This window comes from Oenanthe melanoleuca, chromosome 1 (genome assembly GCF_029582105.1).
Source record: "Oenanthe melanoleuca isolate GR-GAL-2019-014 chromosome 1, OMel1.0, whole genome shotgun sequence".
Taxonomy (NCBI): domain Eukaryota; kingdom Metazoa; phylum Chordata; class Aves; order Passeriformes; family Muscicapidae; genus Oenanthe; species Oenanthe melanoleuca.
Genome location: NC_079333.1, coordinates 33,433,403 through 33,503,889, shown reverse-complemented (window position 1 = coordinate 33,503,889; position 70,487 = coordinate 33,433,403). Strand labels below are relative to the sequence as shown.

The following is a 70,487-nucleotide window of genomic DNA, read 5'->3' as shown; positions in this document are numbered from 1 at the left end:
CAGATAGCAGCAGCTCAAAGCAACCCTGCTGTCTGTAAGTAGGGCTAGAGATTGTTCAACCTGCTCTAGACAAATCCTTGTGCAAACAGAGCTGGAATAAGAACTCTGGAACAGTTTTTTGGTAAGTTTCGTAAGTTATTTTCTTACTGAGACTACCAATGTATTTTCCTTTGATGGAACTAATCCTTACGTATAGGGAGTTGCATATTACCCCTGCACATATAGCCAAATAAAATTTTATATTTAATGGCAAAGTAGATCAGCAAAAGAGAGAATTAGGTACTAAAATGTTTCATATATGATAGGTGAAAAGCTAATCCTTGCTGTAATTTTTGCAATGCTCCTGCTTCCAGTGAAGGCTGCACTGCTGTGACTCTTGTGATGCAGTTATGATTTCCTTTCTCCATTCTGGTGGTGAAATGTTGCCCTCTGATGAGGACAATTAGGTGGCAGCTGTTTTAGAGACCTGCAGTGGCTTCACTGTACATGTTCTGCCTTAGTGAATGTCAGCTGAGAGTAATTGCATCCCCCAAGAGTTAGGATTGTTGCTGCTAACCTTTCTGAAGAAACAAACGAGTCAGATGCAATCCTCACATGAGTTGGCAGCCAGGTAGGTGCTGTGTGTCACCAGGGATGACAAGCAGTCACACTTTACTCTCCGTAGTGAGATTCATTTGCCCTCCTGAAAATTCCTGCCCACTGAAAACTGTCATCTCCAGGACAGAATGTGACTGGAGGAAATGCTGTCCCAGTGCTACCTCTTGGAAACAAGGGGGTGGTGAAATGGAGTTTTATTTTAGTAGGTCCAATGAGAATAAATGAATATTATTCATTATAAATATTAATACAATAATTCTCAAATACTTTTATAGTGTAAATTGTTTATAATGTAATGTTCACCTTCATGGATGTAAGGGAATAGCTATCGTAGTCTTTCCTGAAGTTACTGCTCAGCAGTAGTGACATAGCAGGAAAAACAAGGCATTATTTTGCTCATGTCCACCATCCACAAATGGCATTTGGTTTTCATCACCATTTTGTTTCTAGCTAATGTGTCTGCCAACACACAGGTTTTTCAAACTCCTTTTTTTTTTTTTTTTTTTTCCTTTTTATACTATTTCCTTGTCACCCATACAAAGTACATTGCACTCTGTCTTTAGTGGTGAGAAACCCTAGGATAATTCCACGTAGTAATTTGTTAGCTGTGGGAAGATGGAGATTCTGGTCGCTGCAGCATTCCACCTATAGCATCCCATCATTATAAAGAAAAAAAAGTAAGCTTGGAGGAAAGAGCTCTCCTTGAATCTGGGTGGGGAAAGAGATGCAATAAGACTTAAAAAGTAGACAAAAAATGCTCTTCATGTGCCAAGTTTCATATATTTAACCTTAGCATTTTAAAGTTTTAAAGTTGTACCTTCTATTTCCTAAACTGATGACACCTGAGGAAAAACAGATCTCTGTAGCCAGTTGCTTCAAATACCCCCAATACAGAAGTGGTGTTTTGTGGATGCCCAGGGAAGATGCAAACCCATGGTATTGTGGTACCAACCTGTCACATCTAAAATACAATAGTACAAAAACCTGTCAGGAGGCTGAGGAAACCCAGCCCTTTGTACATGTTATGTCTACAGTGTTCTGTGTGAAAGCTATTATTCCTTGGAAAAGTTGCTGACATGTTTTAACTAGGAGAATCAAAAACTTAGTACTCTGTGGGATTCAAAATCATAGTCAATTACTGCTCTCTTTTCGGTAATGATTATATTGGAAGTCATCTGTAGATAAATAGCTTGATACCGTTTTAACTATTCACCCATTTTCATATGGCCTGGTTTTGACACCAGCAGCTATGTTCACATTTCTGAGTCCTAAATGCAAGGTGGCTTTGTTTTCTTTAGAAAACAGTAAAAGTCATAAGCCCTAATTTTCAAAACAGAAACATTAGATCTGTATTTTATTTTAATTAAAATGAATGCATGCAAGTGGTTGTGTAAGTCAGTAGGGTTTGTTCAGGCATGGTTTGTGGTTTCCTAGCCCACCTGTTTTGCCTGCAGAGCAGCAAAGAGAGCACGGCTTGTGTTAGCAGTTGTAAATCCTGTTCGTATCTTCTCTCCTGGCAGCCTCCTAGGGCACGACTGTAAGGTGAAACCCGGGCTGGATGCAGCTGTATGGGCAGGGAGGGAATGGCAGAGCTTCCCGTTGCAGAACCGTAGGTGCCCCGTAACACGAAGGGGCACAGAGAGGGCCCCCTCGGTCCCTCCCCTCCCAGCTCCCTCGGGTCACACTGCCCCAGTCTTTAGGGCAGCCAAATACTGCGAGGTGCTGCAAAATGCAGGTCAGGGCGTTGATCTCTGCTGGCTCTGAAACTGGAGAGGTGCTGGAGCTGCCTTCGCTGCTGGCCCACTGTACCGGTGGGTGTCCACCAGCAGAGGGTGGCTCTAAGGCCGTTTATCTATTGCTGTAATGTTAACCACTGCAGCGTGAATATTGGGCCTCAGTGCTTCCTTTAGTGCCTAATACTTCATCTTTAGTTAGTAATAAGAAAGAAGTATTTAGCAGATTTTTGTTTCAGCTTTCCCTCGCTGATTTGTTTTTGGATTTTTCTTCTCTGGCATTATTCTTCCAGGTAAGAATAACCAAATATAGTTAAATGTAGGAAGAAAGGGTTGAAATTATGTTGGTGTTGATTGGGAACTACTTCTGCCTAGGACCAAGGTATTTGAAATAAATAATTGTGTAAGTTGTCAGTGCTCTAGCATTTATTAGGGATTGAAACATAAAGGCACTAGCAGTGAATGGAAGTAATTTCCCTGAGCTTCAGACCTGACAGATGCCCAGTGTGTGCTTGGGCTTTCCTTGCACTCTGTGGAGAGCAGAGCACGCATCCCAAGATTACTTTCAGCGCCTCTTACCCTAATTCAAGATCTCAGTTTAGAGGACACAAGCTAGCAGGAGCCTCAGCCCAAACAGCCCTTGAGCGTGTATAATTATTATCACGTCGAGTCCCACTATTTGTGACAGTTAATGACTAGATAGTTAATTACATGAGTAGTTTATGTAGGAATGGGCTCAATCCTTGTGTCTGTGTTGCAGGGAGACTAATTTGTCTCGAGATGTTTGTTCCTTTCTGTTAACCACAGAGGAAAAACAGGCTAGACTAATTCAAAGTTAGATATCTGACCTCCACATCTAGCTGAGATACAGCTGAGCCACTGTGCCTGCAGGCTGCTGCTGCTAACATTGGGTAGTACTCTGCTTCTAATCTTTGAAAGTCTGCACACACTTGGTAGATTTTATGGATCTGATTTCACGTCTAAGGGAATAAAGTGTAACAGTTAAAATAATGTAATTAGTAGACAGTCATTAACTTCAATGGAATCAGTGGAATTCCACATGGGACCATGTGTGCATGAGTAAGTAGTTCAGGATTTTGTTGACTGGAGATCTGTTGAGAAGCTTTACAAAATTAAAGGTAAATGATGATGGAAAATGTTCCATGTTCTAATATATAGTGATTTATATTCTGAATTAGATGTGTTCAGAATTTTCCTACATATCTTTAAGTAGTTTTAAAAGGTTTGAAGTAAAATTCAAACATTTCTATTCTTGATTTCATTTATTTACCACTCAGAAACTATTTTCAAAATGGAATTTCTATCTAAAGATCTGTAATTAAAATACCTAAACACTTGAGTATCAGCAGTTTTGAACTATTGCAGAAATATAGCACGGATGCAGCCTTAGTATTTACTAGAGTAGGTAAAATTACTCTGTTTGCAGAAATAGAGCAACTTTTCTCCAACTCAAGCAAAAAAATTGAAGAGGCATCTTCACAAAGGCTACAAACAGCAGATGACCTTTGGCTTTCTCTTCTCAAAAGAGAAACTGTACTAACATGAATAAGATTCACTTCCTCTTCATCGGCAGGTATCAAGCCTTTTGAACCTGTTTCCAAAAGTGTGTCCATGGTGCAAGAAGTGTGTTTGATGTATGTAAATACAGAGACATACCACAAGAATGATTAAGGGATAGAGGAAAATGGTCAGGAGAATAGGAGAAGATTGTTGCAGATGCAAGAGTGTATTTATGACACCAGCACACACAGCGGTTCTTCTGGAAGTTTCCCATCTACACCACACTATACAGAGCTTTCTGCAGGATTTAAGAGTGCCCAGCACTTGTGCTCTGCTTGAAGTTAATAAGATGGAAAATCATGTGTGTGATTCCTTGCTGTAATGATCTGTTTGTATACAGATGGGCTTTCAAGTTATGGAAATGACCCATGACTTATGAAATAGCCTCTTCCTGTTTGCAATGATGCAGTGAAGTACTGAGTCATCTCTAACCCTTGAGCCTTCCCTGTACAAGCTCTTTGTTGTTTGCGACCTGTCCCCTGGGATTTGGATTTATGATACTTCACAACTGTTTTCACTTGAACTGGTCCCAGTTTCACCAGTTTTGAATGAATTTCTGCTTTTTCCTAGGGAGAAGGTTTGATCCACATCACTGCTGGTTTGAATTATAATAACTTAATGAAAAATTACTTGTGTATAGTTAGGTCTAAATTAATGAATTCTTGATATGGGGGATTAATTGCTTGTATTTACTGTAGGTACCTAACTGTCCTCCCAGAGAGTAATGAGTCCAGGGGTTCACAAAGTTCTGGATTTAGATGAAAAGTACATACTGTAGTGCTCCACCAGATTATGTTTCACTGCCTTTTGGAGAGAGGCCCTAATGTCAGTGAAGTCTCAGCAGTATGACATCTGACCCTTCAAGGGATGAAATAGAGTAGGTGCCTGAAAACATAAAACAAAATCTTTCACAAGGTATTACATTGGGTATTTTATCCTTTCTCTACAGAATATAGCAAAGGCTTAGGTAGAGCTGGTTGAATGGCCCTTACTTACAGTGGTTTAGTTTAACTTTGACTTGGCTGAAGAGCTGCATTTCTAGTGGCTGTGCAGACTGCTGGGTGTGCTGCCAAATAGCTGGAGATTGCAGAGCGATGTTGTTAATTTGTTTCTGCCAGAGAAACATTCCTGTTCATCTCTGGGACGGCGTCGTGAGTCACTCATTGGTCCTGCCCATTGCTGGACCCGGTGTGAACCCAAGCATAATGTATATGCCAGTTTACAGCCACTGTGCCTTCCTAGAAGCAGCTCATTTTAGCTGTTATCCTACAAAGAAGGAGGAAAGAAGGTGGAACAAATTACATCGGTGGGGTAAAAGAGCCAACAGTTTTCCAGGTTTGAAATGCAATGCCTTTAGATATTGACAGCTGACAGTTGCTTCGTCAAGGCACAGAATTTTGGAAAGTCTTTGACAAGTTAAGTACAGATGCAACATGAGGCATTTTCTTGTGGAACGTTTTAATGGCTATTCTTGGTTTTCACAGTGGGATCTTACTTTCTTAGAGCAGAGATTTGTCACAGTTAATTGATTTGTCTGAACTTTCCGCCAAAATCAACAAGGAAGGCATTGACAGGACGGACTTTAGAAACAGGGAAGTTGTGACATGTTTAAAGAGAACACCTGCTCAGAGGAGGGTCTACTTCTCTTTCAAAAAGCAGTTTCCTATCAGCAAAACAAGCTCTACTCTTTCCTGCATGTATCATGTCTCTCCCTTGCAGCAATGCTACAGAGATGCTTCATCTTGTGAGAAGCCAAGGGAAAGAGATTTGCCAAAGAACAACCTTGAACATGCTATTGCAACTCCAGTCATTCTATTGAGTTGAGCTAAGGCAAGCATTAAAGGAAGCTGAAACTGTAAGGATTAGAAGTGTTCACAGTTATTGCAGGGTCTATTTTTCTACTGTGCTGCAGCTTCTATGACAAAGGAAAGAAATACATATTGGTGCAACAGTACAGAAAAATACTACCCTGCTTCCTGGTCATGGGTGATGTGGGGCAGATGTGTCATTCTCCTGAACGAAATCAACAGTGCAAAACTTGGATGGTTGAAAACTGCCATTTTTTAATACTGAAAGATCAAACTTCAAGCAGTGGAAAATGTGAGGCAGTGCCCAGAGCAGTTTTATCTTTCAGAAATGTAAATAAACACAAGTAGCCAGGAGTTCAAGAACTAACTTAAAACAGAGATGAGAGGTTCTCCATTCTTCTCATCTTCCCTGAAACGCTACAACCAAAATCAAAATCCTCCCAAGCCTCAGTATTCACTCACATATGAAGAACATGTGAAGCTTTTTAAAATCCCCTTGACAACTGGTACAAGAAGACTGTTCAGCTATGAGTGGAATGTCCTCTTACAAAATGCCAAACAGCCTTGTGTTTTGTAGGCCAAAACCTAACAAGTTGAACTGTGAGCTCTTATTAGTTCTTCTGTTCCTCCACAATAAGAATCTGGAGTACTTTAAAATGCTGAGAGCATGACAGTGATTGACAAGAAAAGAAGGAATGTAAGGACATACTGTGCTTTTTAAAATTTTAATTATTTTTGTAAAACAAAATTGATAGTGATGGAGGTCCTACATTTGCAATTTGAGCCAGGAGCCAGGGCTGTTTTCTCAACCATTACCCTTACACACCACCTTGCACCCTTACATAGGAATACCTAATTTGGTAAAATCCCAGAATAACTTTAAGGAGACAGATCCTAAGAAATTAAACAGCTGCTTGAACCATTCATGTTTTAACTTTTTCTCAGTGAAAGCGTGTCTTAATTTTAGTGTGTACAGTGCATGTGTGAGGCTCTTTCCATCATTTTTATTACTGGATGTATGCAGTGATGGATCTCCAAACATATGGGTTTGGTTTCAGTTCAGTGTAGACACATGACTACCTTGCCATTGAATTAAGTATGTCTGGTATGGAGTTCATATGAGTTTTTTAACAGTTGATAGCTAATACCTTATTTGACATGAAGTGACAATGGCACAGAGAAAGCAGTAGTTGTAATCACATTAAGTGTGTCAGTAAGAAATCAGCAGAATTTTAGAGAAATTTTAACCAACAGCATGAGTGAAAGTTGGATCTGCACCTTGCTTAGCAGGTTACGGTATATCTGGTCCGATGCCAAGGGCCCTAATGTTGGATTTATTGTGCCATTAAGCCATGGCCAGTGAGGAGGAGACTGAACTGTGTCTCTTACAGCTGCTAAAAAAGGAAAACACTGCTACTGGTATGTTTTTCTCAGTGAAAAAGCCAGTGCTATGTGAAAACTGCTGTTGGAGATGATTCAACCATCATCTGTCTGCATGTTAAATCTTCAAAATACTCTCTAACTGCATAGAGATAGCAAAAACAATGTGAAACTGCTAGCAAGTAAAAGCAGGGAGACTTAAGGATGTGTCACAACCATTTCTATAACTGCACTTGTTGAACTGAGCTTAGGTACAGTTCTTGCCTGCTTGGATCATTTAACTGGCCAAAGACCAAAATATACCCTTAATGTTCCACAGACACCTATGACCAGTAATGACAGGGTCCTCCAGTGACATGTTAACTGTGATAAAATATTAGCTAAATAGTAGCTGGGGTTTTCTGGTCAAAATAAAACTAGACCTTTATTATATTCCAAAATAAGCTTTAAAAAAATTTACTTCTTTCAATATGTGACCTGGTTATCCACTGTGGTAACTTGGTGACTAGATAATTTTGATCTGCTAATTTATTGACTTAACTGAAAACACAGCCTAAATCTAAAATATAGATCATTGCTTTGTTTTTATCACATTGTTGAAATTTTAAGTAAATTAGGTAAGTGTGCTTTGTGAGATTCATGCATGCATGGGACATGAGATGTGTTCACTTCATCAGCACACAAGCTGGGTTACAGTCTGTGAGGGCATACAGCTCTGGGATGAAATCACCAGCCTCTTGCATCTGTCTCCACAGTGACTACCTACATCCCTTCCATTACACAGGCTCTACATCCTCAGTAAAGTGAGCACGAGAGATTGCTATCTTGCAATACTGACAATGTAGCTGTTTATATAGAGGATAAACATGCTTGTGCACTCTGGATGCACTAAAGTGCCTCCATTTACCCACATATCTCAACACAAGACACAAAATTGCCAAATGTCTGCACCTCTAATGAACACCCACCTGGCACACAGCTGGTTTGGAGCAGGACAAAGCAGGCACTTACAGAGCATCTAAACTGACAGCTGCAGGGCAAGGCAGCCACTCCCTTGGGCTTCCTTTTGCAGCTTGCAGGGGGAGTGCCTGCTCTCTTCGTGTTCATTATCTATTTTGCTCCCTGGAACATGGAGCATAACAAAACATACAGGCTGTTGTTTTGGCACCAGGGAAGATGCTGCCTCTGTCTTGGATGCTGCAGCTGTGGTTGGAGCCCTGGAAAGGGGACAAGATGCTTTTCTTTGGTGCAGTTAAGCAAGATCAGTTGAGTGAATCACTCTGAGGATAGGATAGACAGAGAGAAGTGTTTGGAAGAAAAAGAACTAAATTAAGAAGGAGTTAATTTAGAAACTTTCTGTTTCTAACTTGAAGAGTTCTCTGTTGTTGCTGTTGGGTTTTTTTAAAAAGTATTCCTTTATGTTTAACAAAATCTGATTTCTGAAGTTAAGAGCTTTGTGTTTTGGGATGTCTGTTTCAAAGGAAAACTGGAGGTTGGTCTGCTGACTCCACCAGAGTGCTAATATAATTATACATGTTCATTACTCCAAAATGAGGAAGTGCCTGCTTTAAGGTGTCTTGCAGGATAATATATAATGTGAATTCTTTACTTAATTGCCCAGATGTTGTTCCTCTGCCACGTGCTTAGTAGATTTGCACGCTAACATGACAAGAGCAAACTGCTGAACATAAAGATTTGAATGTAAACCCATTACTAAACTTTGGCCTGGAAGCATCAAGTTGTTCTTCCAATCACTTGCAAGTACAGAATGTGAGTACAGAGGTAAAGAGCAGTAAGAGCAATAAAAGGGCAAGGCAAAAGAGAAGTACTCATAAAGCACCTCAGCAGAGCTACTCTGTTGGCCTGTATCAATGAGCCTGAGTTTTGCCCTTTTAAATGCTTGTGCCTTTCCACACTTTGCACCATGGGGCCCTTTATAACAGATGCAGAGCTTGAACAAAGCATATTTGCAGCTCCTCTACCTATTTATGAGCTGGTGTGTACACTTTGCAGTGTTTCACATAGTGTGAGTGAAACAAATAGGTACCTTTATACTTCCTTATTCCTGATGGAAGCAGCAAGGGGGAAAGGGCACAAGGAGAAGCCAGAATTTCTGCTTTCAGGAAGAAAATGGAGATAGAGAAAGTCTAAGGAGGTTTTATTTGAGCAATCTACTAATGTGTCTGCTTGCTAATGAGTTCTGCTGGAAATAACCAGCTCATCAGTATGAACATATTCTGCTTATTTGCTGTATTTATTTGGTGACTGGCTAATTCAAATCTGCAAATTTATGGACTTAACTGAAATTGCAGCCTAAATCATATAAAATGTGGGTTAAATACATATATGGATTATTGTGGGTTGGCTTTATTATGGGGCTAGACTGTGTCTCCTTTCACAGCTCTGAAGTGGTTAATTAGACACAGAAACACATAACTTATACCTATGTCTACATATGCTTAAAAATATGCTAAGATACCCAAACATGGTACTGTCACATATAAACCTACCTCAAAGTAACAACTGGTTGTAGTGAGGCTAGTAACCTGTCCCAATTCTATCTCACTTGGCACATCTCCAAATGCTGATTTTCATGGTATATCCCAATATATAAGCTGCTCCCAGGACAAAAACAACAGTTTGGTGCAGTTCATTATGGATTGTCTATGATTGACAATATTTACTGCATGTACATTTTGAACAAACACAGGGCTATAAATAAATAGGGATATTAGGCAGCTGTATGTTCCTACACCATGCAAACAAACTGTAGCTGGAGATTTTTCCCTGCTAGAACACAGGCAAATCGATTGTGAAAACAGTTGGGAATTACCCCTTTTACTTTTATGATGGTTGTGAAGTAGTACATTGTAAGTACTTCTGTAATCATCATAATTTCTCTCCTCTCCGTGTCCCCCGCACCAATGTGCCGCCATTGCACCGATGTGATTGATAAGCAAGGTCTACTCACACCTTTGATGAAAGAAGTGCTGATTCATGTGGACCTTGTGTGGGACCCCTAAGGCAGGGTCTGCAGGGATGCTGTGACTTTAGCCCCATCCCATGCACTGCCAGCCACTTTCCACCTCCTCAAAACCTTTAAGGGAACTTTTGTTTTCAGTATACTGAAATGATTACTCTGCTCACTCAGGATGGTTTTTCCAGGGACTGTGGCTGATGGCGTCTGTATGCAACTACAAAGTTCTGGAGATCCTCTCAGATGGATACAGGCAGAGTATTCCACCTTAGAAGTCCTCAAGAGCAGCATAAAATGCATATAGTCATTATGTCCTTCTGTTTATTCTGACCCTGTACAAGATGAAGCTATGTGTCATATGTTTAATAGTAAATGGACTGAACAGGTTTCTCTTTAATTCTTTAATCTTCTTACAAGATACAAAATAGGCTTAAGTCAAAAACTGTTCCTTAATGTAAAAGGTTGAAGGGGGTGGTCACTTGCTTGGCTGTATTGTGATGATGACAGCTGTCCCCTAGAAGGACTGGGTTTGTTGAGCACTGAGACTACTTTCTTGCACAGGTTTATGCCTCCTTGCAAAAAGGTTTCCATAAAGATTTCTGGGAGACAATTGCACACTAGCAAAGGAAGAGTAAGAATTAAAGTAATTAAACCTCCCAGCCCACACCGTAACAGGAAAATCCTGTTTGAAGAATCAGGGAAGAGCCTTTTCTGTATAACAAGAGATAATGTGCTGATAATTCTGCAGTGCTCCCACCCTCTACGTGGTTAATCCCGGTAGTAAGTCCAGCCCACTGTGGTTTGATATTTTTTAGGGTCTGTGCACGGTGGGAGAAGGAGAGAAGAGGTTCTAGGAAGTGTTTCTGCAGTTGAGCTAACAATAATCGTATTTTAATGAACACACGAGCTTGGGGGCACTGCAAGAATAATTTGTTTTCTGATCCATGCATGTGTTTTCTTGTCCAGGCTGAAAATTAGAGAAGGAAGAGATGTTTTAGTAGAGAGATGCATAACATTGCAAGCCATCCAGCATGGGAGTGGGAAAAAAGAGGGAGGGTGCCTGTTTTGTCTCCTACTCAAGGTTCCGTGGGTGTTAATGTGGCTGGAACCACAGCTGTGTTGAGTTAAAGCACCAGCCCAAGACCAGATTTGCTCTTCTCAAGAGAAATGCTAGAAACCTTCTGCAATACAATACACAGAAAAAGACTTTCCACCACTATCCAAAGCTATTGTTGGGCCAGTAATCTGAACGCCAAAAATGGACACCTTCAGATGTTCGAGATTTTTAGCCTCGAATCACAACAGTTCTTCCCAGAAAAATGCCCCAGGCAGCAGTATAAAATTCAATTCAATTAGAAGGTGTTTTCTTCTTATCTAAACAAAGAGCTAAAAAAGAAAGACACGCCCTACTTTATCTATCGATTTTGGGAAAACTACTTTGCACCTCACTGCCAAATAGCATTTTCTGATGCACAGGGTTCTTTTGTTAAAAGAGAAATTGGAGCTTTGGTTTCAATTACAAAAAACCAACCAACCAAAACACCACAAATATGCATTTAAAAAAATGTCTTGCAAATCTTTGCCAACATTTCAATTTCTTTTTTCTCCCCACAATAGATAACAAAGACATTAGTAATTAGCAACATTGATTTATCTGAAAAAAATCTTATCAAACCAATAGCAAACCTTGCATGGCTAAGCAGATTCTTAGAGAGGAAAAAAAGCATTGAAAATATCCACTTGAGCAGGGTTTTTGCCTCACATAACAGTCCCATAAGCAAAGCAGCTACAGTTGCTAATGGGGTGCAAAACTGGTTGTGTAACTGTTCTCAGAAAATATTTATCAGTGATTCACTGTCTGAGCAGAGTGATGTGCACCTGCAGGCATCCATCTCAGGTCTGCTTCCATAAAGACATAAGGCAATAGCTCTTCCTCTTCAGAGTCTGATGTTTACACTGTCTTTTTTATTCCCAATTGATTTTCACAGTGTCAGTGCAAAGATCAGATGCTCCTCTGTTAGTCAAGTCCTCATTCACTGTGAGCAAGCAGTGGGGCAGGCTGTAAATTCATTATATAAATCAATTCCAGCATTTCTAGTGGATTACTCTAAGGTGTGTAACTTCAATACCATCAATAAGAAGTAGGATCTGATGACTTTGGTCTTTGGAACTCGCAAATTAAAGACCAGCCACCTTCAGTTCCTTTAGTTTGGAGCAGATAAATAGTTACTTGTAAGCATTTGAAAAATAACAAGGAGAGGAGTAGCATGGATTCATAAGGTATAAATGATATCTAGTAGAAATTGCAATAAAATTTCTTCCTATGATAGACTAACAACTCATAAATAAGCAAAAAAGTTTTAGATATCATCAGAGATGTGGTCTTCAGCGAGATTTTTGTCATCGTGCATGTAAATAAACAAACTAACTAAAACTTGTACAGGCCAGTACAAATCTGGTTTCATATAGTTTCAGCACAGAAAGGTGGCTACAGGAGTCTATCCAAGTTTTTTCAATGTTTCACTAACAGTGCAGATGGAATAAAAAATACAATAGCACAAAACTGGGAAGGCCACAGTTAAAATGAAGGATGGGATTCAATTTCAAAACAAACTTGTCAACCAGAGTAATGTTTTCAGGACTGCAACTCAATGGGGACAAGCACATAGTCAGACACTAAGGCATGAACAATCTGACACACATGCTGAGTAGGAGCTGGTGAGTACCTGCTTTTCCCAACAACAGGATCTGTGAAGTAAAAACACCTTCCATCACCTGCCATACTTTGCACCTGTTGTCTCTGGCAAAAGTATCAGTTGTATGAATACGACTGGATTAGGTCTTTCCTCTCATGTGGATCTGTGTGCTGTTGCTTTGGAGTTGAAATCACAACCAGCAGTCTATAGCTTTCCAGTCTCCTTGTTCCACAGAGCTGGCAGACTAGGAATATTTCTAAAAAGGAACCTAGGAAAATCAGATGCATTCTCCCATACTGGCTTCAAATATTTATGAAGCTGGTGCAATGCACAGAAGCCTCACACCCCCTCCCCACAGCCAGAAACAGCTGTGATAAGAAGAACAGGGGAGGCAGGAGGGGCTGTAATTCATGTGGCAGCTCCCAGCACAATGATCTGGCACCTTCCATCTCCAGCAGATGCAGGTGACCAGTGAAGACAGGCGATGTTGTTGTGGTTTGACCCTAGATGGCAACTAAGCCCTGTCAGCCCCTGTCCCAGTGGGATGGGGGAGAGAATGACAAGGGAAAAGTGGAAAATCTTGTGGGTCAGGATACAGACAGTTTAACAGGTGAAGTAAAAGCTGCACACACAAGCAAAGCAAAATTAGGAATTCATTCCCCACTTCCCATGGGCAGGCAGGTGTTCAGCCATCCCCAGGACAGCAGGGTTCTATCACAGTAACGGTGACTTGGGAAGACAAATGTCTCCAAACATTCCCACTTCCTTATTCTCCCAGCTCCATATGCTGAGGATGACACCTTCTGGCCTGGAATATCCCTTGGGTCTACTGGGGTCAGCTGTCCTGGCAGTGTCCCAGCCCCATGCACCCCCAGCCCCCTCGCTGGTGGGGTGAGGAGCAGAGGCCTTGGCTCTGTGTAAGTGCCACTAAGGGATAAAGAAACCAGCCCTGTGTTATTAGCAGTGTTTCCAGCACAAATCCAAAACACAGCTCCCTACCAGCCACTGTGACAAAAATAAACTCAAAACCAGCACACACTCAAGTATTAAAGGACTTTTTATCAGACCACACTGTAACACCAAAAAAAAAAAAGATAGTCCATGGTTTGAGTGGGGGCTGGTCTAGCTACAGCCACGTGAAACACTAAAACAACCCAAATACTGTTTAACTACATGGAATTTACTCACAAAATTCTTGGGCAAATTCTTCTTCCTAAAGATGGATGAGACTTTGGCTTACCCAAACACTGCTGTAGACTCCATCCATCCAATATTCATTGATATTTATCTCATAGTCCTTGACATCTATCCTGTATTTGTTGACATCCATCCCACATTCATTGAAAATAGTTGTAAAAGGGGATGTTGTTGTAGAAGAAGGAAGAGTTGAACTCAGAACTGAACAGCAGAAGTGTGGTTGAGATGGGGATGGATTAAATACTGGACAGATAGTTTGCACAGATGGAAGAAGTCAGAGTGACAAGGGTTTACAACTTGTACAGAGGGAATCTTCCTGAATTTCCATGAAGCAGCATTTCAGTTCTCCAGCTTAATGCCAAGTTTTAACGAGCACTTGCAGTGCCCTGTGTAAAAACGGAGCCTCAGCACTGTGAATCCCTCACTGCTACGGGTACCCAGTGCTATCTGTGCCAACAGCTGCTCGTGGCAGATCTGAAACACCAGGGAATCCTTTCCAGGCTAATTCCATGGTGTTACATGGCTGCATGCTCTATCAGTGAGAAAGCCAGCTGCCTCCTAGGTGTCTGTACTGCATGAGGGATAACTGGGGCAGTGTGGTGCCATGTGATAGGAGCAGGTTTAGTTAAACCAGTAGTCTTTCCCACTATCTTTCTGAAAAACAGTTGACAGAGAGGCTTGCTGGAGTTGCCCTTCTCAAAAGAAAAAAGAAGAAAAAAAAAAAAAAGAAGAAAAAAGAAGCCAAATGTCTCCAAAACATAGTGTACTTTAGTAAACATGCCTTTAACTCTCTAGATAATATTCCAGCTAATTGCAGCTGCTTTCCTTGGAGCTGCCAGCTTGTTTGTAGGGAAGGCATGGAGAGCTCGCCACAAAAAAGTGAATTATTTATGTTCTTGCTGAAAGCATGAGTCTTGTCACTAGAGTCTTGCTTGATTGAATGGATCTGTAGAGACAGTTTCTGTAGCAACCCAGAACCTTGCCCAGCAAAATGTCACCCAGTTAACACAGAATGGTAATAAATATCTGTCTGGGTAGCTGAAGATGACACAGATGTGCCAGAGTAAAACATATCTGGCTTTTGAGTCCCCCAGTCTCCCAAGACCCATCAAGATGTCATTTTAGAAGGTGAGCTGGTGGCATATCCACTCGGGCACCAGTAACAATCTAGCTGTGACAACATGAGCTTTCCAAAGATTACACAAACCTTCCTGGGAAGGCAGCAAGTTTTTAGCACCAGCAATACAAGTAAAAAGGTGCTGGGGTCAGGCTTTTAGTGGTAGCCCACATGGTTAAAATCTGTGTAAATAAAGATGTGCTTCACAAGACATTGTCACATCTTTGGGCGCTATCTCCACTGAGTTTGATAATACTGTCCAAAATATTTCAGAGATCTTTTAATTGCCATGGTATTTAGTATAGATTGACAAAGACAGGAATACGTGGATTCAAGAGTTTCTTTCCTATCTGTCCTTAGTCTTTGATCTTGGCTCATTGCTGTTTGAGGTCTGTCTGCCTTCCTGTAAAGATGAACCCATCACAGTGAAAATGTTACACAGATTACAAGCTGCCAGGACTATCTTGCAGAGCTTTGAAAGGCAATACAGGTTGATACATTTGTCTAGACATACTAAACATATTTTTCACTATTTATGTATTTGAATTTTTCCTAATTATCAACCCAACAAATGATATTTTACTAAATATATCTATCATGTCTAAAGAATTTCTGAGGCTATGAAACCCAAAACATATTAGAAAAGTTACAACACTCAGAATTTTGAAAGTAAAGAAATGTGAGTTGATGGTTACTTCATCATGCATCTCCAACTCAGCTGTATCACCAGAAAAGTAAACAGCAATTTTTTGTGCTTCTACACATCTGCAATTCCAGCATTTCCTACATTTTGACCTTACGAACAAAACTAGGCTCTCTGCATTCAGAACAACCCAGGTGCTTAGCTCTAAACAGGAGATAATCCAGTTATAAAAAGCTTGTGGTTATTTGGACAGAGGTCACCAAGGTACAACTCTAAAGGTGAATAAAAGTGAGGGAAGCTGCCTGACATCTATGTAACCCGGGCAAGGAGTAATCTGGCTGGCAGACAACAGGGACTTGGTTTATATTTAAAAGTTTTGCTGATTTAGCAATAGCAGAATGTAACAACACTCACCAATCAATACAGCTTTGCCAACAAAAACCCACAGGTGTGGTTTCAACAGCAAAACACTCTTTGCAATTCTGGTATAAGCAAGAGATAGTTATTAAAGCATTTTAAATTGGATCCTGTCTCTAGGAGAGTTTACCAGGTCTTCTGCTGCAGTTACATCAGCAAACTTTCTAGGCAAGGCTGTTCCAGAAATCAGCTGCTGGAGAGTGTGAGGCTGATGACAGCAGAGCTGCTTTGGGAGCTTGAGGAGAGTATAAAGCTTTGCATCCTCACCCTCTGGGAGGCCACTGAGATACACAGCCTGCTTCCTTAAGAGAATCTCAGCTGGAGAACAAAGGACTTCAGGAGGGGCAATTTGCATCTCATTAAACCAATATTTAAAAATCGACACTGTGTTTGTTTCTATAGTGTCTGTGTTTTCCTCTTCCAGATATGTCAAAAAGGATGCATTTTCAATTAGGATGTTTTTAGTTTTGGTTTGGTTTTTTTTTTTCACTTTTCTGAAATGAAAAGCAGGAAGAATATTTCTGGATGCCTAGAAATCCTTCCCTGCCCCCAGGCCCAAATCCTTGTATAGGTATAAAACAGTTTAAAAGAATTTTATAAAACTTCCTAAGAAAATTCATCTCATAACATAAACACATAAACACAAGCATGACTGTTCTCAATCATCAAGAGATGTTTTGGAATGTAATAAATTCTTGGAAGGTGTTTTACCTTGATATGCTTTCTTATGTAGTACTATAATTTCACAGCTATCCAGCAAAACTTCCTTAATCATCAACTGCTGGTAATTCTCAAGCCATATGTGCAATATGTGGGTCTAGTTTAGAGCCTTTTTAGTGGGTTTTATGCCAGCAAAACCTATAGCTGCATCTATAAAAAACCCTTAAATGACCCAAATATCCAAACTTTATCTGACAGCTGTGTCAACTGTGATAAGAAGCAGTGGAACACAGCTGAACCAGAGGCATTTCTAGGTGATGCTCTCAGCAAAGCAATGCTTTTGATAGGAAGACAAGTATGAAGCGTGCTTTTGTAGGCATAGAGAAACCCACACTCTGAGCACACTGCTGGTACAACACCATTCCTGCAATAATAAAGAACATAAATAATAATTCCATAATAATGATCAACTTTTCATTAAAGAGCCTAAGGACAGACTCAATGGGTATTTTTCTGCCACTCTTAATGAGCTGTTTGAAAGATCACTTAGAGCATGGTGTGTTCCCACGACTCATCAGCACACAGAGGCCTCACCATCAATTCACCACCAACCTGGTGACCTTGCTGAGGTACCACTGGCTTCACACCAACAAAAGACAAACCAACATTGCAGTAAAGCATGAGATCTGCTCGGGTTGCTGGGTGTACTCGATCTCAGGAAGACTCTGAGTTATGCAGCCAGCAAATTGCTTCACCTCACACCAGGCTCGGTCCTACCCTGATTAGTGAACAGCAAATCTGGTTCTGAGAGTGGCTTGGACCACACGGTATCCTCATCAAGGCTGGCTTTTCTCTATTACTGGTTTTGCTCCTGTAATTAATAGGAACGAGCATTCTAACTTACAAGCACGAACTTTGGAGGAGGAGCCAGATTTCCCCATCCCCACATTTTTCCCCTAGCAGCAGAACAGGGCATTCTGTTTTTGCCAAATAAACTGGGTATATATCATGGCTTGATTCCTGGTTTTTGCCAAATAAACTGGGTATATATCATGGCTTGACTCCTGGTACATAATTCATATTCTTCAAACACCTGGCTAATATTTACTCCGAGAAAAGGTCTTGCTATCCCAGCTTTGGTCAGCCAGGGACGGAAACTTCAGTTTTATTTTCTTATCGTGTGGTGACACGCTGTGAAGGCAGAGTGGTGTGTTCAAAGTACAGTGTTTTGAGGCTTACAGGAACAAACATGAACATGCAATTCCATAGGCAAATAGAAGATGCTGCCGTTGCATTTCCTGTTCTCTCCTCCGTTTTTCATAAAGGGGATAGAAACATGAACATAGGAACTAATTTTTTTGGTCATATAAAACAACATGTAGCAGTACAGAAATGTACCAGATATACGTTTTTACTATATTTCTGCTGTATTTGCAGAATGTATGTGTGTATGTATGTATATATATAATTTGCATTTTAAACACGATCCCACACGGTGTGTTTTACGCAATGTATTTTAATGAAGCACTCACCCCTTGCCTGGTTTCAAATGCCGACAGTTCTCCAGTTACCAAGGAATATGAAGCGTGGCGGGAAGGAATGGCTACACCTGAAAATGCTTTGCAAGCAACTTCACTTCCAAGAGACACCTCCGGGCAAATCTCATGACCGAGCAGAGGCAGGTTTTGTTACTTTTCCCTCGCTACCCCTACTCCTATCTCTCTCCTGCGGCTCCTGCTCTGTGCAGACCTGGGAACACTGGTGGTGACGAGGATGGCATGGGAGAAACAGGGAGGGCAGCGGAGGTCACAGGATCGCGGGACTGTCAGGGCTGGAAGGGACCTCTGAAGACACCTCCATCCCCCGCACCAAGGCTCGGTCACTCAGAGCAGTGACACAGCGACGCGTCCAGCCGCGTTTGGAACGTCTCCAGAGAGGGAGAGTCCACAAACCTCCCAGGGTAGCCTGGCACACTCAAGGCAAAAAAAGTTTTTCCTCATGCTGAGGTGGAACTTCCCGTGGTTGTAGCTCCTGGTCCAGCCGCTTCCCCAGGATCAGGAACACCCAGCGCCGCTGGGAGCGGCCGCTCCCGCCGCTGCCGTAGGGGGGCACTGGGCGCTGAGCCAATGGCGGGCGGGGCGGGCCCGGAGGGGGCGGGGCCGCGCCGGGCACCAATCAGCGCTCGGGGCAGCGCGGGAAGGCGGGAGGAAGCGGCGGGGCGGGACGGGAGACGCGGCCAATGGCGAGTCGCGACGCGCGTGCGGGAGCGGGACTTGGGCGCAGCAGCCCGTCAGCCGTGAGGAAGGGCGGTGCCAGCCAATCGGAGGCCGCTGTGGTGACGGGCGAGCCAATGGCGAGCCGCGCAGGCGGAGCGCCAGCCAATCAGGGCGCGTCCGGCGAACAAAAGGGGCTCTCCAAGGCGCCGGCCCCTCTCCTGAGCACAATTTCACATGACGCAACGGCTGCGGGAAGCGGTTCGCGAGCCGTGCCCGCCGCCGCCATTTTGTGAGCGCGGAGACTGAGCCGGCGGCGGCCCGAGGAGCGGCGGCACCGGCAGCGCAGCCAGCGGGAGCCGCAGCGCGGAGGATGCGGTAGAGGAGCCCAGCGGCAGCGGCGGGGGGGCGGCATCGCATCGCTCGGCGGCGGGGGATCGCGGGGAGGGGGCTGTCGGTCGGTGGGTCGGGTCCTGGTCGGAGCAGCATGTCGGCCCCGGAGAGCAGCGCTGGCAGCAGCGAGGCCCGGGAGGACGCGTGCCGCGACTACCAGTCGTCGCTGGAGGACCTGACGTTCAACAGCAAGCCGCACATCAACATGCTGACCATCCTGGCCGAGGAGAACGTGCCCTTCGCCAAGGACATCGTCTCCCTGATCGAGGCGCAAATCGCCAAGGTTTTTATATTCCACCGACTACTACTCCTACCTATACTGCTGGGGGGACCGGCCGGGGCAGCGGGGTAGGGCGGCCTGGGGGCCCGCAGGACAGGGACAGGCGCGGGGGGAGCCGAGCGGCGGAGGCGGTTCAGGGGGACACAGCAGAGCCGGGGGACGAGAGGGCCCGAGGGTCGGGAAATGGGGCCAGAGAGAGGGGGAGAGGCTCGGGCGGGGTGGGCATGGCTGGGCTGGGGCGGCGAGGGGGCCTAGGAGTTAGTGACGGGGGGTGGTGGTGATAGTGAGGGGGCGAACAGAGAGAGCAGGGTTTGGACGGAGCCGGGGGAGGACGGGGGTGTAGGAGGCTGGGGGTCGCCGTGGGGGAAACAGGCGGATGAGGGAAGCGTGTCTCAGCTGGGATCAGGGAGCAACGGGGCGAGGCGGCGGGCGGGGGCTCCTCCTTCCATCGCGAAGCTTAAGGGTGCTGCTGCTACTACTACTTCTACTCCCCCCCCATCGCATAGGGAGCAGGGGACTCGCGGGAGGGGAGCAGCCCCCACACCACCCTGTTGGGAGTAGGGAAGGGTTTGGGACTCGGCCCAGGAAGAGCTGAGGGAAGAGGGCAGCGTGGCTCGCGCTGTGAGCCCCGCGTAAATAGCAGGCACAACATGGCGGCCCGGCAGTGACTGGGCACTGGGAGCTGCACTTCCTCGCCCTTGGAGCCGGGCTCTCCCCCGACATGCAGCCAGGATTCGGTGTCCGAATCTGGTGACTGCACCCTTGGATCTAGGTGATTCCTACAGTAGGTGGATAGTGCAATCATTAGAGAGGACCTGAGTGGGGAGATTTCGTGGAGAGTTGGGGTTTTCTTGGGGGATAGTGTGAAAGTAAAATAAGGTTAAGTTTACAGAACTCAAAATTGTCTGCCACTAAAGGGCTAAGTGTAGCGACCTTTACGTGTAAGTTAAAGCTATTTCCCCAGTGCGGTCCGTGTAAGAGATTAATTGAGGGGTGGGGTCTCCCTTATATCGTCAAAAAGTTTGTGGGTGAAAGGTGATCATCTCCTTCGGTTAGAGAAGTGTGTATAGTGGTTATAGGGGTTGTTTTGCTCTGCCTCGTTAGAGAAAATTCTGTGGGTTTGGGATAATATGTTTGGATTTCAGGTGATCTGTGCCCCGAGTAGCACTAGTGTTATGTGCATATTTAATTTATTTTGGTTAGAGAAGTTTATCGTTTGAGGATGTGGTAGAAGAAATTCTCCCTGACTGTAGAAACTGCAGCAGCCTGTAGGATCCTAACATGGCGTCTGAAAGGCACATGATATAAAAAGGGAAAGAGGAGGCTCCCTCCGAGCCCAGCCCAGGCAGTTGCTGACATCAGTCAGCCACTGTACATGCATGGGGGTTTGCAGCACCTTTTTAGCGAGCATTTTAGAAGAAAAGGGTTCTTCTTTCAATTCCCCATCCCCCGTATTCGTGCCAGCCACCCCCTCCCCCGTTGTTTCCCTTGCTCCCTCTGATCTCAGGTGTTAAAAGGCTTTTTCTTTGGCTTTAATCGTGGTTTATAATGGTGAGAATTGTACTTTCTAACGATGGGGATGGGAAACATCTTTTAAGATATCTAATCTATCTTTCTATCAATGCAGGATGTCTTTTTAGTGTGCCACAGACCACTTCCAGTCTAGTTTTAAATGCTGCCAGTGGCTGAGTTTTTCCATTCCTTGGGGAGGTGACCTCATAATCTAATAGCTCTCACCATTATATCTCCGAAAGGGCAGTAGATGTGTATAAAATGATTTGTGATGAATAACTATGCTGTCATTTTTTTTTTCCATTTCTGGGTGATTTGAAACCTGCCCTGAAGTGTGGGGGTTTTTTAAAAGATGTCTTAAAACCTGTATCAATGGTTAGTTCTGCCTAGCTACTGTTTATGACTGTAGTTTATTCAAGGCAAGTTTTTAGTTGTTTCTGGGAAAGTGATCTCCTTTACTAAGCCACTTTTAAAAAGTGTTGCCTGGAGACAGTTTGTTTAGTGTAAAACTTGAGTGGTCTGCTTTACAATTTAATAAATGGTTCTGAAATGTGTGACTGGTATTATAAAATTTGTAAATAAAAAGTGTGAAATATGTATTTGTCTTTTTATTTACCATTGTATAGTGCAGAATTTGTTTCCAAGATCTATTTTGTATACAAAGTTGCTTTTTTATTTTTTTAACGAATTTTTTCACAAGTTTGTGACTTGGGGTCCAATTGCCAGATATTATTTTAAACTTGAAATCTTTTAGGAAACTAATAAAAAAGAGCCACACATTTCCAACAATAGCTTTCCTACGTTATTTGAAGGAACAGGGGGAGTTTTGTAAAGAGGTCTTTAATATTATGCTGATGAGCTCAGAGTTAGTGTTCTTCTGCTTTGGTTCTGTGATTATGCGGCGCCTCCCTGCCTTTTGGTTAGTGTCGTGCGGGTATTTTTCTTGCTTGGGGGTGTTGCAGAGACCTGAAAACAAAATGCATTCCGGTGTGGGATTCCCTTTTGTGGTTACTGAAATACGTGCTAGATACCTTGACAAAATAAACACTTCCAGAAGAGAAGACTTAAATATTCCAACCATATTTAAGTCCCGATACTTCAAATGCGACATGTGAATAGCTTATATTGGAAGCAGGGCACGCTGCTGAGCTGCTGATTGTGCTCCGTAGTGTGAAGTCAGCTTCCTTACCTAGACGAGGGTGTTTCCTGTATGATTGCTGTAACAGTCTGGTGCATGATGAAAGTGACGGTTAAACTTGATTCGGTGCTTTTGCTACTAATGGTTCCCCAGCGTCCCAAACTTCCAGCTTAGCTGAGTGCAGTGAGCTACTTTCCTGCATTGGTGAAATGGAAGAATTTAGCTCAGGCAGTAGCTCTTGGGCATAGGTACTTCGGAGACAGCTCTTTTTGTCCCTAACAGCTGACTAAAAGTCGGAAATGGTGCGCTGTCATTTTGTTACAAAGGAAGGCACACAGAACAGGAGTGTTTTTAAGGTGCCATTGTGCAGACTGCTTCGAAGAGGAAGCCAGTATTGCACAGACATTTTAAATAGCTGCAGATCCACGGTCTTTTATGTCTGAGACTTAAGCAATGCTTTCTTCCTAACACTTGTACATTAAGTTGTTTACACTTCAGTATTACGTCACAGTGTAAGATTGGCTTCTGATGTGCTGTAGTTAGATTTTTTTGTCTTCTTATGTACAGAATGCATCACCGGCCTGTTTATACTTTTTTTCTGATATGTTTGAAGGCAGTGACGCCCCTCCCTACCCTCCAACCCCCAACTAACAAGGAGTTCTATCCTCTTCAATAATAAGTTTCAGGTTATGGTAAATTAGTACACTTCTAAGGGTGAGGAAGCACTCTGATTGCCCATGTAAAAATACTGTTAAGTGGGTGCCCTTCTGTGAACCACCTTAAAGGGGAAGGAATTTAATTTTAAATGGTGAAGCAGTAGCACTTCACACACTTACCTGGATAATGGGCCTGCAAAGGTGTCATTAATTAATCTAGTAGCCTATTCTGTTTAAAATGAGCAGTGAGTGAAATTATCTGCTCTTCTCCAGATGGTGAATGGAACTTAAAAGTGTTACAAGTGGGTGCTCTTCCAAGGGTTTCATGGTCAACACATCCTGCTCGTGTTGTCTTTCATGTCCTCTTCAGCAAGTCTGTGTACTTGCTGATGTTTTTTGGAACTTTGCTGTGCCTTCTGCTTCGTGAAAGCCACTGGCAAGCATTAAAATCACTTTTATTGGTCCAGTACTGTAAATTGGAAGTTGCTGTGGCGGTCCAGGGTCACCACACTTTTATTGCACAAACTTGGTGTGAGTTTTGAAAAAGGATTTTTAAAAACCCCAGCCAAGCCCAAACAAAAAAAAAACAAAAACAAAAACAAGCCTCCTGTAGCAAAGCTGTGTCCAGAGTTTGAAGACAACCTTCTATGGAAATGGTGGTTGCAGTTCCTGAGATTGTCCGTGCGTTTACCCAGTTGACCAGATGATTGAGTTTTAACTGGATTTTGAACTCTGTTCTGACTGTGTTTTTGCATGCACTCTGGAGATGAGAACTGTCACCATCTGCAAGTGCCAAGAGAGAATGGGACTCTGCTATATCCAGTTGGATTACAGTGAAATAATTGCAACCTATTCTACATGTAATTTACGAAAGACTCTGATAATCAACATATAATTTACAGCTACAGAAGTTCACTGACTTGGGCTATTTGCCAGAAGTCTAATTTGTCTTCTGTGAAATCCAGAAAAATCCATCCAGGAGGTTTAATTTATAAATGATTTTTTGAAGTTCCTTGGAGTGCTGGCGATGGTTTCCTGCTAAGTTACTTCCTCAAGGGAAAGGTTACACTCGGTACACTAGTGGCAATACGGTCTCGTGGGCTTCTTTTTTCCTCTTATTTTTCCCCCCTTTTTCAAAAGCCTTGACACACAAACAAAATAATCTAAGGTGTTCCTTTTTTTTTTTTTTTTTTTTTGTGTGATAGACCCACTGCATTATACTTTGAACTGAGTGTCCATTTTTCAGATTAAATTTTTGTGTTTAAAAAAAAAAAAAATCCCAAGCCAAATCCCTTGGTATTTATAGTGGCAACCAGAAAGAGAGGTCTGTATTTCTGGGATTGGTAATCCCTTTATTTGAAAAGGTTAAAGTATGCTTTTCTTGTACTAAACTTCTCAGTTTCTTCTTATTACTCCAGGCTCCTGCATCAGAGAAGCTACCCGTTATGTACCTAATGGATTCCATTGTCAAGAATGTGGGAAGAGAGTATCTCACTGCATTTACTAAAAACCTAGTTGCAACATTTATTTGTGTATTTGAAAAGGTATATACACTTTCAGAAAAGTATTCTAAGCAAAATTTGTTCCTGGTAAAATAATATGCTTTAAGGTTTGGGTTTTCTTGTGTGGTTAACAATACAAATTGATTGGTTTTTATAAATTTCAGTATCTATACTGTAAAAAATTATTCCTTCTGCTATCAAGCATGTAAGTTAGCTGAAAGATGTAAAGTATTAATTCAGGTGTACAAATGTCAGTAACTTTCCTGTCCAGGCAAGATTTTACTAACAGTGTTTTGATTATTGATGGCTTAGCTGGATGGACTTTCTGTAATGTATAGACCAATTAATTACAAATCATTGGTTTATTTTTAAGATAATTAATAGTCCTTATGCTGAGAATAGACTGAGATTTGGTTTCTTGTGGATTTCTCAAAGCCTCATTCTCCTGTAGTTAGGTTTGTCTGATTTACGTAATTCACATTGTGCAGAATGAATGCTTAAACTCAAGAATGAGTAGTACTGACACCTGGTTCTCTGTTGGTGGTCTGTCAGCTGAAAAAAATGCTGTGACTGTATGGGGGAAAGATATTAAAATGTGTGACTATATTATAAATAAGTAGTTTAATTTCATTCAACATTGAAAACTGGTGCCATATCTTTTAATTTTTGGCTCTAAATCGTGAAGCCCAGTGAAGTAATTGTGTGTCCTCAGTGAGAAAAGCATATCCAAGTCCAGGTTTTGAAAGGTTGGACTTGAATGGGTTTAAGTTGGATCAGAAAAGAAGGGTTAATTTCCGTTTCCTGTATGTTTGGAGAAAGTGGCATTTCATAAGAGTGAGATAAATTAAGCTTTTGCATATTTATCATTACATATTAGTGAAGATCTGAAATCCCAGTACACTTTATGTATGGTTTTCAGATGTAAAGTGCATGATAAAGTAAGGAATAGATTGTTGCCATGACTGTAGAAGATGTAAACTCCTGTGTATAGACCAGATAGAGATAGATTTAGTTGGTTTAGTTTTGTTTTATCAGTAAATAGCCACTAAGGTATCTTTAGAACTGTTTGCTCAGTTCTGCACGTTTTTGCAGTGAACTTCAGTGAAGCCTCTCATGGAAAATTGTATAGAGGCATCATTCCCCAATTACTAAGTATGAATTATTTGTTTTGAAACTCCTGCTCTTACCAAAAAGAGCCTCCAGACTTTCCAGAATATTCTGTGTCTTGGTATAACATCTGAAAATGGCAGCAAAAACCATCTGCATGGGCGATACTTAATAATTAAATTGGAATTTTGAAATTAGGACATGTGCGTGTATTTTGTCCTCTAATGGTTTTTATTTACTGGTTAATTGGCCCACTCAAGTTATGAGATGAACTAAATTTTGCTTCATTGTAAAATTCTGATTTAGCTTCCATGAGATAGTCCAATTGTTTGTAAAGAGATCAGGGGGGTCTCTGGTCCTGCAAGTACATTTGATCTGTGACTCACGCATAGATGGGTCTGGAATAATAATTGACTTCATTTTAGCCAATACTTGTTTTATTGCATTTGCTGGGGAAAAAAAAATCCTTCAGTGGCTAAACAGCTGAGCAAAATACCTTTTTTCTGTTCAGGGTTTGTTTTTTCTTGATTTGTTTGTCATTATTATACTCCAACACAAATACTTGAATAATGTACTGTCTCAGAGGCTGTTGCCTTTCAATACTTTTGTTACTGTATTTTTTTCCACAGAAGTTGGGCCAGTAAAATGAGAATTTTGCTAATGGAAAAGTTGAAAGAAAATTCTCAGACCATGGTAATACACAATAAAATCTTCAGATGGCCTTGAAACAACAATTCCACATTTGAGCTTCTGTTATTGATCCTGTTGATACAGATGTGTTGTCTGCACTGCTTAAAATTTTGTGTAGCAAGTTCAGTATGTTGAAATGGCAAGATAGAAATAGGAAATGAATGAAATTTTAAATTCTACAGAAAAGTTTAAGAAATTGTTCTATATTAACTTAACAAGCCATAGAATTGTTTTATTGTTTTAGGTGGATGAAAATACTAGGAAAAGTTTATTTAAATTACGCTCCACATGGGATGATATTTTTCCTTTGAAGAAACTATATGCACTTGATGTCAGAGTCAACTCATTAGATCCTGCCTGGCCAATTAAACCTCTGCCCCCAAATGTGAATACTTCTAGCATCCATGTGAATCCTAAGTTTTTAAATAAATCGGTAAGTTTTTCTGCCTTCTGTAAGAACAGATGGTAATGCATATCGTTTTCATTGTTTGTATGCTGCTTTTTGACAATTTAGAATATTAAGAATGAAGTATCTGGCCTTTGTAAACAGGTAAGAGAAATTTACAAATTCACAATATTTGAAGGGTTTGGTTCTTTCATTTACAAATTGTATTCTAGGTTTTGGAATATTGAGGAATTTATGTTAAATTCCCTACACCCATCAAAGCAGGGAAATCATAGTGGGGCAAAAAATTGCAGTGTATAGCTACTGTACGAGCTAAGTCCCAGTACTGGATTGATAACACTGAAAGGCAATGGATTTAGTTGATTTCATTAGGATTTTAATTGTAACTTTCCTTTATTTTGTTTTTAGCCAGAGGAATCTAATGTACCTACCTCTGCTGTCACTTCTGGTGCCTCTACTCCTCCAGCTGTTCCTGAAATACAAAAGAATTTGACACAGGAGCAACTGATAAGGCAGCAATTGCTTGCAAAGCAAAAGCAGTTGTTAGAACTTCAGCAAAAAAAACTAGAGCTGGAGCTGGAACAGACTAAAGCACAGTTGGTGAGTAGGATAGTTGATAAAACTAATAGTTGGGGGGGGGGTCTCTCCTTTGGAGAGTGCTTGGCTGTGCTCGTAGGTACAGTACATTGTTTTTTTTCCTCATGTGTTAGGCAAATGTAGCTGTTTTAGGACTAGTAGAGTAACACAGGGTCAGGTGGCATTCCTGCACAGTTTATGTTATCTTGAAACCTTAAGTGTTACACTTAAATATATTAAAAACAAAAAAAAAAACCAAGTGAAAATCTTGTGGTTTGGTTTTAATTACTCTTCAAAATGACACCTCATTGTGATCTTCATCTTTCACTTATTGGAAGTGACAGTGAGCTGGGCTATTTCAAATTTGTTTGTTCCTAAGGAACAAGGGAGCCTGATCATTTGTAAACAAAGTCAGTTTCTTGGTCGGCAGTTGTTCGAAGTCTTCCTGTGTTGGCAGTTGACAATACAAAACAAAGCATCTTTGAACTGAAGTGTGAAAAATAGGATACTTGGCAGCTGAGTTGCCTAGAGCATGTGGGATATATAGGGAAGCTAGCTCTGTAATTGGAATGTGTGCCAAAGTTACATATTTCACAATATTTACTTTATATACTGATCTTGCATTGTATTTGATTTGTAATGGTACTACATTGTTTTAATGCTTATAATCAGCAATTAGTGGGTTAATTTTAGTTAAATGGCTAAAACTCGTAATTTTCGAGGCATGGCTATTACAATTTTGTTTTTGGGACAGAACATTAGCACCTCTGGATAGGAGTTGCGGCATACAGATTAATGCTGGATTTTTTCCAATTTCAGGCTGTATCTCTCAGTGTTCAGCAGGGATCATCTAGTATAGCTTCAGTTCCAGCACCTTCCAAGCAACGCATGTCTCCCACACCTCATATGACAGTAAAACCACCTCATCAGACTGCTGTGCCACCTGAAAAAAACAAACCATCCCCAAGTCCTCCACTTCATGATGTCAAATTAGTGAACAGGGATCCTCGGCTTAATAGGATGGGTCAGCATTCTTCTCATACTAAAGATCAGTCTCATAGGAAAGAATTTTCACCGAGTGTGACCAGTCAGTCTGAGACCAAGGGAAACAAAACGGCACAGGCTGAAAAACAGAACTCAACAAAGTCAGAAAAATCAAAAGCAAGTGAAAAAACACAGAAGAAAGAACTTGAACAGTCCAAAGCAAAATCTAAATCACCATCCCCTTTGAAAAATAAGCTGCCCGATATTAAAGACAATAAAAGCCAGGAATGTGAAAGCACTAAGGTTTCTGACATCAGTAAGCGGGATCCAAGACTGAAAAGACATCTTCAAGATAAGTCGGAGGGGAAGGAAGATGAGGTCAAAGAAAAGAGGAGAAGCACAGAGAAGAAGGAAAAGGAGGAGCATAAGACATGTGAACATAGAGTGGTGGGGAGCAGAAATAAAGTGATTAACGGTGCTGTTCAGAAACAAGACGCGACTACAGAGGAGTCAGAAAAGCAGGGTGGAAAGCAAGGAAGATCAAGTAGTAGGAAACGGTCACGATCACGCTCTCCTAAGGCAAGATCACCTTCTACACATTCTCCAAAAAGACGAGAGAGGAGATCACCTAAAAGAAGACTTCGGAGTTTATCTCCTACTTCATCAACTCCTAAAATTGGAAAGATACGTCAGATTGGCCCTAAGCAATCTCATGTTGAAGAAGGCACACAAGCAGTAAGAGATGAAAGAAATTCTAGTAAGAGAAATGTTAAACAAGAGGTGCGTGATCCAAGGAGATTGAAAAAAGCCCAAGAAGAAAGACCCCAAGAGGCAGCCACCCAGCATTCTGCAAAAGCTTCTCCAGATCCAAAAGAGAATGCAGAAAACTGGCAGGGATCCAAATCAGGCAAGAGGTGGAAATCTGGTTGGGAAGAAAGTAAAAAGTAAGTTACTATCTTTTAAATGACTTCTATGTGAAGTCAGTGGAAATTCTCCTGTTGGCTTCAGTATAGTTGACTTTGGGAGGCAGTGTTCAGATTGTTAAAACTGATAGGTTTAACTTGTTTCTACTAGTGAAATGCAGAGATGATGTGTACTTAAATTCTAAGATGATAGTGATGTTTTGCCATGATCAATTCTAGTAGGAACCATTATTTCTTGAATAACGAAATAATTTATATTTTACATCTGTTCTTGTTTTCAGCTCACAGCAGAATGATGAACACCAAACACTTGTTAAATCCCCACACCAAAGACATCGGGAAAACTGGCCTGCTGGTAAAGGAATTCTGTCACCCCGAGCACCAAAGCAGCAGCACCGGTTGAGTGTGGATGCCAATTTACAGATTCCCAAAGAATTGACATCTGCAAGTAAAAGAGAATTGCTTAAGAAGGTAATACTGATAAATCTGCCTTCACAGAAATGGCCCAGGTATGGGTTTTTTTCTTTCTTTTTTTGAATTCTAAATTTTAACTTCATATTACAGGCTAATGACCGCTTAACGTCTGGTGAAATAACACAAGATGAGTTTCTTGTGGTAGCTCATCAGATCCGACAGCTGTTCCAGTATCAGGAAGGAAAGCACAGATGTAATGTCTGGGATAGCCCTACAGAGGAAAAATGTGGTTTGAAAAAGAAACCTCTTCTATCAGATGCAGAATTAACATACTATGAACATAAAGCTAAACTAAAAAGGACACAAGTTCAGCATTCACTGTCAAGGCTTGATCTGTTGGATCCTGATGATATTTTGGATTATCATATACCTGATGCATTGCTTTCTGGAATAGAATGCGAGCAGGCAAAAGCCAAGCGGGGGGTACAGTTTGACAGAAAAGAACCCTTTGCAGAAAGATCAAGGAGACACTCTCCTGTAAGTGGCACTACAAGGCCTTTTGCTGAAAACCTGTCACCACTTGAGAGTCGACGAAGACTTGAAGACCAGCGTGCTACTAAAGGAGCAAGAGGTTCTGATCCTTACGACAGCTGGGGAGAATCGGATGAATTTAGAGATACTATCAGACAGCAGGGGAAAAGTACAGCAGAGTTTCAGAAAATAGATGGAGATGCACTCTGTAGGTTTGATAATCGTGAAGAAAGACAGCTTCTTGGGCAGGCTGGTATGTGATTTTACTTTTATTTTATATCCGTTAAGTAATTGGCAGTGTATTAGTGAGTGGTTATGTGATTTGTTCTGGCTTTTTTAGGTGTTCGAGAGGAACCAAGGTCGCCATTCAATGAGCGTTTCAAAAGAGCTAGATATGAAGATCCAGAGAAAGCACCATTTCCAGAAAGTCCAGGATCAAGATTTGGAGGTGTTGAAGCAAAGCAGAGAATAAGTGCACTGATGGAAGATAGACCTCTGTTTGATGGCTCACCTAGACCGACTGCTGCAAGGGTTGGGGTCGATGGACAAGGAAGCCCTTTTGTTGATGGTCCTGCTGGTGGTTCAAGTTCCAGAATTGATGGGCCAGCTGGACACGCTGCTATGAGATTGGAGGGGCCTTTGGTGGGGACAGGTGCATCTCAATTTGATGGACCACTGGCAGGAGCAGGGGGAGCTGGAGCCCTGAGATTTGATGGGCCACCAGGGCAGCTGGCAGGGGCCCTGAGATTTGAAGGACCCCCAGGCCAGGTTGGCGGAGGAGGTCCGCTGCGGTTTGAGGGACCTCTTGGGCCTCTGCGGTTTGAGGGCCCTGCAGGGCAGCCTGTGGGTGGTGCTCGGTTTGAAGGTCCTGGGGTTGGTCTCAGGTTTGAGGGTCCCCATGGTCAGCCTTCAGGTGGTCTCAGGTTTGAGGGACCTCATGGTCAACCTATGGGGCCTCGGGGTCAACCAGGGGGTGGTCTCAGGTTTGAGGGACCCCATGGTCAGCCCTTGGGGCCTCATGGTCAACCAGGGGGTGGCCTCAGGTTTGAGGGGCCACATCTACAGCCGTTGGGGCCCCATGGGCAACTTGGAGGTGGCCTCAGATTTGAGGGGCCACATGGTCAGCCCATGGGGCCGCATGGACCATCAGGTGGTGGGCTCAGGTTTGAGGGGCCGCATGGACCATCAGGTGGTGGGCTGAGACTGGAAGGACCACGTGGTCAGCCGGGTCTAGGTCCTAGGTTGATTGATGGACCAGTACACCAGGGAGCTGGTGGACTTAGATTTGATGGTCCTCTTGGTCGGGCTGGTCCGAGATTTGATGGCTGTCATGGAGCTGGGTTTGATGGACAGCCTGGACAGCTGTCTCTCCTGCAAAGATTTGATGGAATTCATGGACAGCCTGGTCCAAGGTTGGCACCTGGCCAACAGGCACAAGCAAGATTTGAAACAGCCATACCTCAAAGATTTGATGGACCTCACCAGCCAGCCTCTAGGTTTGACTTGCCCCTTGGCCTTCAGGGTGCACGTTTTGAAAATGTAGCTAACCATCCTGCCTCAAGACTAGAAATGTCACCATATGGACAAGGTGGTCCATTTGTTGAACATCCTGGCCAGGGCTACAATGGACCAGCTCATGGAATGCAGTTCCAGAGACCTGATATATTTGATGGTTCGCCCGGACCAAATTTCAATGGGCCAGCTGGCCCAGGAGGACAGAGCTTCCCACTGAGAGCAGCTGGACATTACTTTGAAGAAAAAGGTCTCCAGGGTCCTCAGTATGGAAATTTCAGTAATATGCCAATGGGAAGTAATCAGGTAAGAGCTGATTGCATCAAATACTTTGCGTGCAGAAGTGTTCTTGTTACCGAATTAGCAGGATTTCTTCCTGTAAAAATTGAATATTTTTCTGAAGAGTTGGCAGGCTGAGTCAGTTTCAAACTAAAAAAGTCACTAGATAATTGAAGAAGAACATGCATTGCTGTACTTCAAGAATCCTTTTTTAACTATTAGTCAAAATAGTGGATCTTTCCAATCACTTCATATATCAGAATATGTCTTTGAAATCATTATTTGTGACATTAGAACAAAACCAGGTATTTGGAAGCCTTTGGTATTTCCATTAAATTTCAACAAAGGTGAATTCTGTATAATCATGAAAGATAAATGTAAATGCAATATACATGATTAATTTTTCTAAGAAGTGTGAAGTTAGGCTGGACCAAAATAATAGTTGTCCTTTTGCAGCTGTTAGTACTGGTTACAAGCCAGTTTTAAAGAGATGCCCATAACTTGGGCGAATTGAGAAAGATAGGGCCATTGTTGAACTTTTTGCTCAACTGCGTTGTTGTCTTTTAAAATTCTCTTGGCACCATCTTGCCTTGTCAGTTCAGTTGTCCTTGCTTATGCCTCTTGGAAAACACTCTCTTCAAAAGGAGGAAATGATACTTTACAGTGCTAAAACTGATGTAATTTCTTGCAGTAGATGAGAGATTTTAAAAAGCATTTTTCGTTTGGGCGATAAAAAGTAAATGTGAAGAGTTAACTGATTGTACAGAAGCAGGTAATGTGTCCTGCAGACCTGCTATGGGATGAAACTTGAAACAGTGTGTAAATCCAGAAAGCTGCCAGTTAGGAAAAGACCCCAAACATTTTTATTACAAGTGTATTATAAAGTTTATTTTTCTGCCTGCAGCTTACTGTAGCTGATGTGTTGAAGTCTTGCTTTCAAGACGTGTGTTGGTAGTGAATGCTGCAGTTCTTGATAAAAGTTAATTATGGCATTTATTGATAGACATTTATGGGTTCCTTGAATTTCTTGAGAAGCTCTATTTTGGTGAACATGAGCAATTTGAAAGGAAAATGTGATTTTTAAGTAGAAGAAAAAGTGTTGAAGTTGTTGTGGTGGGGTTTTGTTTCTTTTTTTTTTTTTTTTTTTTCTTTTTTTTAATATTAAGCAAAATGAGGATGTGTTCTGAATTTTCCTGGTGGAAAATGAAAATGGGGGATCATATAGTTGTTTGTGGTCCTTTTCAATCCCAGACTGACATGGTTCATTCCTGGAAGGGGTTCAGTATATGTGAAATTATTGAGAAACATCCAAAGTTAATAATAAAATGTGAAAAGTAAGTTTATAATGGCGTTACTGTACAAAGAATACTCAAATGTTTACTTTCACAGGTTTCTCTTATGTCTGCTCAGCCAGGACCTTATGGCCAGGGTCAGCAGTATTTGCCAAATCCTGGAAGTTTTGTCCAGAACCCTGCAGGTGTGTAACAGTAGAATTCCTTTTACTTCTTTTGGATTGTTTGTTCAGTGGTGGCCACAAAAATGACCTTTTTTAATGGCCTGATTTACTAGGTCTATGTGGATTAAGGGAAGCCTCCTCAGTGAGGTAGGTGGCTGTAGATGCGGTGTCTCTAGGACCTTCATCTGTTAAAGAGCTTTTCTCAAACATTGGAGGCTGCTGTTAATTTTCATTAGCCATATGGTTTGGGTATAAAGTTGTGCTGGAAAAGAAAAAAAACAAAACAAAAGTTTTGATATGTTTTTCTGGAGGGCATCAGTCTGTAGGTCTAGATTGCTGTGCTGTGCGAACATTTCCAGTGTATGAGTGGTTAGTAGTGAAAAACTTCAAAGACATCATAAAAGGTTAAACTAGGTGATGAAGTAGATTTGGTGAAATATCTAAGTATGAATCCAGGACAATACTGCAAGAGCCACCATCCAGCAGAGATCTCTGAATGGGCAATCAGCTTAGCAGTTCAGAATACATTAGGAAGGAAGGGAAAATCTTGTTACAAAGATTCCCTGTTTAAAGGGAAAAAATTAGGCAAACACTAGATAAAACAGAGTTGGTAAATAATTTGTAACAAAAAATTAAAGAAATGGGAGGCAGCAGGAAAATTGTGTTGTGAAATGTACAGATAAAAGTGAAGTTGATTTCTGCTACTAACCTTTTGCTTCCTTGAATGTCTGTTTCCTTCCTCAGGAGCTCTTTCCCATTCATATCCTGATAACCACCTTGGACAGGTTGATGTGAATGAATTGTTTGCTAAACTGCTGAAAACAGGAATCCTCAAATTGTCTAAAACTGATTCCACTTCAGCACGTATGTAGATTTATTATGTTCTAACTATCTAGTTTATCCACAGCTCAAGTGTAAATCTGAGTATACAAACTTTGGTGAACTCCTGTATGTTTTTTTTTAAATTGAACTCTGTTTTTTGGGAAGGAACTTAGTGCATGTGATTGAGTAAATTCTTAGTATCTTGTTTAACTTGCACTTAAGCTATCCAGAGCAGTCAGTCTTTGGTGCTCTGCTACGTGACTTGTTCTTGATTATAATCAGGGTCTTTTCATCTTCATCTTTTCATCTGAAATATTTCTGTATCTGTGAAGACTGAGTTTTAATGCCAAACACTGAGGTGAAATACTGTTTTTCTCAATTGAAATTCTGTCTTATTTTCTTTTATGCTTTTTTTTCAATTGTGTCAGAAGAGGATTGATGTAGCTGTTAACACACCTGTGTTTGACCATAGTCAGATTGCATTAATAATGTTTTAAAAACAAACCTTATAGGAGCACATAATTTCTGATGATGATGTACTGAAATTTTGGTAAAATAATATCTTCATGATTTCTAGAAGCGAATGAAACATCAACCCAGCCGACTGCTGAAGAAGAAGATGATGATCAGAATGAAGACCAAAACGTTCCAGACCTCACTAACTTCATAGTTGAAGAACTTAGACAGTGCGTATGGTAGAATGGGCTTACAATAGGAATAACAAAATGGCAGTAGCTAAGATAGTTCATCCAAGACAGTTAAAAGCTTTTAAAAGATTATCTGTCACTTTGTGATTCAGAGGAGGTTAAACCTGCATTGTTTCATGTCAGCCTCATTGAAGTTGAGAAAGGAAAAAGGTGGAAAATTGACATGGGAAATCTTAGCTTTACACAAGGTGCACGTTGTTACTTAAGCACTAAAGTTGTGATAGGTAGTGAAGCCCAGGCCTGGGCTGCAGCAAAAGCTGTGTGACAGGGAGGTCAAGGGAGGTGATTGTCCCCCTCTCCTCTCGTGAGACCCCACCTGCAGTGCTGCTCTGGGGTCCAACACCAGGAGGACACAGACCTGTTGGGATTGAATCCAGAGGAGGCTGTAAAGATGATGGGAGGGCTGGAACACCTCTGCTAGGGAGACAGGATGGGAGTTGGGGTGGTTCAGTCTGGAGAGGAGAGGGCTCCAGGGAGGTCTTCTTGTAGCCTTCCAGTACCTGAAGGGGACTACGAGAGGGGCTTTTCACAAGGTCGTTTAGTGATAGGACAAGGGCAAATGGCCTTATACTGAAGAACAGATTTACTGTAGATAGTAGGAAGAAATTCTTAACTGAGGGGGTGGTGAGGCACTGGAATAGGTTGCCCAGAGAAGCCATGGAGGTCCCACCCTTGGAAGTGTTCAAGGCCAGATTGGATGGGGCCCTGAGCAACCTGGTGGAAGGTGTCCCTGCCCATAGCAGGGGAGTTGGAACTAGATGTAGCTTGTAAAGCTGGGCAAAATGAAGGCATTGCTATTTGTGCCTTATTAGGTGAGAAAAGCTAGTAGGAATGAGACAACACTAACGTGTTTCTCATGAATCATTAATAAGAGCCCATTGTTTTTTGAATGTTTATGTTGATTGAACGTGAAAATCAGGATGAAATGTAGTCATATTGTGTGCTTTTAACTTGGAGCAGATTCATGCTTTTCCCCTACTACTGTAGGCAAATGAAGCAATTTACTGAGAAACTTCTTGCTGTCTTTTTTTAAATAAGTGTTAAGATTTTTTTTTTTTTTTAATCTCTTTGTTTAGGCGTTATGATAGTGTTATAAATCGACTGTACACTGGAATTCAGTGTTACTCCTGTGGAATGAGATTCACTACTTCACAGACAGATGTTTATGCAGATCATTTAGATTGGCATTATCGCCAGAACCGGACAGAAAAAGATGTTAGCAGAAAAATCACGCACAGGAGATGGTACTACAGTTTAACAGTAAGTAATGCAGTATTTGTGTGGGTAAATTACAGGCTGAATTGTGTTCTACTCCTGCATGTGCTGTAGGTTGCAGCTGAAATTTGCATCATCGCAGGAGTTGGCTGTGATAAACAGTGATGTCTTAGATACTTCAAGTAATCCTCAAATGCCTGTTAGAATACAAAAGGCAATTGTGTGATGAGCAGTAAACAGTTCAAAGCTGCTTACTGCACTGTTTTCTTTCCACTGAGAATGGAATTTGAAGGATAGTGATATTTTTTGTAAAAAGAGTTTTTGAAATGTTTGTAGCATTGTGAGAAAGAGTACACTGTGCTAATGCTACATGTGGGAAATACTTTCAGTTTTAACAAAGTGAGATTTATTAAATACAATACTTTGGGATGTCTGAGTGAGAATGAAAACTTTCCTTAGGACTGGATTGAATTTGAAGAAATAGCAGATCTAGAAGAGCGTGCTAAGAGCCAGTTCTTTGAAAAAGCTCATGAAGAGGTTGTATTGAAGACGCAGGAAGCTGCGAAAGAGAAGGAGTTTCAGAGTGTCCCAGCTGGACCAGCTGGAGCGGTTGAGGTAAGTTTCACCTTGCAAGATAAAAAGAATCTGTTTATCAGCCCAGATAGCAAGAACCTAGTCTTCTAAAGGCTTGTACTGTATTCTTGTTACTGAATGTAGACTGCAATATTGTACTTGGGCCTTTGTGCATAGGTCGTGTATTTGTGTATATAATGGTTGCTTCCTAGGGGCAGGAGTACTATAAACCACCTGTAGTTAAAAAAAATTTACACCCATTGGCATTCTGTGGTTTTAGAAAAATTGAAACAGGCAAAGTGTGTTAATTTGCTGAATGTTTATGTAAATAGAGTAAGCAATTTGTCCTTTGATAGTTCTGTCACTCAAATCAGGGTTTACTGGGTTTTTGGTACTTTCAAACACGAAAATTTCTTTTTTGGTAGCAGATAGGCATTAGAAGAAAGAAACACCACAATTCGAAAGTAACCAGTAGAGCTGTATTTTGGTAAATGAATTGGTGTAATAATCAAATACAAATGTTGTTAGAATTACAACTTAGTTTTACATGCTAAGTCTCTGAGAAACTAGCTATGAAACCAGAAAGGCCTTTTTTTTTAATTTTAAAAAGGAGCTTTGGTCCTTTGTTCTCTGGGTTAATCATTTTTCACAGAAGTACTGAAGTGTTAGTACTCCATCTAAAAGTTCTGCCTTGTTTGACTTCGACTTGAAATTGCAGGTTAAGGAGAAAGAATTAAGATAATGCCATAAATAAAACCAGCTAAATCACTGTAATGGGTTGTCTTACATGACAGTAAGACAGCATTACACTGTTACAAAATGCTTTGCAGACTTACTAGCTAAAGGGACAAGGCTTACCTTTCTCAAGTGACAAAGAGTATTCAGGGGCAGAGGGTGATCCTTTCCCTGTCTGCAAACCATACTCAATTTTTAATTAAGTTCTGCTGATTTTTAAAGTGTGGAGGAAAGATCTTGTTCTAGGCTTAATATACTTAATTTAAAATAATCTTACTTGACTCCTACTTGAATTTCATGTGTTCAGCAAATTGCAATAACACCATTTGTCTCTGTTACTCCAATAACTTTTCAGAGCTGTGAAATTTGCCAAGAACAATTTGAACAGTATTGGGATGAGGAAGAGGAAGAGTGGCACCTCAAGAATGCTATCAGGGTGGATGAAAAGGTAATCTGATCTTACTTACATGTGATACTAATTTATAGTAAAACCCCTTAAGAGTTACAGGAAAATAGACCCCAGGTGGAGGTGGCAAGTGCTCTTTCTCTCCTGAAGGATTCCTGTTGTAGTTTTCCTGGCTTCCAAATACATAAATATCTCTGGCTTTGGAAGTACCTGAAATCCTAGTGTCATTGGTATGGGCTCACTAGCCATCCCCTACACTGCAGTGCTCAAAGCAAAACATTTCTCTGTGTATGGGTGTAGGTATGGGTTCAGTTATTTCTGCATGCAGCTGTGCACAGATAATTCCCAACACTCACCAGGTTGCTGTAATTCCCAGCCTTCTGTATGGTAACGTTTCCTAAATATACACCACAAAATCTTGTTGCAGGTATAGTTGACACCATACTTAGCCTGCTCAGACTGGTTTCTCTAGATGAGTTATGTGATAATGTGTAATAGACATTGTTTAGTTCATTATCAGTGATCCTGCTATAATCTATTTCTACATATTTAAATGTATGACAATTTTTTTTCAGATTTACCATCCATCTTGTTATGAAGATTACCAGAATGTAAGTGGATCCTTCATATTTTTGGAAGCATTTTGCTTTCAATTTGTTTGCTTGATCTCCACTTTGCAGGGAGCAGAATGTGCTGCGGATTTCTCTTGCCTAAGAGTTGGAGGCCTTGGGCTTGGCAAGTTTGTAATACAGAATTAGCTGAGATGCATTTCTGGTTGTGATGTATCATGACAGCTTGTGAACCATAAAGCAAAGCCATGGTTTGATGGATTTATTGTGGAGTAATGTGTGTAATATTAGGAATTTGTAACAGTGGAGTAGATGGATATTAGTGTGTGTGACATTTTTAATGCTTTGGGAGTTACAATTGTCCTGAGAACGGATAGCAGGAAACAGCTCATGGTAATTTGTTAAGTATTTCATCACTGCTTGGTGATACTTTTCAAAGGAATTGGAAAAAAGTAATGCTATTAAAAAATTAATTTTTTTTCTTAAAAGTTTGACGAAGTAGTTTGGATTTTGAGTGCCCAGCCATCAACATATTTGCATTTTGAAAAAAGGCAAAAAGAGTAAGAGGCTAAAAATGGTTATTTTAGTGTGCTAATGCTACACTGACTTTCACTTTGCAGACATCATCATTTGATTGCACACCCTCTCCCAGCAAGACTCCTTCAGAAAATCCACTAAATATAATGTTGGACATTGTTAAACAAGAAGCAGAAGAGTCCTGTGACTCACCTAAAATCAAAGAAGAACCTGATGACACCCCTCCTGCCTGTGCAGAAGAAAACACACCTGCATCTACAGAAATCAAAACAGAACCTGAGGAGTCTGTTTAAATAAACTGTGGTATGATTTTTTTTTCTTTTTTTTTACAGAAGAGCTGCTGTGTTAATTCTGGGAGGCAAATACTTTTTATATGAATAAAAATGTCCAACTGAGGCAGGGCCTCAACTACTGTTTGGTTAATAAATACATTTTTGTATTTGAAATTTCTTATTGCCTGCACAGTTTCAGGTGTCATTGTGTGAAAGTTCTGTAGATGCGTGAAAATTTAATGGTATATGTAAAAATGTAAAATTTTCACTTGTCAAAATGTAAATTATAAATAAAAGATATTTTTGCTATATATGGAGTGTAATGTTTATGCACACCATCAAATAAAGACAGTGTTTCTGTACTTTTTTCAGTTTAAAATTAATTAAAATGAATTTTTGCTTAATAAGATTCAGAAAAATGAAAGCAAGTCTCTTCCTTCAGTTATCCCATAGGTGGGTTATCAAGGGAAGGAGCTTCTCAAGCAGGCCTAGATTCTTTGCCTTTTTAAAGTTATTTGAAAAAACTTACATATCCAGATGTTTAAAAAAACATTTGCAACAACAAAATAATAAATCCACAAAAAAACTCACAAAAAGACAGTTCGGGGTAGAAGGGGAAAATTTAACAAACCAACTGGAGTGCTTGATTGTGGTGAACACAAGTGCCAACAAAAAAATTAACAAACCAGGATGCCTGGTAGTTAAGACATTTTTAATGATTCTTTTTTTTCATTAGTCAAACACAAGTTTAATAAAGCTGAATTTTCTTTACATTACAGGGGGGAATTAATGTAAGAATGCTCATTTGAAACATGGTTAACATTTTCTTTTTTGTTGCTTATGACTGGACTTAGATGGTAAACCAGATATCCTGAGATGTTAATATTTCTTAAATGTATAAATAAAACTAAGAATATATTTGAGTGTGAGTCTCTTCCTTTCAATGGTTGGTCTGTGTGGCTGGTGTGTTTGTGGGATTGGAAATAAAGTTGTGTATTTCAGTATGCATTTGATGTTTATTCACTATGCTAGTTACAGTGTGTTTAACTTGCTGGGAGCAAGACAAGCACTAAAACTCAGAAATCAAAGTCACAAGTCAGTGTGTTACTCTTGCAGTGGGAATACTTGGGAGTCAGAATTTCTCCTTAGTGTGTGAGTAGAAATAATCTGCAGTGCAGGGGATGTTTGGCTCCAAAAACTTCTTCCCGTGTTGACACCCAGGCATCATGCAGTTTTTAAGATGCGAGTAGTACTTTGATTCTTCTATTAAGGTTAGAGCTGTTGTTGTAAGGTTGCCCTGTTCTAGATACCAGACTTAAAAGTGCTGTTAAATTAGAGACAGTCCAGAGGAACAAAATTAACTAGATCAGGGTGGTGTCAGTCCATACAGTGGTGTTGGGGTGCTGGCTGTGTTGTGGGGAGCTACTCCTGCGTTAGTTATTGCAGCCTCTTTCTGGAGCAGGGAGGTGGCCTGGTCCCCTGGCCCAAATATGATGCTTTGTGTCCTGGAATACTGTACATTTCTAAATCCCACCAGCTGAGTTCAGAGGAGACTGACCAGAGATTTGATGTCTTTAAATATACAGAAGGCTGTTCAGAAAAGGGAACAAATTACTCTGCCTACTGGAGATAGAACAAAGATGAGACACATAAATTGCAGAAATAGGCTTTATGACAGCTCTCTAATGACAAGGATAATTAAGCCCTAAATGGTCCATTAAGCCCACTTGGTCCATGTAATTATCACTGCACACCTGTAAATCTGACTGGGAAGGGTTCATCCTGTCTGGAAGCAGGATTCTGGAAATACAGGGTCCTTTTTTCCCCCCCACATGAAAAGAACCCGGCTTACCCCCAGGTACCAGCTGGTTTTGACTAAGGGAACTGAGGAGCAAGATCATGTCACTGCAGGAAAGATAAGCGGGTTAAAGATCCCCACAACGTGACTGGAGCGCGATCATCCAGGGCACAAGCTGGTTCAGCTCCTCTTGGTCAGAGCATCACTGGGGGTTCCGAGGTGAGGACCGGTTCTCGTTACGCCTCTCCCGCCCCGCCCGCCGCTTCCCTCCCGCGGGAAGGGCGAGCCCGGGCCCGTGGCAACGCCGGGCGGGGAGCAGCAGCAGCAGCCGCCGCAGGGAGCTGCTCCGGGCCACAGCGGCGAGCTGCCGGCCCTGTGCTGCGAGGGGCGCCGTGCCCCGCTCCGGGCGGTGAGGCTGCTCCGCCCGCCGCTCCCTGTGCTGCTCCTTCCCCCGTCCCCTCCGCTGTGGCGCGGGCCGGCCGGGCTCCCGCACCCCTGGGTTTGCGGCGCGGACTCCGCCGGGATCCACGCACAGCACCGAGGAGGCTCCATATCCGCCAGAGGAGCGGGGAAAGGCGGTGTTTGGCGCTGGCGGCCGGCCCTGCCCCTGCCCCGGGCCTGGCGGGCCGGGCAGCGCCTCCGCGGCCCCATCGCTGCTGCCGAGGCCGAGCTGCGGGGGATTGATTGGGTCTGTGCGCTGCGGAAACATCGCAGCGCCTGAATTCGCCTCTCTCTATTCCGAGCCATATCCTTCTGCACTTCATCTCTTTAACTGGGTTTTGGGCAGGTACCGATCTCAAAGTGCTCACCGAATTCTTTCTGCGAAGTTTTCTCACAGAACATCGACTGAGTGGTAACAGTTTCTGGTACAAAAAAAAAAAAAAAAAAAAAAAAAATATTGCTGTAGAATTATGGAGCCTGCTGTTTGCTTTGAACATCAGTGTATTTTTTTACAGAACTGATGTTAACAGTTTTCTGCTGAGCTTCAGTCCCAGGCTGCTGCCTTTGTTTTGTGCTAAGAAGCCAATGCAGCCGCTCACCCTTGGCATTCGTCTCCATGCAGCAGTAGGTATCCAGAGGGAGAGGGGAGACAAAATTCTTTCTGCTAGTAGGCCTTGTTATTTTGCTGTTTGTCCTCTGTTTTGTTGTTTGTTTTTTGTTTTGTTTTGTTTTGTCCTCTGGGTTAAGGAAAAAAAAAAAAAAAAAAAAAAAAAAGGAAAGAAAGGTTGCCTTGAACTTGTACCGAAACATTGTGTTAAACACATTAGAAATTCGCCGAGTAGTGTAATCGGCCACGCCTGCCTGTGATGTGTAATTCGGCTGAAGTCTGTAACCTTCACTTGGAGTAATGAGCAATTGCTTCCTTCGGGAAAATTATGTCCTGGTGAAACTGTTCTTTGAAATAACCTAAGCAACTCAAACCTCAAAACATACTTAGATATTTTAGAAATATTAGAAATATTTTTTATAATATTAGAAATACTATTTGGAAACATGAACTAGATGAACTCTTGAGGCCCCTTCCGACCAGAATTATCCTGTGTTTCTGTGCTGCTGCTGTTTGTTCATGCAATGTTTTGCAGGTTTTTAAGTTTTCTAGGCTTTGTGCAGGGCAGTGATGTAGCCTGCCAGGCTGGGGAGGTGGAGGTGGGGTGAGGCACAGAGGCAGGATCCAGCAGTGTGTTTCAGCACACACGGGCTGTGTTACTGTCCGACTGGAGTGCTGGAGATTCACCCCCTCTCCTCTCTGTGGCAACCCCAAACCTGCCCGAGCTCCACTATCACACTACAGATTACATGAAAATAGGCACTGGTAAACTTCAGAGGATGTTTTTAATCATATCTAGTGCTTTTTTTACAACTATGACAAACATTGTTTGTGCAATATCTCTTTTATATTCTTTAATATTTTTTTACCTCGAATTGTGTAACCATGCTAACTGCTGCTACCATTTCTTCTCCATAGGCAGTGGAGCTGAGGCACTAATACCTTGAGACCTTCAGTTTTATGCTTTCTTGACTTGCCAAACAGTAGCCTAATTCTTCAGGACTTGCAGCAGTGTGAAATGTAATCAGTGGTAGTGCGTTTTGGTACTGGAATGATGACTACTGCAGAAGGTGAATACTAATTGGTTTAGGTTCTTTTCATGCTTGGCTATCTGAAGTTAGGCCTCTCAGCCATTAGATCCACTTACATCTCATATTTCTGTTCACAAGCTTTGCCAAGGTATCAAGATGTTGCAAGGGGTTTGGATATGTAATTCTCATTGTTTCCAGTCATGCAGTTAATCAGTGGAAAGGTCTGAAGGGAGGACACAGGTTATTTGATTCCATGGCCTGGTGACAGAAGATTTTCTTTTTTTCTTTTACCCTACTGCTTCTACATTTAGGGTTTGATTCTGTGCCATGAATGTCAACTCTGATATTTCTTTGATTCATCACACATTCTTTTATCTCTTAAATGTTTCTTGTTTAAGCAGTGGACTAATGCCCTTTTATTACTCCTCACTAGTTGTTAAGAAGAAGGAAAATTATACTAGTGTGCATGAAGCAGTGAAAGCTGGGGATGTAGAGCAGCTTGCATCGATGATGAAAAGTGGAGCCAGTATTAATGAGGTGGATGTAGTTCACAAGTTCACACCCTTGCAGTGTGCTGCCCACTCAGGAAGTCTGGAGGTAAAACATTACCTTAGTGTATAGGCATTGCTGGGCCTTTGTAAGTCCGTATTTTCTTCTTTGGGAGAGGCTGAACACAACAATGCTTTGATCAGACTGAATCAATAATCTCTGCCTGTTTTTCTTATGAAATATATTCACCAAGAGCAGGAGTACAGGATTTTAGATTTTTTTTTTCTTTCCAAAGCCCCAGGCAATTTACCTAATCAACTTTGCCGTATTTTACGAAATCATTGGTTTTCTTACTCTGAGCAGAAGGTGCCTTATGGCCTCCCTTTCAGACTCATGGCCTTCTTTTGTCCCTATTGCATTTTCTCCTTCTCTTGAGACACCTAGAAAATCCTGTAGGATGTGTAAAATGTTCTGAAGGTGACTGAAACAGGTGAGAAGTGGCATGAAAATATGTTCATTCTGCTTACCAACGTCCCATGCCTCATTCTCCATAAAAGAATTCCTAATGTATTTTATTTTAATAAATGAAAATGTTGAATAACAATGTAGAAATCAGCTGGTGCTTGCACCAATGTTTTGAACTTTCAGAAGGACTGAATTGCTGTGTTCAGCACAACATTCACCTTCTTGCAGCCTCCTTGTTTGTTGGTCATGGCACTTTAACCTTGAAGCAGCAAGGCCATTCATGTCCCAAAAGAAAACACGTGAAGTTATTGCTAAACTCAAGAATTGCTAAGTGCAGTGCTGCTTCTGCAATGTAGAGATACTGTCAAGAAAATGCTAATCATCATGTCAACCCCAAAACCAGATTGCTTACCCACCCTTTCTGCCTCTTTAAGTTCTGCCATTTTTCATTTGACTCTCCTACTTTGCAATCAGTGTGTTAGACTTTATTGAATTATCTGTCATCTGTTTGTCACTAAGCTTCTTGGCAGAAATAGTGGAGGAACCAGAGCTGTAAGGTGGCCCGAAAGAAGATAATAAATAATAATAATATATAATAAAAAGTTCTAACTAGCTGTCTTGTTCATAAAGCTTTCCATTGCAAGCAAAGATATCTGCTGGAAAAAGGTGAAAGAAAACTAGGCCATGGAAGGATGAGAAGAGAGATGGGATTACAGATGCTTAAGAAGCCAAATAAATTAAATGAGACTTTAAATTTAGTACATGATATTTTTCCTGCCAGTAATTTTAGCTGGAATTAATGTGAGCATGTTTGCATTGTTTTTTCCAATGCTTTTTCCTCATGCCACGTGAATACTCTCACAGATGACATTTTAAATCTGGAAGAATAAAATGAAAAAGTCATACTGTAATGTGGATACTAGGATCTGAATTAGTAGGTTATTTGCACGTTTTGTACCCTTGGGTGTACCTTGGGAAGTATAACTTAGCCATGACTTTCTAATGCACAAATACCTGTTTAAGGCTCTGGGGTCTCGTATTTCATAAGGAACTATTCCAACTCTGTTTTGAAATGTAACTGTGATGGGTAAATTCTAGTTGAAATGTGCCTCAGAGACACGATGTGAACAGCTAGATACAAATCCCTTTGGTTTGTTGAGCAGTGCCTTCAGTGGCTGCTGTGGCAGGGAGCTGACACCACGCGTGTGACTGAGAGAGGCTGGACAGCGGCTCACCTCGCGGCCATCCGAGGGCAGCATGCCTGCATGCAGGTACTGTAAATACTCCTTCTCAAGCAAAGGTTAGTTAATACTGGACAAAGAAGTATGAAGATCCCTGAGGGAGCCCCTCAGGGAGTAGTTTAGCTTAATTTCTTGACATTCAAATTAAGGTAGTCATTTTCAAAGCAGAGCACTCATTTGAGCTGTCTGTGCAAACAGATCTCTCTTGTGCAATACCAGGCCCCTGAGGTCAGCCCAGAGTTACCCTGCTGGTCATCATAAACATCCTTCTAGGAAATGTTTGCTTTTCCAGCTGGTGAAACACACTTGTGCTTTGCCTTTCTTCCAGGCCCTGTTGCTGAGCGGAGCGGACGCGGCGGCTCGGGACGAGCGCGGGTGCACGGCCGCGCACCTGGCTGCAGCCCACGGGCACCCACGCACCCTGCAGACCCTGCTGCGCTCGGGGGCGGTGAGCTCCTGCCTGCCTCCGTCCTGCTGCACAGCCACGGCCCCCCAGCTGCTCCCCAGCATGAGATTTAGGGCTGTAGATGAATTACTGGGGGGAGTTTATTCCCTGGGTGAATTCCCGTTTTGGTAGATTGTGATGTACCTTTAGGGAAGCAATCAAAAAATGTAGAGAGAATCAATAATGTGAGTAAGTCACATTCCTCTGAGGATATCATTAAATGAACATCAGGTACTGGGGTGATGGTAATTTTTTTGCAGTTCTAAAAATCTTCTATAGTAAAGGAGACATAAACTTTAAAAAAAAGAAAATTAGTTCAGATGCATATTTAAGGAATAATGACCAATACAGGTTATTATGATGATAAAAACATGTCTAAAAATGCACCTTTTCTAAGTGTATTAAGTAAAAGCGAGAACCTGTGAAAAGTACCTGTCTTGAAACTGGAACTCCATATAATGCATGAACTTTGAAAAACTATTATTTGGTTTGATTTAAATAATTTAACACAATGAACAGTTGATTCCCGTATATAAAATTTGTCTTGTGTCTAAGATTCAGAAGTGAATGAATTAACCTGATACTTTCATTTTAGGATGTAAATGTTTCAGACAGGAATGACTGGAAGCCTGTTCATTATGCTGCTTTTCACGGTCGCTTGGGGTGTTTGCAGCTTCTTGTTCGATGGGGAGCGTGTGTAGATGATGTGGATAACAATGGAAACCTTCCAGGTATCTCAGGATAAATCATATACTTTTAAACTTTTGGTTTACAGTTGTTGTGAAATGTGATGATTGAGCAAATTACAACTAATGCACAGCAGCAGCATTTGCAATTTGATTCCATGCAATCCACACAGATAGTGCATTTTTCTAATGATGGGAGGATTTATAAAATCCAAAGTGTTGCTCTGTTGGTGACAGTATCCCATTCACTTCCTGCTGCTGCTAGCAAGGATGAGAGGTGGAATGGGGAACAGGCTGAACCTGACTGGGAGCAGGTGAGCAGCATCTCCTGTGGGTGATGGAGCTCGTGTGCCAGTGGAGGCCACAAGAGAAGGATAGGGGAGAGGGAAGCAGTTTCAGCTGCTTTGTGCTGCTTGATGAATTGGTGTCAGTGTAATGAGGTTCTGGTGTGTTTGCATACACCTTTTTGTATTCTACTGTTTCATAACTGATTTGGTAAAACAGTTGTTTTCATTTTCCTGTGCTTGATTTCTGGAATACTGCTTTTTCTGGATTATGTGTAATTTATTTTCGTATTTATCAGAGTATTTACTCTAGGATAAAAATTTGCCAGTGATTGTTCCTTGCTTTTTGTATTTTCTCCAGTATCCCTCTCCCTCCCATACCACTGCCTCAACATCCTCTGTAAGCTCAATAGTATGGTTCCTGCCTTCGATTCTCCTTGCATCCTTTCCCTTTTAGCATTTTCCTTCTTGTGGTTTGTCACATTATTTGTTCCAAAGAGCATTTTTGCATTTTCCTCTATAACTTGTATAGAGTTATCTTTATAAATCCCTTCTTAAAATCTTTTACCCTCTACTAAGGACTACTTGCCTAGGAAACAGATAGCCATGCTCTGTTTTGCAAACCTGGGTCTTGTTAAAGGATGTGAGGCTCCTGTATCCCAGCAGGAGATCTGGTGCATAAGCAATAAGGGGTCACAATGTTAGGCACCCTGAGGGCAGCATGGAAAGCAGCTTTGTTTGCACTTGGGAACACTTCCCTGATAACAGACTTCTGTGGAGAGAAAGCAGATGCCAGCACAGTTCCACTTAAATGCTCTGTATAAAATGGTTAGCAGAAAACTGGTTTTGTTGTATTTTGATATCTACCAAAGCTTGATCTTCCAACCTTTGTTTTGTTTAATTGTTTTCCAAAGGAAAGAGAATATTTTGGAATATGGCTAGTAACAGATTAGTAGAAGTACTGTGCACACCAGCTGGTTGTCTACTTTCTCTCTGTTTTCATTTTTGGGCCACATCTATACTTCTTTTATTGCTCACTAGTCAAACCTATTCTAAATATTTTTCACAGACACAATTTTTTAATTTGTGGCTTTGAGAAGAGTGAATATTGTTAGTCTGACTTTATAAAAGACAAGATGAAGCACAGAGAAGTTGGGATACCAACAGGTTTTAGGTATCTGAGAATGGATTTGTAAGGTTTGAGTCAATTTTTCACTAGCTGACTTACCTTTAGCATGGTACCCTTCTTTCTCCTTCTCCCTGAGAACCTGACTAAAATTCAGACAATGGCAAAAACTCCCCTTATTTCAATGAAGCTCAGATTTTAAACACTCTGTACAGAGGTATTGTCATCTTGCTGTAAAACCAATATCTATAACCTTGTAGAGCAATTGTGCTCTGGAAAGCTGTGGATGGTTTGGTTTGCTATAGAGAACTTGTGTGTGCCAGAAATGAATTGTCGTGGATTTTTTGGGTCCTGGGTACATTGTTTGTTGATTATGAAGATAGTGAGATTCTTAGCTGGAGACAAACTAATCCTTCTGCCTCTAGAACATCAGCCAGCTGTTACAGAGCATTTTCATGGAGCGATAGATCATAATAAGCATTTGTTTGGAAAGTTCTTCTCATTAATGGGATTAGAGGATATTACTTGTGTCAAGTGAGTCAGCATGTGTTTGATACCTCTTACTTTTTTGTAGGCCCAGCACTGTAGCAATATTGAATAAACAAATCTCTGCAAAGCCTAAAGGTCAGGTGGGGAATGTACCTTAAAATATTTTCTCCAGTAAAGCACCTATCACCTGTCCTCATTTTATAGGTGGGGTAACCAAGGGTTGATGCAGCTTGTTTGTGCTGGCACAGTGGAGCCTAAAGCAGAAATGGCCTTAGCTCCTAGTCAAGGACACTGCTTGCTGTCCCTGGGACAGCAGGGTCAGGCAGCTGCTGAAGGCAGAGATCCCTGTTCCTGGGCAGGTGAGGCCCCAGCAGTGCACACTCTGACCTAGGCCTTGCTTGGGACTCTGTTTTGTCTCCTGCAGTCAGCTCTGCCAGGGAATCACCTTTGCAGATCCCATCCTTGGCAGCTTTGCCTCTTTTGCCTGGAGCTGAACTCTGTCCTAGGTGGGAACTGAACATCCCCAGTTCAGCTGAGGCTGCTCTTCCCCTTGTGCAGTGTTGGATGGCTCATGTGCTGGAAGATGGTGAGAGCACTGCTTTCTCAGTGGGCAGCAGGGCTCAGCTCTAACACCCTTTGTTTCACTTGTGCTGTAGCACATCTGGCAGCAGTGGAAGGCCACTTGCATTGCTTTAAGTTCTTGGTTGGGAAAATGGCCAGTCTTACGCGCACTCTGAAAGCCAGGAATGACCATGGAGAGACTCCAAGGGACTTGGCTGAACGGTTCTATAAAGATAGAATTCTGCAATATATTGATGGTCTGGAAAAAGAGAAGGAACATCCAGAGACACAGGAAGGTGAGTGTGGATCAAGACACACTTTAAAAAGCATTATGTGTAATTCTGTAGAAGTACACAAAGGTGTACTTGTTACTTCAGGTCTGTGAAATTAATCTCTTAACTGTATGAGATGTCTGTAGCCATAACCAAGACATGTTCAGTCAAGTGTCTGCTGAGCACTGCTGGTTACACTGCATTTTAGCTGATTAATGAGCATTATCCTTGCTGCTTCTGAAGTGTCCATACATAAGTTGCTATGAGAAAGGTGAGCTGTGAGACAAATACCAGCACGTTCAGTAGAACTGCTGCCATCTGCTTGGAAACATGTGGATTTCATTTTCAGTTTTAGCTTTCCCAGCTCATGATGCTGCTTTCAAAGGGGACTTGTTAGTGGTTAGAAGACTAGTGAGAAGTGGAGTAGTCAATATTAATGAGTGGGACAATAAGGGATCCACTCTCCTGCACAAAGGTCAGTAAATATGATCTGTGTTTCAGCTTGTTACTCTTTGTGGCTGATTTATTTACTTTGTTTTTCAAGTGGCTGCTTATCAGATTAACTTAATGACAAACAGCATCTCATTTCTTGAGGGCTTGGAAAGGCAACCACAAACCTGGTATTTTGTAATATATGTATGTGAGTCACTTTAAAAACAATATAACCAAGCTCAAGTCAAGAAAAAAAAGCTTACAATAGAGAGAAATCAGCAATTAAATGGAAAACTAAGTACCTCTGACATTTAGTTATTTACTATTTGTATATCAATACCATGTCAGCTTTGTTGGAATTAATCCTGATTTTCAGTGATGGAGAAAGAAGAGGTCAGGCCCATGAATTCTAGCTTTGAGTGATAAGCAAGGCTGTATTCTAGCTACAAAAGCTTTTAATTTTCACTTAATTTTATGTAACTAGATAGTTTTGGGTTTTTTTTTTTTTAATCAAGCAAGATGTGGCTTTTAGAAACATCTGACTGGCTAAGTATAAGAAAGATCTGTACTGTGGCCTGGGCTTTTATTTACTGAACACATCAGTACTGTGGGGATAAGTTGTAAAAAACACAACAAAGGTAGGTAGGATGCTGTGAAGAAAGATAAATTTCTGATTGACACTTTGACATGTAGTGGATTGCTAGCATTACAGAAAAAATAGTCTTTTTGTGTTTGGGAGATTCACAGTATTGTCTGAAAGAAGAAACAAAAGACAAAAGAAAGAGGGAAGCTTTTTTATAATATGCTTTTAACACATTTCCTACATTTCTTTTTGATTAGGTATAAGTGGTAGAATTTTTAAAAAAACATAATTGAAGTTTTCATTTAAAAAAAAAAAAACACACTGGTATGTAGTGATTTTAAAATCCCAATTTCTTTTCTTGGAATGATTACAGTTTCATCCCCAGTGTTTACATGCTGATGCTGTAATTTCATTTCCTTATCTCAGTAAGAAAACGAATATAACATATCTAAAAGGGGGTGCTGTCAAGAAATGGATTTTTTTTTCTTTCTTGAGAAAATCAGTGTACAGTTTAATCTAGACTTGCCAAATACCATCTTCCATAAGTGAGACATTGTTCCTGGCATCACATGATGGGAGCAGTGGCCATGGCACATCATATGAGTAGGTTTGTTTTAGGGTGCTGCTGAGAGGTGCTGCCTTGAGTGTCTGCCCCAAGAAATGCTGTTCCTTTAGCTCCATCACAAAGCCCTGCTTCTCTCTTCTGAGGCAGCAGCACACAGCACAGACTGGAGCAGCCAGCTGTGTCTGACATCTGGGAGCCCAAAGCCAGGGAGAGGTGACAGTGCTTGGCTGCCAAACTGTGACGTACAGGACTTTCTTACTAGGGCAGCAGTTACTTTGTGTTTTGTGCTTTGTGCATGAGACTGGGCAAGTTTGGTTTAGCTTGTGTCCAGCAAGAGCTGCCAGTACATTTCTAGAACTAGAAAGAGTCACCAAACCACACTGCATCCCTTCCCCAAAACTCTATGTACCCAGGTGATGTCAGTGTCTTGACACACAGGCTCCTCTTGAAATAGTATCTCCCTTGTGGTGTTGTAGTGAGCCTAATCTCTGATGTGTCAAATAATGGCAAGAGTAGCATATTTTAGGTTTGGAATACTTCAGTTGTATGTAATTGACCTGTGTATGCCTTCCTTCCCTTAGCTGCTGAACGGGGCCATATCCATTGCTTACAGTGGTTGCTTGAAATGGGAGCTGACTGTGACATTACAAATTATGCTGGAGAGACTCCAGAGGATGTAGCCAAGAGGTAGCAGTACATATCCTGTAGCTCTGACACTTATTTACTTACTATTTGTGTATCAATATCATGCCAGCTTTGTTGGAATTAATCCTGCTTTTCAGTGATGGAGAAAGAACAGATCAGGCTCATGTGATAAGCAAGGCTGTATTGTACCTATAATATTGTAGCTATAAAAGGTTTTAATTTTCACTCAATTTAATTTTCATTTTAGTGAGGTCAGACACAAAAGAGGAAAACTAGCTCATTTGCAAGAGGACAGTTTGCTGTACAAAGTAAATGAGAAGTAGCAAAGGCCAGCTGAATTTTGCATTAATAAAAATAATGCAGATTCTGATGAGATTCAATTAAAAAATCCTGTAAAAGGAAGAAATGCCTCTGATGTAGGAGCCATTGCAGATTACAAAAATTAGATACATAGTTGTAGTGTGTCCTGAAAGCCCTCTGATAAATGGGAACATTGACAGTTTTAGAGAATTTCTACCATACGTATTTTCCCAGATTTTAACTGTTCTCTGTGCAGATTTGGCCATCTGGCAGCTGTGGAAGTTTTGACACCAAGAACTGCAAATGATAACTCAAGTGATGAAGAACTAGATGCAAACAACATGAAGTTTTTTGAAACACATGGTGTGGAAGGAAGTACAGATAGCAAAGAAGATTTAACCCTGGATAAAGCAGAGAAAAGGAATGCATGCAGTAAGCACTATATTTCTATCATTCCTTGTTTGCAAAAGTTATTATCAAGACATTATAGTACTAACTAGGACAGTTCCTGCCAACTGCTTTGATCTTTTTGTTGTACAATGAGATGTTTGACAGGATATCTGTAATACTGAGCATAGAAATAGAATGTGGAATATTAGAAAGCAAGCAGAAGGCAACCAGATCATCATTGTTACACCATTTTAATCCATGTTGGTGCAACAGTGTTGGATTGCTATTTGTTTTTGACACCTGCTTGCTGTGTGGGTGTCAGGTGTAGCTCAGTGTTTGCTAAGCAGTGTGATTTTTGCTCTTGTGTTTGTGAGACTGTTTTGCAGACTACGGGATTCCAGCATGACTGTCTTCTCCTTGCATTTTACCTACCTGGAGAGTTTTGTCTTACAGTGAGGGCCTATCACAAGATTAAAGAACTTCAGCGACTTCTAGAAATTGCCTACAGCAACTACAGACAGCTGGGGGGAGTAACTGAAGAGGAGTGGAAGATGAAAAAAGAAAGGAAAGTTGAGAAGTAAGGTCATTCTGCCCTGCTAATGTTTAACTCTGTGGGGGCCATTTTAAATCCTCCTTTAAAGCTGATTTACACTCAAATTTGCTTTGGCCATTCTGTCTTTTCCACTTACCAACTTCAACCAGGCCAAAAGAAATTAACTGCAGCAATTTGTCTGACTATTTCTGAGCTTGTACTGCCAGGATCAGCCCCACAAGACAAGTGCTTGATAGGTCCATGATTCTTGTGCAAGATCATCTGTTTGGTCTTCAGGTTTTCCTGCAGATATGTGCAGTAAGTTTGATAGGTTCTGGCTGTTTTGTTTCCACTGAGGATGCCAAAGACATGAGTATGCCCTCAGGAAACCTGAAAATAGGCAATAGTCTTAGCATGGCTTGGATGGAAGTCCATATACTGCAGAGATTATTCAATGACCTGCTAACATTTCTATTAATTGGCAATATATTTCTGTGCTCAAGAAAGGACTAGCTTGTATCCAGACAACAGGAAGAAAACTATCAGCAAACCTTGCATGTGAAGCATTGTTCGTGATATCTAATGCTCAGTGACTCCATTGCATCAAATTGTTCTGTTAGATTGGTCAGGTGATTTGATGGACAGACTGTCTACATTTCAAAGAAAAATCTGTCAAAGATTTGGCTACCCTCTGTTCTCAATCTCTGTAGATAACCATAATGTGTTTGGGCCAACCCAAACCGTTGTCTTTTTTTGGTCACTGAGAGGAGACTGACTGGTGGACTTACTTGCCATCAAGAAGACAGCAGACTTAGCATTCTGTGTGGATCTGGAGCAGGTAATAACGGTCACAGATAGCAGTTGTGTTTGTTTTACAGCCATATCTGAGCCAGGAAAGTCAGGATTTCTGTTGGTTTCAGGTCACCCTTTGACTCGGCTTCTGTTGAATGTCCATCTTCCTTAAACTTGATATGTATGCAATAGGTAAACAGACACCTGCATCCAAGTTAGTTATTGTGAGCTCCTTTTTCAACTTCTTGGGGAGGTGTAGGCACTTCCAGGGCATAATTAGACATGTACTTCAGGATGGGATTCATCACTTCTAGAAGTGTCTCTCCTGTTTTTAAAGGAGGAGGGTGACCAGCTCAGGTGTTGATGCCTACATTGAAAGGTCAGAGGAAACTGGTTTTAATGATGGAAAGTCACTGTTGATTAATGACAGACATGAAAGTTCATTTTGGATAGAGCAGCTGCTTAAAAGCTAGCAGTGTCTATTAGGAGGCTCTGCTGGGGCTCTTTAAGGGGTGTTGCTTTCTGTGGCATGTGTGGCTAAACTAGAAAAATTGTGAGGCTCTCTGAAAGGTTTTTCCCACCTGTGAAGGCTAGAGAGCATTCCTAGCCCCAAACTAGCCTTTTGAAAAAGAAATGGGGCTTCTCAGCATGACTGCCCTTCTCAGGGTACCTGTCTGTGGATAAACCCCAAGATGCTTGTATCGTAGACCAGAAAAAACTCATTAATTGATAAAATGCTTAATGACAACACCATTTTGCTAGATGTAAAGCAAGGAGTTGCCACTTGGGAGGGCCACTGTAGCAGATTTTGAAGATTTCTGCTTTAGTCCAGGTTTTTTTTGGCTGTAAGAGGCCTGGTGTGAACCACTTCACAGTGCTTTAACCAGGGTTCCTTTCAGGAAATTTTCACCATGAGTGTGCCACACAGTTCAGGAGCTGTGCCTCTTTAACTGGAAGCATGGAAGAAGTCAGCTGTGCCCTGAGCACTGAGCACAGGCCATTCTTGCAGTGTCAGTAAGGCTGATTGGTAGCTCAAAGGGCCTGAGTCAGGAATTTTTCACTCTGGGAAACAGGGGAACACGCTAGATCTTGCTGAGAGCTTTCCTGCTGTGCTGTTTGAATGCACAGGGCAGATATCTTCCCTTTCCTTTTACTAATCTTCCATCCTTGTAGCTGTGATAATTCCTGATACAGGAGAGAGCCAGTTCAACTCCAGACTCTCAGTTTATGTGTCAGCTAAACAGTTCCAGGAATTTCGAATAATTTAGGAGCCGTTGAGGGTGTGACCAGTGAGATCTTGTGCAAATCTGTATAAGCCAGTCATGCAAAGCTGTCATCTGAGTATTCCTCATCCGCGCCTAAGCCAATCCATAGGAAGGATGTAGCAGTACCAGATGTGAATGAGAAAGCTGCCGCTGACCTTTCCGGAATGCTGCCGGCTTTGTGCTTTTTTCTGTGTTTCATAACTTCGTGGCTGCTTGGGCACTTCTCCGTGGCGTGCTCACAGGCGGCCGGGGCTCAGTGTGCGGGCAGACGGCTCCATCTCGTGGCACCGAGGAGGGACAGACAGCTGCTGTCAGCGCTGTCCCCGAGGGTCCGGAGCCTGAGCACAGCTGGCGTGAGGCGTGCTGCGCTGCTTTCTGCGTGACTGCCTGTTCCTGGCAAAGGCACACTCCACCGACAACAGCCGGGACACGTTTGGATGTACTTCGTGCTCCGCCCGTCTCCTTTGTTTTGGCAGGGCTGTGCGGGAGCTGGAGGCCCAGCTGGAATATGAGCGAGTCAGGCGGGAGAAGCTGGAGAGCCAGCTGGATGATTACCGTGCTGAGATAAACCAGCTCCGACAGGGCCGGGGGAAAACCCGCACGGCCTCTGCTGCCTCCGCGGTGAGTGCCACACCAGCCCCCCTGGCCATGGCAAGAGGCCATGCCTGCTGCTTGTGTGTCTTTGTTCCCTCTAGGAGGGGACACAGGAAATACTAGGGAAAATGTGCTACAGCTTTCAGCTCGGGACGCTGAGGTGAGCAGGAGCCCTTGTCTGTCCTTGACAGTGTCTCTGCTGTGAAAGGATACCAGTTTCTTTCTGTACCCTGGCAGAGAAGCCCTGCTATTCTTCATCTTAATGTTCCCAAAGGAGTGGACTGATCCTGAGTACTTCCATACTGCATATACTTCCAGTGACTGGCAGTTCTCCTTGGCTGGGAGATGGTGTCTGAGACTCGAGTGGTGCTTCAGGAGCGGTGCCATCACCCCCTACAGGGCTCCCCAGCCTGCAGGGGTGTAGAGATTGCTGCCGTGGGTCCCCAGAGGGGGACAAATTCAGTAACAGGGGCTGGATCCATGTCACAGTGTCTGGAGTCAGTCAGGCATACTGAATAAGAGTCCAAGATTTCATAGAAAATTCATGGAGAGAATTCAGTTTGTTTGGGAAAGGAACACTACATGCAGCACTAGAAGTTCTCAGAGCTTCTATTCTGAATTAAAAATTAAGCTCTTTTTATATGATAGAGATGTAAGAGGGAAGAGGACACCAACACTGCAAGCAGCCAGTAGATGATGATGATGTTTCTAATTCTTTACTTCTCACCTGTACAGGCAATAGATGATGGTGCTTCTATTCTTTCAGAGCATTTTTTTATTTCCCAGACCGTTTTCCACCTTTTCAGTCAATTGCCTCTGCAGCCTCTTGTTTTTGTGCTTCTTGGTGCAATCTCAGGCTCTGAATGCTAGGTGCCACAGCTGTATTTCAGAGGCCAGATGCACTTTTTCAAGGATGTTTCTGATTCTCAACCTTGTGACTGCCAGGCTGGCAAACATTTTCTTTGTCAGTATTTTGCAATAGGCATGAGTTTTTGTTTTTTGTTTTTTTATTTTGTAATTTTCTCCTTCTAAGCAAGATGCCTTTCTGGCTGAGTGACTGCTAGTCATGGGACCTTCAGGTCTCACACTGCTGTGCTGCCATCCCATGCCCTGGGACTATGCTCTGCCCTCAGCTTCAGTCTGAACACAGTGATTTCTGTGGTTACTCCCAGATATAGATTTTTACATCCTTTCAGTAGTTGCTGTTTAATGGCTGCAGTATTCTTTATTTCAGGAAGCTGAGACAATGGCCGAGTCTTGCGAAGACAAAACCAAAATAAAGCAGCAGCCAGCCTGCAGCCCAGGAGGAGTGAGACTATGCTGAGGAACAAACCTCAAAGGAGGGGCAGCAGACTGTGGAGGTATAGAAACAATATTACAGATAATGCAAAGTGTTTGCACAGTCCAGCTCTGCAGGTGAGCTGTGGGTCTCTACCTTTCACTGACCTGTTTTTAGTTCTCTGGCCCAATAACAGGAAAGTCACAGGCCCTCACAGTTCTGAGGAAAGTATCTCCATCCACTGGTCTATTTTGTACTTCTATCTTAGGATGGAAAAAGTGCACATTACCTCCTAGCATATTCTGTGTGGAAGCTGAATAGTGGATGGGAGAATTATTTCTCAGCTGCAGAGAGGTGCCAAGCCCCTTGATTTTGATCTTTAGTCACTCCTAAAGAAGGCAGGAAGTGACTCCTTTGTGAGGTGCCAGCTAACCTGCAGCAGTCGGTCTGAGTGTAACTCAGGGCTGAAGGGTTTACTAAGTTATGGGGCAGCTTGTGGTTAGAAATGGCAACCCTGAACTCTTCTCTACACCTAAAAATCATTTAATAACAACACATATAAAAGTTCTTCTGTCTGCTGTGTGCTGTTGTGAAATTATTTTCCCTCTGGAACCCGATCTGTCCTCTCCTTAGTACCAAAGAAAAATTAATCTCTGAAAATTTCAAAGATACTGAAAAATAAAAATCCATATTTTGTATGCACCATGGAGAGGCATGCTGAGTTAACAGCTTAAAAGTCTAGCATCAAGAGCCTAGTTCAAGGTATGAGTAATGATGGTGGTGAGAAGCTGCATCACCATTGGTGCTAAACTTTAATGCAGAAACTCTCAGATAGCCAGACAGCAAATATAAGAAATTAATTTTATTTTTTTGAATGAAGATGATAAATAATTTAATGCAGAGAATATAAGGATTGTCAGAATACCAGCAAGTTCAACTGTAAACAAAATAAAACAGCAATAAAAAAAATCTGCCACTAGTCAGTACTATAGTCCTTAGCCCATAAAAGGCCTATTTTTACTTCAAAGTTAATCCAAAACTTAAAAAAAATCTTATTTTACTAAAAGAATCAAACCAAGCATCTGCATTTGTACTCAACAAGATGGAACTAATTCAGTTTTGAAAGGCATGGATGTTTTGGATGTTGCAACTCTGTAACAAGAGTTGTCAAGTTCTTGACAGAGTGGTCAGGAGGGTGAGTGTGTCCTAGAGGATTACAGAAGAGTGGGGAGGAGGATTACTGGCACCACTGAGATTCTGAGTATTTCCATATTAAAAGCCAGATACTATGCCCAGAAAATATGTGCAAGTTTCTTGGAAATAATCTGTGCTACTTGAGGGGGGAAGTTAAGAGCACTTATCTGAGTATTTTTCCACAAAAAAACCAAATTTAATTTTAAAAGATATATTTCTGGTATAGCAGAAGAAATACTTTGGAATAAATACAGTATTGAATAGGAGGCAATAAAATATTACCATATGGCTACTTCCCCCCAATTATTTTGCTCTTCAGTGTTTCATATTCAGAAAACATTTTTATTATACAGGAAGAATATCAAAACAAAAAGGTGCCAAGGTTATCTACAGCACAAGTGTGATCAGAGTGGTGTTGTCTGGGTGGCCTTTTCTGTCTGTATTTAGTGCAGTCATTCCATGGAGATCTATTTCCAGAACCTGTAAAACCCCAGTGCTATTGCTAGGCAAGTGAACACTGAAGCTGTTAAAAAAAAAACAACAAAAAGAGGAGATAATTAGCTGAATGCTGTTGTACCACTTTATCCATATCCATAGAGGAAATTAGCTGCAAACAGATGTAAGAATGTGCCAGCTCTAGAGCAGAGTCTCCTAAACTTCCCGGATTGCTGCAGGTGTAACAGACAATTGCAGAAGCCACTGGCTGGTCTCAGATGCTGCACCCTGAACAGCAGCACAGCTGCAGTGCTGAGATGGGAAGCCCAATGCAGCAGCCTGTGGAGCCACGTTTTCAGGGACATATCCCAACAGCTGTGCTGGATATCTCAGAGCACTACAGGTTACAGGGGCTTTCACTACTGTCACCCAGCCACTGGAAACTGCACTACACGAGAGCTGGCTGCACCAGGGCTCAGATCAGACATTGCAGATTTCCCATAGAACCAAAATGACAATGAATTTGAAAGTGAGCTGTCAAACACGGCAGCATTCCTGAAGCCTGACGAATTGTCCTTTGGAATTGTTACACTGCTGTTTCAATTAGTGTTAGAATAAAGCTGATTACATTTTCCTTTGAACTTATTCTCACTTCCCAATATAATGCATTACTCTCTTTTTATCCAGCTCTTACACAATAAAAACTTCACTGGTTATGTATATATTGACAAGACTAATCTCAAGTCAGATTGAAATTTGTTCTGCTTGGCAAAGGGAAGTACAAGTGCTGCCACACTCAATGCAAGGCAGAACTGGTCACTCTCAGACCAGTCCTGAATGATAGCAAACTTTCAGGCTAATGTAAATGACCTCAGCAAAACCTCTGTAGCAACTCCATCACATCAATGGCTGCTGCAGCAAGCAGAGGTGCTGTCAAACTGGATAAGGTATTTAGGCTTTTAATTTTTTTTAAACCATATCCATATTTGTCCTAATCCCAGTTCTGGGCACAATCCTAGTCCTACTGTGGCATGCCTCCACCTCTTCTGTGTTCTCTGTCACATTTCTTCCAGCTGAAGTGGGGAGGGAGATCTTCTCCACCCAACCCTGGCTGTCTGCTGCTACATGACATGCTATGTTTCCTTTAGCATATACTCCTGAAAAGAATTTCAAACATCCACAATCCAGTACCTGCACTCACCTCCTTGCCTGTCACATACCTGCCAAATAGCGAATGGTCTCAAGTTTATTCGATTCCATGAGTGTTTTCAAGGAAGCTATTTCAGTGTCAATTTTATTACTGATTTCTGAGATAATGCTGTTGGTATTTGCATCCTGAAATATAACAAGACAGCATATATTTGACAATGGTCTCTAGCCCCTTCAGCTTTACAAAGCTGAACTAAAATACAATGCTACCAGAAACAAGAAACAATTTCCAACCTATCTCTGCTAAGAGACATTAGAAGATAGAGAACATTGCTTTATACAGTCTGGGAAGATTGCTGAAGGGATAGAGATAGAAAGAGAAAACTCCAATGATCCAATCATAGACTGGCTTGGGTTGGAAGGGACCTTAAAGACCATCTAGTTCCAGCCCTGCTGCCAGAACAGGGAAAACTTTCACTAGACCAGGTTACTCAGAGCCCCTTCCAGTCTGGCCTTGAACACTGTGGATGGGAATGGATGGGGACCCCTCTGAGCAACCTGTGCCAGTGTCTCACCACTCTCAAGACAGACTTTTGTCTCTGGTATGCCAGTGCCTCCTAAAGGAGATACTCTACAGCACATTTTGCATTTGTGAAAAACAAAGGTTTAAGCATTCACAAGGCATATCACACAAATGGAAGATATGCTCAAGGTGGGACATGGTCCCTCTTCAGCCTCTAAGACTTTGCTGTCCTCCAGCAACTTTGAGGACTTCCAGCCCTTGAATTGCTTGGTTTGCAGGCACCTGCACCATCCCTGTGGTACAGTTCATCAGTTAACACTGGGAAAAGGGCAGCATGATAGCTCATACTGTGCCATCCTGTGACAAGGTACTTGGCAAGTGAGGGACAAGGCTTGTGTGCCTCCCTCTGCTGATTGGAGTTTAGTGTGAATCCCACAGGCAAGAAACACCTACAACAGCCCTGAGTGATAGAGCCTGGCCTTTTGCTTTGCCATACCCATAAATGTATTAGCTTTCACCAAAGTCTGGTTTTTACATAACATGCAGTGCATAACTATACCCTGCTTTGTTCAATACTTACTTTTTTATGAAACTCTGTAGTTGCTTCCATCAGTTTCCTCTCCTGATCTGTAAACTGTGGATAAAAGATAAATTACAACTGTAGCAACAGAAGCACATCACAGAGCTAATAAGGGCATCTTCACAGACCAACTTACCATATCTGTCACCCTGCTCCTCTCCAGGTTTATGTCTAGCTTGCTATCAGCTCGGATTTTACCGGTCTCAGTCTTTAAAACAAATTAAGATTATAAAAATGGCTATTTATTCTCCCTAATGGGAGTCTGTAAGTACTTGCTGTTTACTTACCATTAGCTGCTGTTTAACTTGATCTAATTCAATTTTCATTTTCTAAGTGCAGAGGAGAAAAAAAAAAGATTTTTACAAATTCAAGAAACTTAACCAAATGAATCAGTGATGTTATGTGCTATCACTGCATCCATGCAATTATTCTTCCCCCATTTTTCCTCCCAATGGGGCAATTTGTTCTTGATTAAATATCCTAACTAATGTGTTTGGATATATAGGCATATATAATCTGCAGGGAATTTTGTTCAAAATGAAGGAATTATTTTGTAACAATGATCTTGTTATTCTGAGTCTAAAGACAGCAGAGAAATATCTAAATACTATGAAGTAAAAGCAAAACGTGTCTCAATCACCAAATTAGTTAAATTGTTGCAAAGGAATGGCTGATTCCTTTCTCTGCACTATATGGTTAATGGCCAGAAAGCAGCAGTTACCCTTAAATAAAACTACAGAAGACAAAAAAAAATGTACACATCTTAGAATCCTTTACAGAAGATCTGAGCAGGTCACAGCACGTGAAATATGTGTTGATGTGATCTCTGAAGTTGTAACATACAACTTCAATTCTGATAGAAGTACCCAGAATTACTTTTACATTTAAATTTTGTTCCACAAAACTGTACATCAGGTAAAACACAACAAACACTGCAATTAAACTGCTTAATGAAAATATGAATTAGTACCTCATTCTCTGCTCTCAAGTTTGCAAATTCACTTTTCTCCAGGATGACCATATCTTTTCTAATGGAGTCCAAATGTGCCATTATCTGCTGTAAAGTTATTTCCTTTGAAAAATAAAACATGCCAATGATTAAGGTACACTCTTTCTGGCAAGTAAAGAAAAATGTTTAAGTCTGAAATGATGAAATTAGACACTGCAAAGCACAAAAGCGAGGAGCCTCTAATAAGAATGTGACAGAAACAGACAATTCCATACCAGCAGTTTGTTTGAAAGACTCAAACTGTTTTTCTGTTGCTTTAACACACCAACTCTAAACTTAAGCAAAAAGGCCAGAGGTGTTAGCCCAAGTAGTGACGAAATGAAATAGACCTGAAACTACAGGTCAGTCCTGCAGTCCCTTCCACTTTCAATGAACATTCAGTAGCCTCAGAAGCATTACTTGTTGGTCTGAATGCAGATCCTACTAAGCACTTTCATTTCTTGCCTACGAATTAATCGAAAGCCAAAGACTTAATGATATGAGCATCATACTGCCAGCTTCAAAGTCTGATGGACAGAAGTAAAACACTGCTAAAAAACCCTGAAAAAAGCCTTTCTGGTGTTTGAACTAAGTTCAGAATTCAACCACTATGTATAAACACAGGAAAAAAAAACAAACCAGAAAATAAAGGAAGAACCTCAATATTTTAAAATGCTGAAAGCAATACTCCTTCACCCCAGCATATGGAAGTTACCCTACTATTTAGCATGGAAAATGACACATGGCTGTGGGATTCTTTGATGCACAGTGATGGTTTTGATCATTTCTCCACAAGACTGTGCAAGCTGTCATTCTTCTTCAATTACTTAATGTAATTAAACTTTCATTTTTATTTGAACTGCAGCCTTTCTTCTAACAGATTTTCATCTTACTAGCATTTACTAGAATTAGCATTTACTAAAATTGCATAACTTCTTTTTTTCCTTTAAAATCTCAGAAGAAGACAAAACCTTCTGTCTCTGTGGTTTTCTTTCACCAAAATGAAAACCTTTCTTTTTGGAAATCCTATTACATGCAAAGCATCCTAAACAGAATTTGCATGTAACTGTGTTAGGCAGAAACACTGGTTTTTATAGTGTAGTATATATATAGTGTAGTCAGTACTGATAATAAATATTTTAAGATGGTATGAGGCATATTAGCTCCTCAGTGTAAGTGCAGCCGAGGAGCTGTAAAAACTTCATTGCGTTCAATGTAGTTCAAAGTAGTCAGACTTCAGTGGGAGCTGGTCAGGGCCTACAACTATCTGTTAAAATCCCAAGTGAAACTTAGGAAAACCTGGCAAGTTTTGAGTGTTTATAATACTAGAGAGAGCTGCTCACTTGTGTTTTAAAGATGCAAACAGGAGCCTTTATAGCTACACAGCACAGATGAGGTTTTACCTGCTGGGCCTGTGTAACCATGTCCTTATAGACGGTGTCTAAGCTGACGTTGGACAGGGTTATCAACGCCGACACGATGGTCTGTGCTTGCTCCTTCCCAAAGCCTAGGGGATAATTGAAGGATGACAAGTTAAGGTGGTATTAAAAATCTGGGTGAGGAGCAAGAGACGCTCAGGTGAAACACCTAACCACAGTGGCACGTGGGAATTCACACAATGACTGGAAACTTACAGCCAGGAACCAATCACTGTGACTTCAGCTAGAAAAAACAAATTTAATGCTGCAAAAATCTGAAGCACAGGACCTTTTAATATACTGAAAGTCTAGACATGAAGCTGACAGAAAGACCAAATCTCTTCATAGAAGATCTAGCCGTTCATGCATTATAAAAATAATTTAGCAAAACTTTACCTCATAATGAACTTTCACAAACTGTTAAAACCAAACATACCTTGAGCTACAAAGCATGCATTCCACAAAATAAGAACAAGTAATTCTGCATATACTGGAACTGTCCTGCACAGACAGGAACATATGCAAAACTGATTTTTAAACTGCTACATCCATTGCCTGCAGAATGAACTCAAACTGGGATTTTTGCTTTCTGATGATAAAAAAGTACACTTTGTCTGTAGCTTGGTGTAAATTTGAAGTGCTAAAGATGATGTATGGTGAATAATGGGGGGAAAAATTGTTCTCATTTTAGCCAGATCTGGTCAAGCACTGAGAGCTTTTGCCCTAGAGATTTATTTCCAGAAATATGACTGATATGCTTTGTTTTAAATACCCCATTTTATAAAGTGGGCTAATTTAACACTGAAAAGTACTTTCAAGGCACATTATTTAGAGAACTATACCACTGCTCCCTTCCAGAATACTGATACTGTCCAGGTGCACCACTGGTTTACATGTCTAAAAAAGCTACACATGCTTTATGACAGCTTCCTTCCACTACAAAGTGTGATAGCATTCCTTCAGTTTCTCTGAATTTCCAGGGTTACTTAAGCTCTTGCCAATTCCTTATGTTGCTCTTCCTTCACAGCAAGAAATGACTGTGTTTTGTGAAAGTTTAGAAAATGAGGAAAAATTTATATAAGCGAAAGATTGGAGCCTGAAAACTGCCTAAAGCTTGGGAAAAACTAAAATGGCTCTCTCACTTTTTTTACCTATGGTGGTTTTACCTATGAAGACTTGTGGTACCCAAGTAGAAGTTACAGAACAAATTAAACGAATAACAACCAGCACCAGACAAACTTCACCCCACAAGTTCTAAAGGAATTCAAAGAAGAAATAGCTGAATCAGTCCCTGGGACAAGTAGCATTTCACAGCTTGCCATGGTTACCCATGGACTGGAAAATAACAGTACCAGTTTTTAAAAACAGTTCTAGAGAGATGCAGGGAAGTACAGGCTGTCAAGTCTGACAAGCATAAAAAAAATAAACAGCAGACTACTGTCTTTTAACTACTAACACATATTATTATTAGACCCAAATAGTGGAAACAGAGCTAACCTCTGACTGTACAAAGTTTCTATTGTCACTTGGGATTTTAAAAGACAATTGCTAGTCTGATGAAGACAAGCTCAAAGCTCACTAGGGATCAACAGAAAAACCCAACCCTTTGAATTACTAGGAAAAGGAATAGAGAACACAACATCCATAGGACATTCAGTTGTCAAGTAATGCCAGCACTGTTTCCCTCAAAACATGGAATGGAATGTGACAGAAGCAGAAAATATTAACAGAAGGGCATAATGAATAATCAAAAATATGGAGAATCTACTGTTTCAGGAAAAATGCAACAAGCTAGGATTCTTCTGTTTGGAAAATGATGGGGCAATACAATAGAAGTTTGCATAATTTTGAGTGACATGAGAGAGTAAATGTTCACTCTTTCTTCCCACAGAAGAGCTGAGTGGGCATCCAGTGCACCTCACAGATGTCAGATTCTGCATAAACAAAACACGTGGATGTCGGGTGTTCCATGAGAAAGGATGTTTTGGATAGTAATCAGTTTATAGTGGCTCCGGGACTGCATAAACTTGTAAAAAAATTTCCATTGAAGGTTATTAAACTCTCAACTGATTTAAAATACCTCCAGGGTGACATAAACTGGAAACTTGGAAAATACAGGGGGATGAGTGACACATCTGCCCTGTTATAACACTCCTCTGCAGGCTCTGACTCACAGCTGCTGCCAGGAGACAGAAGCCAGGGCTGGACAGAGCTCTGACTTCAGCCAGTCTCACTCCTAACACAAGTGTGGGCATTGAGAATGTATCACAGCACCATGCTGCTGAAAATATTTCTCATTAGGGAAAAACCCTTCAGCTACTCTTAGCAGGCTAGTAGAAAGAATTTCTTGAAGAGCTTCATTTTTGGTAAAAAATGCTATAAAGTGTTTTGCTAAAAATCTTAAACTGTTACTGTTACTTTACATTTGTTACCTGTGTTATGTTCCTCAGCTGGAAGACACCACATAAACCTGCCTACAGCTCCAAACAAGGTAAATCTAATGCCCTTAAATGTCCTAATGTCAATCTTACTTGTATGGCACAGGATCAGATGCCTCTCCTTCACCAGCCTCCTCAAGAGGCTGCCAAAACATTTTACACCACCAGGTACTGGTACTCTGGGGAAACTGACAGCACTAAGTTACGCTACTTAATATTAAAAGTTTTCCTTTGAATTATTTATCTGATATCACTTACCATGGGCTTCTAGATCCTGCACTAAAGCATGGGTATCAAAAGTCACCTTCCTCTGCTCCAGGGGAGTGATATCAACTCTTCTAACATCATATGACTTCCTAACAAATGTGGCAGCAAAACCTGGAAATAACAAAACATGTCTTAATCTTACCTTGATTGGCTTATCATGCAATACACTTAATTTCTTTCATCACAGAAAAGCTGCATGGATGTTGCAACAAAAGGCTGGGTTACAGCACGCATCAGAAACCGTCAATCCCTTTTCCACAGGGAATTTACACTAAATAGGACTTACAGGCCTGTCTTAAGTTCATTCATGTGATTGTGCAAGAGACAAGCATCCTGATACAGCACAAATAAACTCCCAGAGCCAACTGTTTTATGATAAAACATCACTTAAATAATTTTTGTACTTATAAAACACTGAATGACTTTACACAATTAAGCATTCATTGCTATTTTATTTAAATTGCTAAGCCTTAATTCCAACAACTTTTTCACAGAACCACAGAATGGTTTGGTTTTGAAGGGACTTTAAAGATCAACTAATTCCAATACCCAGCCATGGGCAGGGACACCTTCCACTAGACCAGCTTGCTCAGAGCCCCATCCAACCTGGACTGGAACACTTCCAGGGATGGGGTATCCACAGCTTCTCTGGGCAACCTGTGCCAGTGTCTCACCACCCTCATAGCAAAGAATTTATTCCATTTATCTAATCAAAATCTCTAATTTTCAGTGGCTTGTGTGAACATAAAGCTACAATTTTTTAAAAAAATATATGCATGCCTAATTTTCATGATGAAAGCATTTATTGATTCACCAGGAAAGTAACTGGACAGTAAAGGGATACAAAGTTTCTAATACCTCAGAGATAAGGTATACCTAGTTTCTAAAGAGGTATTAGTTAACCTCATGTATTAGTTAAAGATCCACTATTTATGATGTGCCTTCCCACAAGCAGGTTTTGCTACTTTTATTTCAAGCACGTTTCTCTTCACCTTATGTTTGTATGATTTTGCATACCACAGTCTGTTCTGATTAATTCTTTGTTATCTAAGCAACCCTGTTACTTCTGAATCTGTTAATTTGAAACTATATGCACTTAAGGCTCTTGCCTTAACCAAATTGTCCTGTGTCTTATCCAGGTCTTTACTTAAAAGCTTTATGTCATTTGAAGAAGGAATTTATACTGTGCCACTACTAGATAAATCAAGTTATGTTCTGTCTTACAAATACTATAAATAACTAAACCAGCCACAGCACTGTTTTATTAATGGCTTTATTAGAGTTAAGATGCACCGAACGCTACATACAAATAATGAAAACCAACTCGAAACATCCTTTTCATGGAGCTGTCCCAGGTTTTAAACGCACAGCTCCTGTCTTCTAAAGGCGTTGGTGGATTTTTTCACTGGGTTGAACAGCTACGTTGCACAGATGCTGCCTCAAGAAAGCTGATATTACAGTTCTGGTTGCTTGCTAGCTGCTCTTGGCCCTACTGCTCCACTCCTGCAGTCTCGACGGGACGCGCCTCTCGCAGCCCGGAGCTGAGAAAATCACTCCACAAACCTCTACCTGATACAAGTCTCGGTGACTCCCGTCTCCCCGCCCGGGAAACTCCTCCCGCCCCGAACCTCACCTGGCAGCCCCACTCGGCCGCTCCCGCCCTGGAACTCACCCCTTGTTCCAGCCCCGAGGGAAGGCGCCCAGCGCTCCCTCACACCGCCTCAGGGACGGGCCCCGCGGCCGCTCCCACACACCGAGTCCGGCCAGCGCCCTGCGCAGCCCCAGCGCCGCCCACACCCGGCCCGGGCTAACCCGACCCGGCAGCTGCGGGCCCCGCCCAGCCGGCCGGAGGACCGAGCATGGCGCTGCGGCGCTCTCACCTCTGCGAGGAGCCGGGGGCAGCCGCGCCGGGCCCGGGAGCAGGAGCGGGCCGGCCCAGGCGCGGATGGCACCGCTGCTCCCGGCGCCCCTCATGGCGCCCCAGCTCTCCGCTTCCGCCCGCTCACTGCCGCTTCCGGCCGGCCCCGCGGGGCATGCTGGGTACTGTAGTCCGCGGCCGCACGGCAGGGCTCGGCCGGAGGCGGCGGCGCAGCGCCCCCGTGCGGCTTGGAGGAGCCCAGCGCCCTGGCCGCCATGTGCGCCCTCAGCCGGCGCAGCACCGCGGGAGCTGCTCCGCTCTGTGACGCGCAGGGAAACAACCTGGAAGATCAGCTAGTTCCAAACCCCTGACATGGGCAGGGACACCTTCCACTAGACCAGTGTGCTCAAAGCCCCATCCCTGACTGAACACTTCCAGGGATGGGGCATCCGCAGCTTCTCTGGGCAACCTGTGCCAGTGCCTCACCACCCTCACAGCAAAGAATTTCTTCCTTATATCTAATCCAAATCTCTCATTTTCAGTGGCTTGTGTGAACATAAAGCTACAATTTTTTAAAAAATTCATGCAAGTCTAATTTTCATGATGAAAGCATTTATTGGTTCACCAGGAAAGTAACTGGGCAGTAAAGAGATACGATGTTTGTATCTAATATCTCAGAGATCCCTTCTCTGGGCAACCTGTGCCAATGCCTGGCCCCCCTCACGGTAAAGAATTTCTTCCTCCTAGTATCTAATGTAAACCTGTCCCAGTTTAAAACCCTTGCCCTATATCCTGTCACTATTATCTCATTTAAAAAGTCTCTCTCTTTTCATAAGCCCCCCTCCAGGTGCTGGAAGGCCACAGTGGGGTTTCCTTTTAAGCTCTTCCCGGCTGAAGGTGCCCAACTCTCTCAGCCTTTATAGGAGAGGTGCTCCAGCCCTTTGATCCTCTTTGTGGCCTCCCCTGGGCTTGCTCTAACAGATCCACATCCTTCTTACGCTGGGACCCAGAGCTGGACCCAGCACTGCAGGTGGGGTCTCATCACAGCACAGCAGAGCCGAGCTGAGGGGCAGAATCCTTCCCTCACCCTGCTGCCCACGCTGCTTTGCTGTGGACACAATTGGCTGCCTGGGCTGTGAGCACACGCTGCCAGGTTGTTTCAGCTTTTTGTAAGTGAGAGCCCCCAAGTCCTTCTCCTCAGAGCTGCTCTCAGTAAGTTCCTCTCCCAGTCTGTGCTCACATGTGGGATTGCAATGCAGCACTTGTTGACCTTCATGAGGGTCTCAGGGGCCTGCGAATCAACAGCTCCTGTGTTGCTGAGATACAGACATTGGAAACAAACAATAGCAACAAAGAGCTGTCACTAAGGGAGAAGAGCCGCAGATCCATGCCCTCTCTGCAGGGATGTTTTTGTTCAACACTAACAGTGTCACTCACAGGCTCGGGATGTTAAATGCTGCTTGAGCAGCACACGGTTCTTTCCATCCACAAAGCTTCCCTGGCAGTGCAGAGAGGCTGTGTGCCCCCGGGTGCTGATTTTCTACTTCAGACGAACAGCGAGATGGCAAACTGGGTGTTTGGAAGCTGTGATTTCTGTCAGCCAGAACCAGCAGCTGAACTCGGTACATTTCAGCAACACAGAGAACTGCTCCAGGCATCAGGAGTGCTGTTCCAGTTTGCCATAGGAGGGCAGCAGCCTACAGCTGGATGGGCTGGTGACAGGACTGTCTGCTCTGATCAGTTCACCCTTCTGCTCTGCTTTACGTTCATTTGCACACATGCAGTGGAGGACAGCCATTCCTTTGCTCTCAGCTGGCTGTTCTACAGCTTTTGCACATGCACAACTCACACATCTCTATATTATCAGTCCATTTGTCTGGGTGAGGGTCTGCAGCAGGGATTACTTTCATGCTGCCATCCATACTCTGCAAGGATGCTGTAGAGTAGAACTCTCTCCCCTGAAACAGATGGAAATAGGGAAGGTAAGTGGATGTGGACTGCCACAGAAAAGTGTTGAAACCAGTGAGATAGTTGGAAAGAGGGAAAATAACATGACACATCTTCTGCCTGGTGTTGAAACCATCCATCTATCAACCCTGCCTCAGCATCCACCAGCACAGCTCCCTCTCAGCTCTGCTCTGCTTCACCTCATAGGGTAATATTGCTGGGAAGCAGAAGTGATCCCTCTTACTGCTCTGGTGAGACAGTCAAAGTGTAAGATACAGCTTGGGAGGCGAAGGTAAATGACATTCAACAGCCTGGAGTAGGACAGAAGACAGCTTGTGTCTAGAAGTTAGTTGCTATTAATCATAATTTTGTCCTCTAATTGTTTCAGCACTGGTTGGGATTGTATATATTTAAGAACATGAGACCTCCACTGTGTCTCTTACTCAGGTCAAGGTGTTGTGCTCTGACTCTCTTCTGCATTACAAAGCTGGGCTATGCCACTGCTGATTACTCAGTGGGCTCTAGTGCTTCAAAATCCTGCTAGCAAACATCTCTCAGGATTTCACTCTCATTTGCAAAGGTACCTTGCAGGCAGGAGGTTGTTGCCCAGCAGCTTTCCAGAGTTGCTTAAGCTCTTTATGGGAAACCCAGAGAGAAGGCTGGTGCATTCTAGCCAGTTTTGAGCTGACTGGAGCTTAGGAGCTTAACTGTGCTTCACAAACATATGGAGACAAAGAGCAGGGAGCAGGTGGATAAATCCAGTGCGGATCAACAACAACAGTACAGTAGATTCTGTATTCCTCATACAAAAGAATTCACTGAGGCATGCATCCTGGAAAGCTTTCTTCCTCCTAAGGTACCTATCATAATTTGCTTTCCATCTAGATAAGCACATTTGCAGCAAATTAGATTGCCTTCCAAATAAACATGCAGTGTGAGGCACAGGAGCCTGGGGTAGGATAGGTCAGTGCTCTGCATGATTAATTTACTTACATCAGGCTCAGATAAATCTTACCAAATTAAATTTAGATGGATATGGGCTGTGGACAGACCGACTTTAAAGCTGTGGTTGACATGATGTTGATTTTCATCCTTGTTGGTGTCTTGAATAACACTGAGACCCCAGTGGGAAGGAATAACAGGAGAGTGAACACAAATGTATTT

General features: G+C 42.0%; 3 protein-coding genes across 7 annotated transcripts; 2 read left to right on the top strand and 1 right to left on the bottom strand.

The window, feature by feature from the left end:
• Window positions 1-18,816: 18,816 nt before the first annotated feature.
• Window positions 18,817-40,132, top strand: PCF11 (PCF11 cleavage and polyadenylation factor subunit). The gene is made up of 16 exons (XM_056482185.1): window positions 18,817-19,695; window positions 24,417-24,542; window positions 26,542-26,730; window positions 27,112-27,303; window positions 28,099-29,207; window positions 29,468-29,657; window positions 29,751-30,384; window positions 30,472-31,949; window positions 33,312-33,399; window positions 34,123-34,242; window positions 34,778-34,886; window positions 35,984-36,167; window positions 36,582-36,737; window positions 37,786-37,878; window positions 38,412-38,447; window positions 39,026-40,132. Exons 1-16 carry the CDS (start codon window positions 19,507-19,509, stop codon window positions 39,233-39,235), a joined length of 5,103 nt encoding a protein of 1,700 aa, XP_056338160.1. The 5' UTR covers window positions 18,817-19,506; the 3' UTR covers window positions 39,236-40,132.
• A 1,036-nt stretch (window positions 40,133-41,168) lies between these two features.
• On the top strand, window positions 41,169-57,093 carry ANKRD42 (ankyrin repeat domain 42). 4 transcript variants are annotated; one of them, XM_056490209.1, is made up of 14 exons: window positions 41,169-41,231; window positions 41,969-42,077; window positions 42,979-43,130; window positions 43,525-43,688; window positions 45,209-45,316; window positions 45,615-45,734; window positions 46,327-46,462; window positions 48,973-49,173; window positions 49,499-49,624; window positions 51,311-51,416; window positions 51,931-52,106; window positions 52,518-52,641; window positions 55,130-55,274; window positions 56,482-57,093. In XM_056490209.1, the coding sequence occupies exons 3-14, from the start codon at window positions 43,112-43,114 to the stop codon at window positions 56,569-56,571; spliced, it is 1,515 nt and encodes a 504-aa protein (XP_056346184.1). In that variant the 5' UTR covers window positions 41,169-41,231; window positions 41,969-42,077; window positions 42,979-43,111; the 3' UTR covers window positions 56,572-57,093. The 4 variants fall into 4 exon arrangements, with proteins under 4 accessions (XP_056346184.1, XP_056346201.1, XP_056346175.1 ...); XM_056490200.1 differs by lacking the exon at window positions 41,169-41,231 and adding an exon at window positions 41,631-41,878; XM_056490226.1 differs by lacking the exons at window positions 41,169-41,231; window positions 49,499-49,624 and adding an exon at window positions 41,333-41,878.
• Window positions 57,094-57,373: 280 nt separating this feature from the next.
• On the bottom strand, window positions 57,374-67,547 carry CCDC90B (coiled-coil domain containing 90B). Of its 2 annotated transcripts, none has more exons than XM_056490240.1 (9): window positions 67,399-67,547; window positions 65,510-65,629; window positions 62,799-62,902; window positions 61,378-61,479; window positions 60,695-60,736; window positions 60,544-60,615; window positions 60,408-60,461; window positions 59,376-59,490; window positions 57,374-58,243 (listed from the first exon to the last, which is right to left on the bottom strand). In XM_056490240.1, the coding sequence occupies exons 1-9, from the start codon at window positions 67,490-67,492 to the stop codon at window positions 58,188-58,190; spliced, it is 759 nt and encodes a 252-aa protein (XP_056346215.1). In that variant the 5' UTR covers window positions 67,493-67,547; the 3' UTR covers window positions 57,374-58,187. The 2 variants fall into 2 exon arrangements, with proteins under 2 accessions (XP_056346215.1, XP_056346226.1); XM_056490251.1 differs by lacking the exon at window positions 67,399-67,547 and adding an exon at window positions 67,191-67,363.
• Window positions 67,548-70,487: the final 2,940 nt, after the last annotated feature.

Coding starts and splice junctions, on each gene's coding strand:
- PCF11 (XM_056482185.1), top strand. CDS start 19,507: ATGTCGGCCCCGGAGAGCAGCGCTGGCAGCAGCGAGGCCCGGGAGGAC. Junction 29,208..29,467: donor GGTTGGGAAGAAAGTAAAAA/GTAAGTTACTAT, acceptor TCTTGTTTTCAG/CTCACAGCAGAATGATGAAC. Junction 33,400..34,122: donor TTTTGTCCAGAACCCTGCAG/GTGTGTAACAGT, acceptor TTCCTTCCTCAG/GAGCTCTTTCCCATTCATAT.
- ANKRD42 (XM_056490209.1), top strand. Junction 49,625..51,310: donor ATCCACTCTCCTGCACAAAG/GTCAGTAAATAT, acceptor TCCTTCCCTTAG/CTGCTGAACGGGGCCATATC. Junction 52,642..55,129: donor AAAGAAAGGAAAGTTGAGAA/GTAAGGTCATTC, acceptor TTGTTTTGGCAG/GGCTGTGCGGGAGCTGGAGG.
- CCDC90B (XM_056490240.1), bottom strand. CDS start 67,492: ATGAGGGGCGCCGGGAGCAGCGGTGCCATCCGCGCCTGGGCCGGCCCG. Junction 60,616..60,694: donor AAGTTAAACAGCAGCTAATG/GTAAGTAAACAG, acceptor TTTGTTTTAAAG/ACTGAGACCGGTAAAATCCG. Junction 60,462..60,543: donor GGAGCAGGGTGACAGATATG/GTAAGTTGGTCT, acceptor TTTTATCCACAG/TTTACAGATCAGGAGAGGAA.